At 35.9% G+C, this 72,089-nt stretch overlaps 4 protein-coding genes and 2 long non-coding RNA genes across 16 annotated transcripts; 4 read left to right on the plus strand and 2 right to left on the minus strand.

The window, feature by feature from the left end:
* The first annotated feature begins 1,641 nt into the window (after positions 1 to 1,641).
* On the plus strand, positions 1,642 to 17,642 carry LOC108829469 (uncharacterized). 10 transcript variants are annotated; one of them, XR_008944409.1, is made up of 8 exons: positions 1,642 to 1,751; positions 1,839 to 1,975; positions 2,056 to 2,308; positions 2,478 to 2,596; positions 3,063 to 3,182; positions 3,280 to 3,385; positions 13,267 to 13,325; positions 17,395 to 17,642. It is a non-coding gene; the product is annotated as an uncharacterized LOC108829469 (long non-coding RNA). The 10 variants fall into 10 exon arrangements; XR_008944408.1 differs by lacking the exon at positions 17,395 to 17,642 and adding an exon at positions 13,435 to 13,674; XR_008944404.1 differs by lacking the exons at positions 13,267 to 13,325; positions 17,395 to 17,642 and adding exons at positions 9,025 to 9,309; positions 9,413 to 10,483.
* A 5,219-nt stretch (positions 17,643 to 22,861) lies between these two features.
* On the minus strand, positions 22,862 to 23,311 carry LOC108829471 (uncharacterized). Its single transcript, XM_018603124.1, has one exon. It carries the CDS (start codon positions 23,309 to 23,311, stop codon positions 22,862 to 22,864), a length of 450 nt encoding a protein of 149 aa, XP_018458626.1.
* Positions 23,312 to 28,560: 5,249 nt separating this feature from the next.
* Positions 28,561 to 29,737, plus strand: LOC130511230 (uncharacterized). Its single transcript, XM_057008128.1, has 5 exons — positions 28,561 to 28,725; positions 28,817 to 29,084; positions 29,217 to 29,301; positions 29,380 to 29,504; positions 29,583 to 29,737. Exons 1-5 carry the CDS (start codon positions 28,561 to 28,563, stop codon positions 29,735 to 29,737), a joined length of 798 nt encoding a protein of 265 aa, XP_056864108.1.
* Positions 29,738 to 30,055: 318 nt separating this feature from the next.
* LOC130511231 (uncharacterized protein At4g04775-like) lies at positions 30,056 to 30,529 on the minus strand. Its single transcript, XM_057008129.1, has 2 exons — positions 30,365 to 30,529; positions 30,056 to 30,292 (listed from the first exon to the last, which is right to left on the minus strand). The coding sequence occupies exons 1-2, from the start codon at positions 30,527 to 30,529 to the stop codon at positions 30,056 to 30,058; spliced, it is 402 nt and encodes a 133-aa protein (XP_056864109.1).
* A 12,194-nt stretch (positions 30,530 to 42,723) lies between these two features.
* On the plus strand, positions 42,724 to 43,900 carry LOC130511232 (uncharacterized). Its single transcript, XM_057008130.1, has 5 exons — positions 42,724 to 42,888; positions 42,980 to 43,247; positions 43,392 to 43,464; positions 43,543 to 43,667; positions 43,746 to 43,900. The coding sequence occupies exons 1-5, from the start codon at positions 42,724 to 42,726 to the stop codon at positions 43,898 to 43,900; spliced, it is 786 nt and encodes a 261-aa protein (XP_056864110.1).
* A 7,056-nt stretch (positions 43,901 to 50,956) lies between these two features.
* On the plus strand, positions 50,957 to 52,750 carry LOC130511518 (uncharacterized). Of its 2 annotated transcripts, XR_008944997.1 has the most exons (3): positions 50,957 to 51,478; positions 51,556 to 51,695; positions 51,833 to 52,750. It is a non-coding gene; the product is annotated as an uncharacterized LOC130511518 (long non-coding RNA). The 2 variants fall into 2 exon arrangements; XR_008944996.1 differs by having other exon boundaries at positions 50,957 to 51,695.
* The last annotated feature ends 19,339 nt before the right edge of the window (positions 52,751 to 72,089 follow it).

Here is a 72,089-nt window from a genome sequence, read left to right on the forward strand (position 1 = left end):
TTCTTGTATTGATGGTGTGTTGCTCGATATTTTTGACCAGCTGCATTCATTTGAACATTGTCAATGACTCCCCAATTTTCTACAGGTATACCACGTTAAACACGGTACATGTGTGTCCTTTTGCAACAGGCATGGATTTTGTTTCCCTACCAAAAAAGAACGGAGGTAAAATCAGTTTAGTAACATCTTAAAACAAAACAAACATTTAGAAAAATTGATTTACCCATTAGTCTGCTAAAATCATCTCAAAGGTATCTCCAAAAGGGATATTCTATCTCCAGGAATGTAAGCACTTAACTTGAACTCGCCATTTATTTTTGTTGTAAGGCCTCAGTTTTGTGAGAGGTTGAAAAATAGTAATTGTTGAAGAATGATATGTGTTAAAGCTATTGGGGAAGATATATATATATATACTTTGTTAGAAAAAGGTTGAAACAATCGCCGTAGTAATAGTAATTGTCGACACTTATTTTTATAAGGCCTCAGTTTTGTGAGAGGTTGAAAATAGTAATTGTCGACACTTTTGGTGAATTTTCATAGAATGATATGTGTTAAAGCTATTGGGGAAAAGGTATATATACCTTGTTAGAAAAAAGGTTGAAACAATCGCCGTAGTAATAGCTAATATTTGGGTAGTTGTGAATTTTTAGTATTAAATAGCGAATATACTATCTGATTTTATTCCAAAAATGATCCGTTTGTTAGTTGCTTATCTAATACATCATTTTAAAATATTACATTGTTTACGTGATCTGCAAGAACATGAACAAATAAGGATATTGTGGTTGTTGATTGATATCAAATTTTTAGAGGATTGTTAAAATCTAGGAATATATTATGAAAGGTAATTATTTTAAAGTTAATAATAAATGTTTTACGTGATTTGCAAGATTCAAATTAAAAAAAGATTATTTGGTAGTTTATTGATATGTATTTGCTTAAATATATGAATATATACGTACGGTATTTTTTGGAAAATAATAAATGAGTAGTTTTGATTTTGAATTATTTGAAGAAAAAAATGGTAAACCATTCTTCAGAGAGAGAATGTGAAAGCCCTGGTGGCCACACATTGTGGAAATCTAGTGTGGTGCGGATTCGAATTCGGGTCCTTTGGAGATCCACAGAACGCCTTGACCACCCGACCACAGACGCGTGGTTATTTTTTTTTAATTATTTGATTTAATTTAAATAAATTGTATTGTGTAAGTTAGTATCCAATTTGAATCACATGATTTATAGTAATATTGATATAAACTATGATATTATTATATGACATATTTGTATCAATCTAATGTACTGGTTTTGATTTTACAGACCAAAACCACTAATACCATGCGATGAACTAAGATAACATCACAATTTAATTAGATGGTTTGTCAATAATATACAACGCTATGTAGGTAACATATTGTAACGTAAATGTTTGTAATGGTTTGTAATCGATGGTTAAGTAATAAGACAAAAACGTAGTGTTTAGCAAATCTAACAATATACTAAAAGGAGGATATCCTCAATAGTTAGGCTATCCACATAGACAAATTAAATCAGCCAATAAGACATTTTTTTTTTGCCACGTCATGGGGAGATAAGTTGGGCTGTTTTTAAACACTCAATGATCCATAAGCCCACTCAGACGCTCGCCCTAATACGCTGTCGTTACAGAAATCAATCCCTTCGATGAAACTCCATCTTCGTCGTTTTTCCAATTCCTGAAAGGATCGTCGATGAACCCACTACTCCATCTCTTTGTAATGAATCTTCCAAATATCGCTTTTATGGCTTCGTTTCCACTTCCTCCCTCTAACTTTTTTTTATAATCCTCTTCCTTTTTCCAGATTTGTTACAGAAAAAAAATCTCAAACAATGAATCTGCGATGTTAAGGGATTGAAAAATATGCGATTCATGTCTCAGACTTTTATTGGCGTTCGCAGCCGTCGTGGTCCCTCGATGGTGAGGCTTCAGATTTTTGAGGTATGTGTCTGAAACTATCAAGATGTTTCTGCAATTTGAGTTCCGGTCAGCTATTCAAGATGTTTTTGCGATATCTTTAGCAAAGCAGACAAAGAAAATTCTGGGACGCTGACTCCGAAAGAGTATCAAGAAGCAATGGATGACATATGTGTTAGAAACCCTCAATTGGAGCTCTACTTGAAGAGTAAACGTATGCGTGGCATTGTGGATCTTCTAAAAGAAGCTGAAGCTGGTGATGGATCCAAGAAGAACATCAAGCTGAAGATAGAAGAGTTCAAATCGGCTCTATCTCAGGTTGACTCACAAGTGAAGTTTCTTCCAGCAACAGCACAGGTGAATTTTAGATATTTAAGTCTCTTCGTTCATCTTTGATGAATTACACGAACACACAAACACTTACTGGATTTCAATGAAAGATCAATTATCAGATTTTTCGGTGAAACACACACACATAGACAGTGTTTATTGGTTGAGTTATAAATTTGTTGTTGGCTGTTTTTAGGTTGCTGCGCAGCAGGGCACATACCTTGCTTAATGCTTTGATCGAATGGAAGAGTGTGAGAAGAATCCAGAAGGCCCCATTAGGATGAGAGGAGAAGGTCACCATCTCCGCCCCTTCAGGTTATCCCTCCCCAAACAAATCTGAATCACTAACTTTTGATTTTTGTTGACGAAGCCAAACCAAACCTATGAGATAGATGATATAATATGAAAGTGTTTCTCCTTAATACTCTACATAGTAAACGACAGTATGCAAATTGATGGGACTTTCATTAACACGGCACTGCACCTTCGTAGTGTATTTTGGGGGTTAGGTAGTGAGGTGAGGTTTAATATAGTGTTTGTTCTGTGGAAGATGTGAGTAAGCATATGTAGTTAGTTTATGTAAGTATAAATGTTTATTAGCTAGCTAGGATGTTTCAACCTGAACTTGTGTACACTGTATTGTAGTAACCAAATTGAAACAGTCTTGATCCGTATGGTTCATGTTTTCAGCACTTTTGATATCTATGCTAAAGTAAAATAAAGTCCAGTTTGGTGTTGGGATGAAGCTTTCGGTTTGGTTTAATCTGGGAGGGTGGTACAGGTATAGGCATTTGGGATCATTTTCACCACTGGGAGGGGAACAAACGGCCGCAGAACTTCCAGGAGATTGGGTTTCTATTGGACATAGCAGCCAGTGGCTGTGGTATTCCGTCTACGCCAGGTAAATTAACAAACAAACAAACATTTACTTGCTTCTTTTTTTTAAAGAAAAAACAACTTGAGTGTTTAATTTCATTTATCATTTTTAACTTGAACAGTAAGCAAGTGAGCTGGTGCACGAGAGTCATTGTGGTTTCTGATTGGATGAGGTGTTTCATCTTTGGTAGAGACTCAAGTAGCATCTGAGTATAACATCACCAAAAGGTCCAAACTTTTTTTGATCAAACCTTCCATTTAGACTTTTAAAAAGTTCTTACATCTCTGAAACAGAGTTTTGATGAGAAAACAGAGCCTCCTTGGCTAACTGATCAGCAGCCATATTACATGATTGATTGACAAACTTAAAAGAGATAGAGTTCAAGGACAGACTCAACACGCATATGTCATGGAGAATGCCTCGGAGAGCTACCACAGACTTGTTTCCTGTGATAAGAGTAATGAGACTTTTTGAATCAGAGATACAAACTAAGTCTTTGACTTCGTGGGCAATAGTCGCTTCCATTGCTGCCTTAAGGGCCAGTGCTTCCGCCATCAACACCGATGCTACCACTTCAGATGAAGTTGAGCCTTGAAGAAGTGTTGATCCATCTGGTTTTAAACAAATCCATCCCAGACCTGCTGCACATGTGGAGCTATTCCAAGCGGCATCAGAGTAACAAGAGAAGATATTGTTGTTTAACTGTGGAGTGGCGGATAGTTGATCGCGAGCTTCGATTCTTTGACAGTCTTTAGGCGAATCAGAAGGGGTAGAGCTGCTTATGTTGGCGTTTTGCCATTCACGAGCGGTCTTGATGGCTTTTGCCAGTACCTCTGATTCCGAAGAAGACTTATCCTCGAAGCATAGCTGATTTCTACTAGTCCAAAGAACCCAGCAGATCCAAGGGTAAAGCGGGACTGCCAATCCCACAGGTGGGAGGTTCACAATTCTTGTTGCATCCTTCAACAGACCCTCAACCGACGAGACTGAGCTCTCAGTTGGTAAAAACATAGCGGGACAGGAATCCCATACCTTTTTAGCAAACGGACAGTGGAACATTACATGGAGGACAGATTCACTTTCTCCACATCTTTTGCACCTGCCATCAACAAGCATCCCACGTTTGAGTAGAGACTCACCTACAGCCAGAGCGTTATGAGTCATCTTCCAGAGGAATTGACGAATCTTAGGGGAGCATTTCACATTCCAAATGTTCTTTCGCCAGTTAAACTCTTTCTGCTTCCCTTCAGTGTTGAGTTTTGCAGAAGCATAACCCGTCTTCGTCGTATACTGTCCCGTTTTTCCCAGCAGCCATACTTGTTCATCTTTCATTCTCTGAGTGCTCGGAACAATTTTCCTGACGAGAGACTCATACTGGGGTAGTAGGTTTCTCAGTTTACCTACATCCCAGGAAGTTGAATTCGGATAAAACGGGTCACAGACCATCAGATGTTGAGCTTCAATCGGTGGAGGCCCAATGGGACCAAGTTGTTGGCTTGAAGACAGCCAACTGTCTCCCCGCACTTTCACCGACAAGCCATCACCGATAACCCAGCCTAAACTATTTTTGGGGAGATCACGTCCAGCAAGTATTCCCCTCCAACTATGAGATGCCGAGTTAGGAGCAGAGCAGTCTAAAATTTCTTCATAGCGACATTATTTATTTAGCAAGGTCTGACCAAGTAGAGAGTGTGGGTGCTTAAGCAAGCGCCATGCGTGTTTCGCAAGGAGAGCGTCATTGAAAATCTCTATTTCCTTGAACCCAAGTCCTCTGCTCCTTTGAGAAAGGTTAGAGTATCCCATGCAACCCAACACATTTTCGGATCTCCGGTTTTGCATCCCACCAGAACCGGTAAGCACACTTTGAATCTGCTTGCAAAGAGATTTCAGTAATTTGAAACACGACATAGCATAAGTAGGCATAGCTGCCAGCACTGTTTTGAGTAGAATCATCTTCCCAGCACCCGAAAGAAATCTCGTCGTCCAGCTGTGCGCCCGTTGCTTGATCTTGTGTACAATACTTGCGAAAATGTCTCTTTTTCGTCTCCCGAAGTGTTCCGGTAGGCCCAATTATTTTCCAATTCCTCCTTCATTGCTGATGTTTAGTTCTTGCTTTGCTCTCTCCTTCGTCAGTTGGACAGTTTTTGAAGAGAAAGTGATGGCAGATTTTGCACGGTTGATACTCTGTCCCGAGGCTGCTTTACACCTCTCAAGTATAGATGTTAGAGCCGCACAACTAGAGGAGCTGGACTTGCTAAAAAACATCGTATCATCAGCAAACAACAGGTGGTTTATTGGCGGACAGTTCCGCGCAACTTTGACCCCCGGTAGCGTCCCATCCCGTAGGGCTTTCTGGCAAAATCCGGACAGTACTTCCGTACATAAGATGAACAAGTAAGGAGACAGCGGGTCTCCTTGTCTAAGTCCTCTCGACGGGAGAACGTTGCCTTGCGGACCTCAATTTATGAGAAAAGAGTAGGAGACGGATGAGACACATTCCATCAACCAAGAGATCAAGGTTTTGTGGAACCCATATCGAGTCAAGACAGCCCGTAAGAAGTATCATTCAATCCTGTCATATGCCTTGCTCATGTCTGTCTTCACAGCCATTGAAACATGTTTCCGAGCACCGGAGACTCTCAGATAATGTAGTATTTCATGAGTGATCAGTACGTTATCCGAGATGGCTCGCCCCGGGATGAAAGCTGATTGCGACGGTGAGATGATAGAGTGGAGCAGAGACTGTAGACGCTTAGATAAAATTTTGGCGATGATCTTGTACTGAGTATTGCAAAGAGCTATTGGGATATAGTCAGATACTCGCATTGCACTCAGCGTCTTTGGGATGAGCCGGAGATGAGTCTCGTTCTGTCTCGGGTGAAGCAGGATCGTTTCGAAAAAACTCCGGATATCCCGGTAAATATCTGCTCCTATCAAATCCCAGAAGGACTGGTAGAACCCGGCTGAGAAGCCATCAGGCCCCGGGGCCTTATCGGAATGGATGGAGAAGACAGCTCCTTTCAATTCGTCAATCTCCGGCATAGCGATCAGGGCCTGATTCGTTTCCTCAGAGATCATAGGGGAAATAGCCTCCCTAACTATCGCATCAGGGTCAGTGCCTCCTGAGGTAAACATCTTTTGATAGAAGAGGCGAAAGACATTTACAGTCTGTTCTTCCTCGTAGAAAGCTTGACCATCTTCGTTTTCAATGACCGAAACTTTATTTCGGGCTCTTCTTCCTCTAGTAACCGCGTGAAAGAAACTGGAGTTTTATCGCCCTCATGAAGCCACTGGATTCGACTTCTCTGTCTCCAGTAGGCCTCTTCCTCTGCATAAGCAATCGTGAGAGCCTCCTGGATTTCCTTGATTCTTCCTTGATCAGGTACAGGGTCCGACAAAGCTTGTTCCAGTAAAGATTGTGTGACAACCCGTCCCGTGGAACACCTGCCCATGGACCCCAGGTTCACAGCGCTGCAGCGCACCGACCCCAACCCCTCCATTATGAGTTCTCACTAACTCCATAATTAGGTTGTTGGTGAGGTTCGAACCCCCGACCTCACCCTTTAACAACTCTCCCACAGGACAAGCTGTCACCAATTGATCTGCAGTTCAATTGGTGACAGCTTGTCCAGTGGGAGAGTTGTTAAAGGGTGAGGTCGGGGGTTCGAACCTCACCAACAACCTAATTATGGAGTTAGTGAGAACTCATAATGGAGGGGTTGGGGTCGGTGCGCTGCAGCACTGTGAACTTGGGGTCCATGGGCAGGTGTTCCACGGGACGGGTTGTCACAGATTGGTTCAGAGTGAGCGCTGCTTTGCTATTAGCCGCCTGAGCTTTAACCCATTCGATTAAGTTTCTCCGGATAGAACATATTTTTGATAGGACTGAATCAGAGGTTTGCTGCCAGGTATCCTCTACCAGTTTCCTAATTTCTGGTTTGTCACTCAATCTTCTGTCGTATCTGAAGATTCCTTTCTTCTTCTTCTTCAAGTGTAGATCGAAGTGTGTGAGGATAGGTCTGTGATCAGAACCTTCAAAGTTTAAGTACTCACTTCTTGCTGCTGGGAACATCTCCATCCACTCAACATTAGCCATAGCACGATCTAAACGAGACTGGATGAAATGGGTGTACCGGGTACCTCTCCAAGAGAGGGAGTTACCCGAGAATTGAAGATCCCATAATCCATTTTGTGATACAAAGTTCTGGAACGAGAGAAACGACCCTTCCAATCTCAGAGGGGCACCCACTTTTTCTGAGTTGTCGAGAAGGTTGTTGAAGTCTCTGGACAGAAGCCAAGCTTCATCACGCTGTGCGCCTATGGTGGATAGCTCCTCCCAAAACTTGGGTCTATTTTCTCTTTGAGGGGCTCTGTAAATGTAAGATACAAAGAAGGATTTGTCATTATAAAGGATTTTTGTATCTATTACATTTGCGGTTGCTACCAGAATCTCTACTTGTACACTGTCTTTCCAGGATAAAGCGAGACCACCACTGAGACCAACTGGTGGTACTGTAAAATGGTTAGTAAACTCAGTGCCTCTATACATCCGGAAGACTTCTTCATCTTGACATTTGGTCTCCATTAGGAACATAATATCTGGGGAATATTTTGTCCGAAATTTCCGCAGACGACGAACTGTCATGTCGCTCCCAATGCCCTGACAGTTCCAGCACATATTCACTAAGGAAGAGGATTTGGATCGGACCGAAAATCCGTTCCCTTCCTTCTTGCCGATGGATAGACAGTAGTGCTCGGTTGTGCTCCGGTTGATGTTCCCTGATTTCTTCCAGCTTGCCCAGTTGCAGGTGTAGCAGGGGGAGTTCTTCTTTTAGGAGAGTTGTGTACTTTCGTTACTCTCCTCTTCTTCACCGCAACACTTTTTTGGGATGAACTCCTAGTCACCCGCTTTCTTGATTCTGGAGGGAGACTAGCTTTGCCTTTGGCTTTCTCCGTTGCTCTAGCGAGTTGAGGCAGATCATCAGCTAGTAAAGCGTAGTTTCCAGCCTCTCTCGGAGCAGAGTTGGGAGTGTAGACTGGTCCCAGTCTCGAAGAGTCGTGAACTCTGTCTTTGCTTAGCGTTCTAATAGGAGATCTATCAGTGATTCCTCCTTGGCCAGTCAGAGTTCCAGCTCGTGGGGTTTTAGAACTCGAAGGAATGTTACTTCCTCTAGAAGCATGAAGATTGGGATTCTCCTCAATGTACTGGATTTGTACTTCTTGCAGTCTTCCACTAGCTGAATTTGCAATTCCATCTTGGAGTAGAGGAACTCTCTCAATAAGCTGAGAAATTCTCTCCAGAGCTGATCTTCTTTCGCTGGATCGGTTGACACCCTCTCCAGATTTCTGTCTGCCTTCTGGAGTAACAATCTGAGAAGAGATGTTTTCTCGCTGAGGCCGGGGAGAAGGAGTGTGGGAGTCTTGCGAGTGCAAGGAGCGTCCTGAGATAGCGCTTTTTGAACCTTCCAGTACAGGTCTCCAAGTAGTCTGAGTTAGAGGAGGATTCCGCACTGGTTGGCTACGCTGAGAAGCAGAGTCGCTCTCTCTAGTGAAGGAGAGTCTCTCTCTAGCAGAAGGGAGACCACTACGCTCGAGGTTTTTTACCCATTGGAGGAATCTGATCTGCGGTACGGTTCCCTCCGATCACCATAATCATACCGCTTAGAGTTTTCATATCTCTGATAAGGTTCACGGTGTTCATTGATTCTCCCATGATGAGGGTAAGAGCTGCTATTCTCCTTTGCTAGCAGAGAATTTTGTTCTCCTTTCTTTGCCTCCTTTCTTCTCCTGTCTGCTTCTAGTCTTTCTAGAGTACGGTTATGCGATATCCCTAATCGGGGTTCCCTTCCCTCTCTGTTTTTATCAGGGCAGTCATCCCCTTCATGAGACAGAGAGAGACAATGGAAACAATGTTTTTGAAGATTTTCATACTCCAGTTCAACTTGTTTACGTTCTCCAGCCAAGTTAATTTCCAGTGGCTTTAGTCCGTTGATAGCGACACGGACTCTAGCTTGATCAACATCAAAATCTTCCACAGGTCCCAATTCTTTCCCAATAGCTCTCAGAGTATCTTCCGTCCAGTAATGAAGCGGGATACCATGAACTGTGATCCAGAATGGGATTGATGCCAGGAAGTTATCAGAGATTACAGGTTCCCACTTCTGTAGTATCATCATCCATCTCTTGAAGTGGTAGGGACCTTCCTTAAGAATGCGCTTCATATCTCTCTCATTGTCAAACCGGAATTGAAACAGGTTAGGACCCAATGCTTTCCCGGTAAACTGGCCTTAGACATGCCAGTGTTGGAGGAAGAAGTCCACAAGCGCCTTTGTTTTCTGTATCGCAGGGTTCGTGACTCTGCCAATGAGAGTTAGCCGATTTTCTTCGATGAGTTTTTTGTTGTCTGACACCGGGATGTTGATTGGTGGTCGTCTGATAGGTTTTGAAGTTTCTGGTATCCATTTACCTTTATCTCCTCTACTCAGTCTGTGAGCCATTTAAACCGAAGAGAGAGAGAGACAAGCAAGTAATAAATGGTCGTAGTAAATGTAAAACGGTAAGATCCAAATCTTATGGTAAATCCTCAGTGACGAGGTAAGGAACTGCACAAGACAGTAAAGGGTTCACTAGGGACAAAAGACTTGAAACTTTCCCTCCATTGCAGTAGAAAGTTGATTCTTTTTCCCGTCCTTACCCTTCTTCATTTTGTAGATCTACGTCAGATACACCTTCTGATTACTCATCTTGGACCGAACAAGTGTTTTACTTGGAGAGGGGGAGCTGGGGGCTGAAGATGCTGGAGATTGGAGGAAATTTCCGGTAAAGTTGGTCGCTTTATCACGGTTGTTTCCGACAAGGGAGCGGTAGATTTGCACAAAGTCAACTTTAGAACAGTAATCCTCGATATTAGTGTTTGGGAGCTTTTTAGCGATGATTCTATTTTATTCTGTCATACCAAAAGGTCCAAACTATCCACACATCTCTCTCTCTCTCTCTCTCTCTCTCTCTCTCTCTCTCTCTCTCTCTCTCTCTCTCTCTCTCTCTCTCTCTCTCTCTCTCCCCCTTTACGCCCCGAACCAGCTTACACTTTTAACTTTTCTTTCTCATGTGAAAAGAACGAATTGATTTTTGTTGTTTTTCATTTCGGCTTTATATTCGTAATAAAATCACTACAAGGATGCGAGGAGATTGCTTCGTTTATTGGTCGTATGTCTTTTTAAAAATGCATTTTCCATGCGGTTTTGTTTTTCGTTTATGATTACAAATGTTATTTTCTGATCACTGAAGTTTGTATCGTTATTTCAAGTAACGCATATACAAACGAAGCTATGGAGTTTTATAAAGAATATAGAAAGCACAGGAAATAATTGACACCTATTTCTCTGTGCATTTAAATTGTTTTTGCTAAACTGTAAATATCATAAATGAATAGAAAGAAAGTTGTTACAAACGCACAAACTTAAATCCGACTCATCTTGGCAAAAAAGAAATAAAAAACAAGATGAATCACAAACTAGCCATAAGAACACTTTTACATTAATTTTATCTTAACCATAGGACCATGAGAGAATCATAGAGCTTCCTGTGACGCCTTGCAGAGATAATGTTGCGGACTTCCTTATCAATGCCGTTGAACACAGTGCTCGCCGGAATGGATGACTGATTGTGCACCAAGTTATTCCTCTGCTTCCATATGTGGTAAACCACAGCGTGAGTCACGATTTTCCTGAGCAGAGAGAACTTCTTCGTTGGAGTGGCTCTGATCCAAGAGAGGAGTTCCGACCAGTCGGTAAATGCTCTTCTCGGTGTGTTGCATCGGACGAAGACTTCCTTCCAAATGGATTGGCTGTAAGCGCAGGAGAGTAGAAGATGATCTCTGGTTTCATCGTAATTGGAGCAGAGCGGGCATGAAGGTGAGATTGCGACGCCCCAAGCAGCCAATCTTGATCGAGTGGGCATCCGGTCGTAGTTAGCAATCCACATGTTGAAGCTGAGTTTCGGGATAGCGCCTTTGAACCAAACAACATCCACCCAGTTTTGAATCTCCTGCCTTGGTCTTAGCACCTCCCACGTTGTGGAAGACCTGAAATCAACAAAAGAGGAATCACCAGCAACCCATATATATTCATCATTAACATCAGAGGGGAGTGGTAGATTAATAGTAGTGAGGTGAGTGTGCAGGTCTACTTCCATTTGCGAGCGAGGATGAGGCAGAGTCCACGATGATCCAGAGATAGCATCCGCCACCACCGCGCTGTCTCTAAGTCGGAGCCTTCTGGGTCCTGTCGGGCCTATATGATCAATCAACTGTCCCAGCGGACTCCAGTTATCGAACCAGAAACTTGCGCTCTGTCCATTTCCCAGGATGGTTTTGCAAAAACGAAGCGCCAGAGGTCTTAAGTCCAGTAGTTTCCGCCATGCCCAAGAGTCATTGTCGTTTGCTGTGATAGTCCAGAAAGATTGACCATGGAGGTGCGTGCTTCGGTGCCAGTCAACCCACAAGGAGGGCGCATTTGACAGGAGAAGCCATATAAATTTGAGACACATCATCTGATTCCAAATTAAGAAGCTTCTTAGGTCGTTCACATGGATGCGGATCCTCCAGTTTGGTTCACAGAGTCAATATGAGTCTGTAATGTTGCTGACAAAAAAAAAAGGTTAACCAAAAAAATTCATCCTTAAATTTCTTCAGTCATCATATTATCTTATTAAATTGATTCCTTTAACCAAGAATTCCATTAAAAATAATTATAATTTAGATATTTTAACAGTATAATTTTCATTTAAAAAATTACTTTAGTACATCCTATCCTTCTATATATTAATTGATAACTCAATTTATTGGGTTTTGCTTATGTGTCATTTATATGTGAAATTTAGAATTAATTCTCTTAGTTTGATTAGTTGTTGGGTATTTGATATTTCATTTATTTAATTATTTTTAAAAGGAAACTAATTTTAAGATTACATAATCTAATATATTATCAAACAAACAACTAAACATCTTAATTATAGATGGATCAACATAATTGGTTTAACAATAAATATCATAAATTACATTACATATATATATGATATACATATAAATACATATGATACTTTAGTAATAGTTATATAAACAATTTTGAACATATTTTTGTTAATAGTTTTATTAATAGTGAATTCAATAAATCATATGTTGCAGAAAACTAAACAATTTAACCCTAATAATATTTCTTATACCAACTCACTATATATATATATATATATATATATTTTAAGTTTAATGAAGTGTTTGTTTATGTTTAGTTAGTTATTTGATTTTTGGATTTAGCTAACTTAACTCTTCTAACAAATAATGTACTAGAATACTTTTGTGAAGTTTTATAGGTGAATAGTAAATTTAGGGTTTAAAAGTCTTCTACTGGAAGATTTTTTTGATAATCTTATGAATCAAAAATATTTAATCTAACTGGAAACTTTTGTCTTCGTATACCTATATACATAAAATTTGCACATTCTCTCTTCCTCTCAAATGGCTGCATCAAAAATATAATGTTTGTCACTCTAAAACTCTTCAACCTCTCTCTAATCTCTTTTAACTTGAAAACACGAAACTTTATATTTTCATTTTTTGTCTCATGTCTTTCCCACTAATTTATCTTGTTCTTGTAGGTTTTTTATTACATAGTTCTCATCTTCCACTCTTTTAAAGATATATCTATAAATTTTAGATATATATTTTTGTGTGTTCTATAAAGTTAGATATATCTCATCTTCCACTCATTTTCTCTGTTTTGAAACCATTGGATATTTTTGGATATGCTGTTTCTTTCAGATATAAGTCAGACTTTGGAAGTTTTCTAAGATATAATGCATTAGAAGACTTCCCGAAAATCTTCTCTCATGTCTCATTTTTCATAACAGATCTCAGCTTTTTGATAAATCTCCATGTCTAATTTTTTCTTCATTTGGTAACCTCTTATTACTTAAAGCTCTTACCTTTTATTTCAAACTAAAACTCTCCAAACTCTCTCTAATTTATTTAATCTTGAAAACACCAGATTTTATTTCAATTCCTTGTTTATTTGTCTAATGTCTTTCTCACTAATTTATCTTGTTTTTGCAGGATTTTTATTACATGGTTTTCATCTTCCACTATTTTAAAAATAGATCTATAAACATTGGGTATGTATTTTTATGATTTTTATAAAGGTAGATGTAGCTCCTCTTCAATTCATTTTCTTTGTTTTGAAACCATTTGAAAGTTTTTGGTCAAACTTTGCCAAACTTCTAGGAAGTCTTCTTGGAAGTCTTCTAACATATAATGCGCTAGAAGAATTCTCGGAAGTCTTCTGGTAGAGTCTTCTCCCATGTCTGGTGAAGTCAAAACTTATCTTTGTGGAGGAATAATCTCTAACTCCATGTGTAATAATTTTAGTTATGGTCTGTTTTGTGATTTGTATGTATTTTTTTTGTTTGTTGTAGATTCTTTTGTAAATTTGAAGAGATGTTAATGAAAAGAGATCGATAAATATGTTCACGTCTACAATACTATCTTGTCAAAAATACTTGACATCAATGAAGTTATTTATACAACTTCAATTGCAAAACACAATAACACAAAAATTTAGTCAAATTTACTAAACTAAAGAAAAGACTTTACAAGAAAACTAAGTCAAATTCTCAGAAGAACGAACATTACATAAGTTCAAACATATAACGCTTTCTCAGGAAGTCTTCTCAACTATTGATGGAAGACTTCTCACTGTTGATAAAAGTCGTCTTATGACTTTTTCAATGGACAACTAAAACTTAAATATTTAATTTTAATTAGACGACTTCCAAAGTTTGTCCAGAATCTTAGAATAAGAATCTGGACGACTTCCATAGAAAACTTCTTTCATAACCAAAGGTTGACCATAATCTTAGAATAAAAAGTTGGACGACTACCATAGAAATCTTCCAATTAAAATTAAATAATTAAGTTTTAATTGCCAACTAGATTCTGACCCGCCCTTCAGAGGACGGGTATATTTTTTGTTGAAAAAAATAATTTTATGTCATGAATATTTTATCCTTGATAAATTATATTTTGTTAAGAATTTTATGAAATTTATCTAAAATTATTGTATGAATTATTTTTGTTATTTTAAATATGACCATAATTTTGAAGACTCCAAATAATTCTGACCCGTATTATGATTTTTGTTTATTAACCTGCTGTTAAACTTGTGAATTATTTCACAGTGATTTTATTTTTAGTAGTTTAATTTAAATAAAAAGTTTAATATCTTTAAACTATTGTTTTTGTCCTAGACCCGTTATGTATTGATAAAATCTGTTTTTGTGTATTTTAAAAAGTTTATATGATTTTTTATTTTAACTGAAACTATTTTTTTAAATATTTGAGAACATTCGGGTCTTCAGAATCTAGATTCTGACCCGCCCTTTCAAAAGGACATGTATATTTTTTTGTTTAACTTTTTTCTAGATATTTAATTGTAATACTTGTGTTTTTTCTTAATCATATTTTTTTGTAGTCATATATGTGTATGGGTCCGCATCCTTCGGTTCCTGAAAATTTAGATCCATATAGATATCTATAGTTTTTCAGGTCTACTCGGCCCGGATCTTGTCGAACTCTTGTCGGTTCAGGTATATAATTCTAATATCCGTAAAACACTTGTAATTTTAGTTTTTTGGATTCGGGTTGATTTGGGTATATAAGACCCGAAAAAGACCTGACATATCCAAACTGAATTTGAAAACTCGAAAAGTACCTGCAAATCCTAAAAATACCTGGAGAAAATATATCTGAAACTTACCTAAAATCAGATCCGAAAACCCGAAAGGTATCTCAAATTTTACCCGAACACCCAAATTATATTTTTTGGAGATCTAAAATTTACCCAAAACCTGAAATTATACCTAAAAACCTGAACCCGAAACTTAAAAAAATATCTGAAATATCCAAAATACACACAATCATCCAAATTTACCTAATATATAATAATTTTTGAGTATTTCGTATACCCGATTGGGTCTCTTGTAGGAAGTAGATCCAAACCGAGACTCGTGGGTCCCCATAAAAAAGATCCAATAAATATTTTAGCATAGACTCGGATCTGAACCTGTATTTTCGGATCCGTTCTAGTTTGGTTTTTCGGGTCCAGTAATCTGTTAGACCTATATTAGATCTTGATCTGTGCTTGAAGCGCATATATAGTGTTGTTTTGTATTTTTTTCTGTAAATATGTATGAAATTAATTATTACTATTTTATTATTAAATTTCTAATCATAAATTTATGAATACAAATTGAAGATTTATTTTAAAATTTAAATATACTAATTTTTAGTTTATTAAAAATATTGCAATACAAACTATAAATAATATACATATATATATATATCCTAACAACCGTTAGTTACTTTATAAAGTTAAAGTTACATATGTATGCAGTTAGTTACATACGTATGCAGTTATCAGCAGGGTTGGTTCCCGATTAATGTGGGGAAAAAGAGGTGGTTACGTTGATATATAAAATGTAAAAATAGTGAAATGATTAAAGGTAAGTATAATGGATTTAGATAGATGGACATAACTTCATATCAATTCGTCATGCTGAAGAATTAATAGAATAGATTGTAAAAGCAACCTAAGACGAATTTCACTAACAGTTAGAAGTCTTCTATAGAAAGACAATTTTCTGACACAATGTAGTCAATTGCAAAACTAACATTTTTGTCGAGAGAAGACTTCCAGTGAAGTCTTCTAGCATTTTTGTTAACAAAGAAAGTTTGAAAAACTTCGAGAGAATCGGTCTCTAAAAAATGCACATAAAGTCAATTGCAACAGTAACCTATGTATTGACCAAAAGAATTTTGTAGAAATCTTCTCCAACGAGAAGATTTTTACGATGAGAAGACTTCTACAGAAGTCTTCTTGGCGAACAGATCTAAAAAATTCAAGATCATTTTTAGATCAAATGATGTTCACATTTACCTTCTCCAAGCATAGATAACTTCTCAATGAAAGTTATCCACTCCTTCTTGACCAAAATTCATGAACTTGAGTAATTTTGATAAGCTTATAAATTTTGAAAAAAAAAGTTGGGATTTTGGGATGAAGTAAGAGATGAAATGAAAGGAAAATAATTTGTGTGTGTGTAAAAGATAAGAATATGAAAATGTAGATGTTGGCTTTAGGTGTATTTAAAACTTGAAATTGGTTCTTCGTGGTGGTTGATGTATTGATGATAATGGCAATGTTGTAGGTAAAAGAGGAAAATGGGGATGATTAAGTAAAACAAGCAATTTTGGAAGAAAAAAAAAGAAAAAAAAGATAATGACATTTTTTGTGAATAATCTTAATTTTTTTAGAGTTGATACAGCTAACGAAAGTTCCAAAAAATCATGTGTTAGTTTTTTTTGTTTTTATTTTTGTTTTCACTTGAGTCATTTTTGCAAAAACCCAAAAAGTTTATCATTGGCGTAATAGCTCTTGTTTTGTATTTTAAATTGTTTACAATGTATGTGTAACACACACACACACACACACACACACACACACATATATATATATATATATATATATATATATATATATATATATATATATATATATATATATATATATATCTGTGACCTAATGGAATTTGGTTGTTTTTATGTAATTCGATAAATATTTTATAAATTTAAAATAAGCAAGTAAAAAAATATATCTATCAAACAAATAAAAACTAGAAATGTTGAAAAAAAATTTTGGTCAACTTAGATCCTTTTATATAGGAATTTTAGAAAATACATAACTTAAATTAGATATGTTTCAGTTTTTGTTCATCTATAAATATACGTATATGTCTTTGTAACTTTAAAACACCTTTGGTCATTATCTACGATGAAAAATGCTTTACGACCTCCGCTTATTGTTCTTGTTATGCTCGCAATTCTTCTGTTTGGTTTGTATTTACATTTACAATCTTATGAATATATTCTATAATTATTTAAAACTAAAGTTATTCTGATAATCATATTATTTTATTTACTTATATAATTTGTATATCGAACTCTATAATCTTAAGTTGATCAATTTTCCCAGAATAATCAATGACTAAAATAGAGATGTTTATAGTTTAAGTTTTTTCTTTTCTTATAAATATGTAAAAAACTCTCTAAGCATATGTTTAACCAAAAATATTAATTTTCTATTTTGATATAAAAACTGAAGTTAGATTTTAACTATTATAATAACAGGAGTAATGACGACTGCTCAGAAAGGAACACCACCATCAAAACCAAGAATTTGTTATGAGGTAAACGTAATCAAAACTGGAAAATGTGTTATTACTCAATGTAGAGACGAATGTACCAAAAAAAAGAAAGGGGAAGGTAAATGCGCTAATCCAAGCAACCAAAAGAGTAGCTGCAGATGCTTTTATAATTGTCAACCCTGATTTTTTATCTACATTGAAACTCTAATAAAATTTATAATAATATGAGCCTTTATCAAATAAAAATAGCAATATTTTTAATTGTTGTTAGTGTTTGTGGCATAATAAAGTGTATTAAGTTGCCTGATATAAATAAAAATAACAAATATTGATATGTCAGACATCTTTTTCCTTTTTATTCACTAAAGTGAATTGATAAAATATTATATTAGAGTTAGTACCGAATTTCATGTAAAATTTGAAAATAAAAATAATAAAAACTTAATTTTTAATGGGTAGCAATATTGCAGATAAAAATATTTTTTATTTTTAAATATTTAATATTTTAGTTATTAGTGAAATTTAAAATTAAAAGTACCGGTGAATATCCAACACGAAACTAGTGAAATATCGATGGAAGTACCCAATATATTTCATGGGAAGATGAGTACAATTTTGAGAAATGCTTTACATTATTAAATTGGATACAACTTTCGTAAATACACTCAATCAAAAGTATTATAATATTTAGGTTTTAAAGTTCAATGATTATTGTTTAGAATTTAGTAATGAGTGGTGAGATTGAGTTTATAAATTTTTATAAATAATTCTTAAACATTTATAAATGATTTATGAGAGTTGATTTTGTTTTTGTTTTTCAAATATACTTAAGGTATTTATTTAAATAAAAAAAGTTGTCAATAACTACACGAAGTTTACGTTAATACATGCCACATGTACGAAATAAACGAAGTAAATGATAATATGATGGCAACATCACAATCGGGTTAGTGGGGTCAATCTGTAATTTATGAAATTTAATAAACTTAATTGATTTTATTAAATAAACCTAATTATTATTAAACTTAATAAAATTAATAATTTATTAGACTTAATAAACATAAGGATTCCTAAACAAAATAAACTTTAAAAGTAATTAATTATTAAACTCAATATATTTAATTGATTTTATTAATAAAATTTATAGTTATTTATAAAATTAATATTTTTAAAAATTAATAAACTTAAGAAAAAATTTTCATAAATTTATTATATTTATTAATTTTATTAAAATATTAAATTATTATGTTTATCAAGTTTATTAAGTTTAGGATTAAGTTTATGAAGTTTAATAAATTATTCATTTTATTAAGTTTAATAATTTTTAAGTGTATTAATAAAATCAATTAATTTTAATAATTTTATTAAGTTTAAAAATATATTTTGTTTATTAATTTAATTAAATTATTAATTTTATTAAGTTTAATAATTATTAAATTTATTAATAAAATCAATTGAGTTTATTAAGTTTCATAAATTACGGATTGATCCCATTAACTTAAATTAAGACAAATTAAACCCGATTGTAATATTACCACCATATTATCATTTACTTCGTACATGTAGCATGCATTAACATAAACTCCATGTAGTTATTGACACATTTTCATGCATTAGATGCTTTCCACCATATTAGCGTAAACTTCATATAGTTAGGAAACTTTTTCCTTACTAAAATTAGGTCTGTGTCCGCACTACGCGCGAATTATCATATTACAACATTTTACTAAATGTGTAAGAATCTATGGTATTGTTTTTTCTTTAATTCTGGTTAAATAACTTCTATATTCATAAACAGCTGAAAGAGAAGGCGGATGATAGGATGTGTGTTTAGATATCTGTTGTGGTAGTACAAACACTGCGGCCATAATACATTCCCTTAATTTAGATTACTTATTTCACAACATACAAAATTACTAGGTGATGACTACGTATTGCGCGGAGTGAATAGACTAAAATATATTTATCATTTTTAATTTATTGATATTGAAAAGGTAAAAATAAAAGTAACATATTATACATGGTATAAACTAGCAAAAGTAACGTTTGATATACTATTTAATGAAAAAAAAACAATTTGGAATTGGAAGTTTACAAGAGTTTTCAATAAAAAAAAGTTTACTGAAGTATCCGGGTAACAATAATCTTATTAGGGTCGACAGACAGTAATTATCTTATTATTGAAGTTGTATCGTTATATTTTATTGAAATTATAGTTGTTCTGGAATACATAAAATCATAAAAGAATAAAAATAAATTGAAGTAAATAATATTAGATCGGAAAAAAGAAAAAAAGTAAATAATATGAAATTTCAAATTTAGTGGGCTGATTAGGACTCATAATAATATGAAATTTCAAATTTAGTGGCCTTATATCGAATGTTCAAGTCAGAAATAAATTTCATGCTACTCATTTTCTTTGCTAGTTTTAAAGGGTGTAGGTTGTGATACCGTAGATATATGGATAATATGATATACATAGTCACAACTGATAAGGTTTTGACCCCGTGAGATTTGAAAAAAAAACAAATATCATGTCGCCAAAAAACAATGTTGCAATTTATTAATTGTTCGTAATTTTCCAAACAATTATAGAAGTATTATATGCAAGGTGAGAAAATAAATAAAGTCCATTTTAAAAATGATATTTGACTTTAAACTTAATAGGAAAGAATTATATAAATTTTAAGTTTAATGGTTGTCACCATTTATGATAATTTCGTAATCAAAAAGTCTTGTTGCAAAAATTAAGAGATTGCAAGAAATTTAATATGGAATTTCTTTTTGAATGCATTTTACAATCACTCAAGATTTCTCATAAATTTTTTATATACGACATTTTAATTTACAATATAAAATAGTTTATATTGTCTAGTCTCAAAATAAATTTCACATATCTCATAAAATACAAAAATATTAATCAAAATAAATTTCATGTACCAAAGTTTTAATATCATTTATAATTATGAATACATTTATAATTTCCATTTAATAAAAATGTCATGTATCATTTATGAATCGTAAAGAAATTGAATATTATAAAAATATGAATCATATATATAGTCAAAACTCTATCAATTGTGACTATATATCTGACTATCCTATTAATTTCGTATAACATTATAATCGTTGATTTTCAGTCATTTATAGAAAATATTATATGCAAAGAGCGAAAATAAAAGAAGTCCATATTAGAAATGATATTTGACTTTAAAACTTAATAAGAAATAATTATATAAATTTTCAAATTTAATGTATGTCACCATTTATGATAATTTCGTAATCAAAAAGTCTTGTTGCAAAATTTAAGGGATTTCAAGAAATTTAATATTGAATACCTTGTTGAATGTATTTTTCAATTACTCAAGATTGCTCATAATTTTTATATATATGACATTATGATTTTACAATATAAAATGGTTTATATTGTCTAGTTCCAAGATAAATTTTACGTATCCAATAAAATACAAAAATATTAATCACAATAAATGTCATGTACCAAAGTTTTATTGAAGAACATAATTATGGATTGTTTATACTTTACAGTCCCTAAGAAATTTCATATATCATTTTTAAATAGTAAAGAACATGAATCGTATAAAAACGTAAATAGTATATATATATAGTCAAAACCCTATAAACTGTGACTATATATCATACTATCCTATTAATTTCGTAAACCATTATAAAAATATGAATTTTTATTAAAAATACTTAATGTATGCTAAATTATATGAAACTAGATTTTGACCCGCACGCCTGTGCGGGTGTATTCTTTTATAAAATATATTGTTTTCATGTCAATATTAGAGTTGAAAAAAAAATCGAATCTGAAAAATCGAACCAATTCCGATCGAAAAAGAAATACCAAATCTGAACCGAAATTGATTAAATATCAAAATTTTGGTATTTGAAGAACTAAAACCGAATCCGATCAGAATCAAAATATTTCAGATACCCAAATATATTTGAAATGGATTTATATACTTATATATATTATTTTTAGATTTAATTTATATTAAAACATCTAGAATATATATGGTACTTTTAATTTGGTTTATAGTTAGTCAAATGTAAATATCTAAAATAGAAGTATACTCAAAATACCAAAAATATTTAATAATTATTGTTTCTCTATCTGAATATTTAAATCAAACTAATTTATATGTTATGTTTAGGTATTCTGATATATGTTATTCAAATTTATATGTTAGATATTATTTTGTTTATATATTTTAAGAAATTTAAAGTATATATCAAATTTTAAAAATAATTTAAATAGGATATGCGAACCCGAACAAACCTGCAAAAATCTGAATCGAATCCGAACCAAAATTTAGAAATATCCGAATGAGACTGAAATATTTGACTCTGGAAATCCAAAACCCCAAAAGACTCAAACCAAACCCGAATGATTACCCGAACACCTACCCCTAATTTACAATCTATTTTTTTTCCTTTCAAAACAGAACAAATATATAATTAATAGTAATTTATACGCACTATCATATAAACAATCACATATATTATATTTTAAAAATAATGTGAAATAAATAAATCATAATTTAAGTTGGTATATGAAATTTGATTTTGTATTGTATTTTTCTTTTATACATTGAAACTTTTTTAATAATGGTTATTGAAAAATATTTTAGTAAAAATAAAATTTTGAATATATTGTATATTTTGAATCAATTTGTTATATAAATCAACTTTAAATTATTATTTTGATTTGAAATATATATATAAAGTTTAAATTTTTTTTTATGATTATTTTAGAGAAATGATATTTTTAGATTATTGGATTAGCTATCTTAAAATTGACCCAAATAGATAATTTCTCGTAATATAATAGATTTTTAATTTTTTAATAACATAAATTCATTATTTTCTTTAATATACTGTTAGTTATGTTTTCAAACAACATTATATCATTTTATACTGCTATTTATATTTCCAAACAAACCTCATCTTTTTAAATTGCTATCTAAGTTTCCAAACAAACATCTCTTAAAAATTATTATCCATGTTTCCAAACAAATCTAATTTGTACTTTAGTTTTAATAATATAGATAATACAACATGCACATCGAAGAATCCATTAATATTATGCTAAAATTTTGTAAAATAATATAGCATACACATCGAAAAATACACTAAGTTATATGCAATAACGCTCATATAGTATAATAATATAAGACAGATTTACCTCCAAGGTCACTTTTCATCTTTAGTATTACATGTTAGATCAGTTTCAACTTCTTCTTTTTTAACACTGAGTTTCAAGAAAAGGGGGGACCCTCTGGGTCAAGTACAAGAGAAAATAAAGCAGAGAAGATAAAAGGAAGCAACATAAAAAACCGATACCAGTAGGTACCGTGCCTGAGACGGCAAATGAAAAAGAAAAAAGCTAGGTCTTGGAGCTTGAGATCAACCTAAAAACCAATAGGTTAGGCAGAGTTTCTCCGTTCCTGATCAAGAGAATGACGAAGCCAAGCAGGTCCGCCAACAGAGATGTAAGACTGAGAGCGGGAGCCTAGGATAACACTGTCTGCAATCAATTGAGCAACAAGGTTCCGAGGCGCAGAAACATGTTCCAGAGACCAAGAACCAATGAGATTAAGAAGGCAGAAAATGTTTTGCCGTTGGAGCTCGAGTTCAGGGAAGAGGTCCGGCCTGAGAATAGCTTCTCGAACCTCAAGAGAGGAGGTTTCGAAGATGACATTTCTTTGTCGCATATTCCACATAGACTCAACAGCCCAGAAGAGTGACTGAAGATCAGCTTCTCTTTTCGACGAGGTAGAGGGGTAAGCGCGACGACTGTGATGTAGTGCCAGTCCTTGAGCGTCTCTAGTGATCCAACTAGCTCCACTATGACCACTTGTATTGCTCCAAGCCATTCCAACATTACATTTGATGAGTGATGGTTGATGCCTTGTCCAAGCTGCAGAGGAAGTATTAATTTCAGACCTTAACAAGGAGTTATCAGAGTCAGTAACGTTCACTGAGAGTCAGATCATTGCATCGTCAACGGATTTAGTGGCAACGTCAGAGAGAGAAGATCTAGAGTTCTCAAAGACCAACTCATTTCTTGCTTTCCAGATATTCCATAAGAGCCAGGGGAAGGCAACGCTTCTCTTCAGAATACCACTTTGTCTTTTCGTACTTGCAATAAGGAAGTGGATATTGAGAAAGACGAAGTTAGTAGAGAAACCAGAAGGAGGAAGTTGTAGGCCAGAAGAACGCCAAGCTTCAGCTGCACTAGGACAGTGAAACAGAACATGACATATGTCTTCACTCTGGTGTCCACAGGATTTGCAAGATGGATCAACGTTGATGCCTCTTGATCGAAGCCGGTCACCAACCGCTAAAGCTCCTGATAGTGCTCTCCACAGAAAGTGGCATACTTTGGGAGGAGTTTTGAGCTTCCATAGATGCTTCCACAGCTGTTTTTCAAACGGAGGCAAGACACGAGCAGAGGAGCTTGAAGCTTTGATGGAGTTGAGCAGCTTGTAGGCACTTTGGGTAGTATAACTCCCATGACGCGTGAAACCCCATATGTCTGAGTCCTGTGTACTGAGTCTAGGCTTTATCTGAATGATACGGTCCACATCCTCTGCAGTAAAACAATCTCTGAGCTTAGCGATGTCCCATTGACTCGTTTGTGGGATAAAGAGATCAGAGACCGTTAAAGTGAGATCCACAATACTGTCTTCTCTGTACATTGGAGGCCTTGCAACTGTATCCATGATCCAGTTTGACATCCACACATTAGACCTGGTACCATCACCAATCTTCCTCAACATACCTTGTTTCAAAACCTCGCGACCATGAAGAATAGATCTCCATGCGTAGGAAGGACGTGTGCCAATGTTAGCCTCTAGGAAAGAAGAATGATTGAAGTACCGACTCTTTAGGATTCTTGCAACAAGAGAATCAGGTTGAGAAAAAATCCTCCATGCTTGCTTCCCAAGTATTGCTTGATTGAATAGAGCAAGATCATGAAAGCCTAAGCCTCCTTGTTCTTTACTTTTACAGAGTTTGTCCCAAGCTACCCACGGGAGTTTACGTCGGTTACCACCACTGCTCCACCAAAACTCTCTCATGGCAGAGGTAAGCTTACTACACAAATCTTTGGGAAGCTTAAAGACAGACATTGCGTAAACAGGGAGGGCAAGGCCAATGGACTTCAAGAGAATTTCTTTACCGCCTTGTGATAGGGATTTTGCAAACCAGCCATGAAGTCTATGCTGAAGCTTTTCTCGTATAAAGTTGAGAATATTAACCTTAGAACCTTTGAAGACTTCTGGAAGACCGAGGTAAGTCCCTTCTCCACCTTCCTTATCAATTTCTAGGATTCGCTTAACGTCAATCTTCACATTTGCATCGACTCTGTCACCGAAGATGATTGAGGATTTGAGCTTGTTTATTCGTTGACCAGAAGCTTCACCGTAGAGAGCAAGGCAGCGAGTGATTTCAGCACTTTCCAGTACATCAGCCTTACACATAGGTAGGCTATCATCTGCAAATAATAGGTGATGTACACTTGGACCCTGAGCATCTAGTTGAATGCCATGAATCCGACCCGAAAGCTCAGATTGGTTGAGCACGTTGACTAAGGCTTCAGCACAGAGGATAAATAAGAATGGAGAGATAGGATCTCCTTGTCTGATGCCACGTTCAGGGCGAATGTAACCATGCGCATGACCATTCAGGAGAACAGTGTATGAGAGAGAGCTAACACAAGACATCACCCATCTCACCCAGATTCTGTCAAAGCCAAACTTCTCCATCAAGGTTTTCCAAAAAATTCCATTCTACTCGATCAAAGGCTTTAGACATATCAGTCTTGATAGCCATGAATTGAGAGCTGAGAGATGGGTTGGTGCGCAGACCATGCACTAGTTCATAAGCAACTATGATATTGTCTGTTATTAGCTTGCCTGAGACGAAAGCACCTTGAGTATCAGATATAAGAGACGGGAGAAACGGCTTCAGACGATCCGATAAAAGCTTTGAAATTATCTTATATTTAACTGAGCAGAGGGCAATAGGTCTCATGTCTTTCACCGAGTCTGGATTTGGAATCTTTGGTATCAAGCACAACTGAGTGTGATTCCATCCCGGAGGCATAGAGGATGTCCTAAAGAAGTTACGAACATCTTCAATTACTTTATCACCGACAATGTGCCAGAAGCTTTGATAGAAAATCCCAGACATACCATCCTCTCCTGGTGTGCTCCCACCTTTGACAGAAAAGGCAGCCTTTTTAATTTCCTCTGCAGAGAAATCTTTCGTCAGGCTTGCATTCATCTCAGGTGTGACACGAGCAGCGAAGCCTGCAAATAGCGTCTCTAGATCAAAGGGATTTGAGCTCATAAACAGCTCTCTGAAAAAGGCAACAGCAACCTGGCCTTTGGCACCTTCAGAGAAGTGCTCAACATCAAGGTTGTCTTTTAACATAAGGACTCTGTTCCGAATTTTCTTGCCTTTCACAACGTTATGAAAGTAAGAAGTGTTCATATCTCCTTCTTTAAGCCATTGCTCACGACTTCTTTGACGCCAGAACCTTTCTTCCTCCTTGTGTGCTTGAGCCAACTCAGAGCGAAGCCTACTCATAGAGCGAGCACTCGGGTGGAGTCTGGTAATTTCCTTCTCTAGAGCCTCCTGCAGTTTCTGAAGAATCAAACGCTCAGGTACTCCTGCCCGAAAAAAAAAGAGCTGAGATACTCCTGCCCGAAACTGCCCAGATTTAGAATTAAATAATTCTTTATTTAAATACGAAAATTTATTAAAAGACCACATGGCCAACAGAAACTTGCATAATTACAACCCAACCAGGACCATTTCGCGGACCATCCAGACCCGATCTATGAAATTCAGATATCTTTCTCTATAACTTTCGAAATCTTTGTAAGAATTGGTGTGATTGTAAATATTGGTGAAACTGTACATCGTAATAAATCGTCAACAATATTCTGTATATAATACTAAGTTGAACTAAATTTAACTAAATCGCACTTTTAGATTTCAAATGTTTTATTATGTTATTTTTTGGACAAAGTTGTTGTTATTGATATATTTATTGAATTTTGAATTTAAAAAATAGTTTATATGATATAAATAGATTTTGGCCAAACTTAGAAATGTTGTACATATTTAATAAAAGTAGAAATGTTGTAAAAAGTAGAAATGTTGTAAAAGTTGATAAAACTAATCTCCAAATGGCTAGTGAAGTTTATTTGTTAAAATAAAAGTAGAAATGTAGTTAATTTGTTAATGATATATTGAAGTTAAAATATACAAAGATTAGTTTATAGAGAGAAACTAGAGGATTGAAACTAGAGACATTACATTAAGTCAAACATAGTGAAAGTAGATAAAACTACATGCCATAAACTCGAGAAATAAACACCACAACTAATCTTCAATTGGCCAGTTGGCAGCTGTCAAGTGAATTTCATTGCAGAAGTCCCAAACTTCACATTGCCAGAAACAACGATCGCACTTCCACTGTGTTCTTGATCCATTATAGGAGACTACAAACACCGGTTCTTCTATTGCGGAGCACCAGCAATAATTTGAGAAGATGGGATTCTTTATTCTTTCAAGTAGTGACATAAACTCTTGAGGTTTGTCGTAACCCCAATGGCCTGAGGGTAGCTCAGTCTGGATCATGCAATTCATCCGATGAACAAACTCACGACTAAAGTTAGGAAATTTGTGAAACAACCCTCCATCATCTACACTAAACGCTAAGTTCAGCATTCCATCTACAAACTTGGCCAACTCCAATCCTCTCTCAGCAGCAAGATGGATTTTCTCTCTTCCTTCATCAAGTAAATGAAGTTGAAAGAACTCATGCATACCTCGTAGGTAGATGGCCTCTGGATTACCGGCTTGGTAGCACCTAAGTCGGAATGTTCTTACAGCATTAACCTCATTAATCCAATCATTAAAGCCAATGAGATTAGCAGATTGGTAGAAGTAGTCGTCTCTGCCTATTTGATTGAACCCGGAGAAAGCAATTCTAGCACTACCGAAGTCTCGGATGTGGTTTGTTGCTACCTTTGAGAGAATCTTATGGAGGATGGAAGGAGGGACATATTCCAAGTTGAAGTTCGACATAGAGTACAAGGATGATGAAAAACTTGAGAGATATTCGTTTAATCGAGTAAATGGAAAGATTTACGTGTTATTTATAATAGAGATAAGATTGCATTTACTATCCCACTTAAGGGTGTGATTTGATAGACGGCTTAAGACACGACTTCTCACTGCAAGTACAAGGAATAAGAACAGTCGTATGTCAAGGAAAAATTTAGTGAAACTAAGTGATTTATGATTGTCTAAATTTATGAAACTAAGAAAAATTTAGTGTAGTTATATAGAACTATGTAAGAATTAACAAATTTAGATATTCTAAATAGAAGCAAAATCGAAAAATTAATTATACGGAGTGGATTATTTAATGATAACAAACAGTATAAGAAATAATAATTGAAATATTTAGTTTGAGAAAAATCTGTCATTTCATGATTTATGACCTGATTTATGACCATAGCGTCGTGACCCTTGATATTTGCAACGCTACACGACTTTTCACGGACGCTTCTGACAGTTTAAGTGAAACTAACTGATATTAATTGTCTAAATTTATGAAACTAAGTAAAATTACATTGAATTTATAGTGTAAATATATGGAACTATGTAAAAATTAAAAAAATTAGGTATTATATTGTTTTATATTTTGAAAATAAATATAATATTATGGATTATTTACTTTTTTTTGTAGGGTTATGAATTATTTACTGAGCAAGCAATAAAAGAGATCATAAAAATGGTTGAGAAAAATCCAGTAATTAATGGTATTGATGGACAGAGGAGAGGGTAATCAATGAAGTAATTAATCGATTGAAAAAGTCTCTAATAATAATCATTACACTCGCGACTCTACACTACACTTGCATTGAAACCAAACGTGAAACGTCACAACACTACACCGAGTTAGTTAAACTACACATCTTCATCATCACCATTGCATTTAGTTAAACTCCAACTCTGCAAAATCTCTCATTTCATCTCATATCCGAGTTCTATCTTCTCTTCTTTCATCTCTGAGTGAAATTCTCTCATCTCTACAAACAAGATGACAGACTACTACAATAAGCTTTCCCAGATTTCTGAGACTTCTTATAACCCCGACGTCAAGGCTTGGCGTTTCAGAGTCAAAGTACACAGGGTCTACCCTCTCTATTCCTCGGTTACCAACAGGGTCATGCCTTTCTATTCCTATGTCCTAGCTGATGAAGATGTAAGTGTTTTTTCATCATCTCTCAAGTTTTTCATTATCTCTCAAGTTTTTCATCATCATTTAACTTGATCCTTGTACTTTATTTATGTAGGGGTGCAAGATGGAGATGACCGTTTATGGGGATTATGAAAGTTTTAGAGGCCTCGAAAACAAGGAGGGAGAATGGGTGGAAATCTTTCGGGTAGGAGTTGAACGTTCCTGTGTAGGTTTCAATGCAACTAACTCTCGGTTCAGACTAACTGCTTCGCGACTCACACAAGTCCGCATGATCGATCCTCTGAACAATCGGCTTTTCATGGACTTCAAGAACATCCATGCAATCCCTCACATGTCCCAAAGGGAACGAAACTATCCCATAGGTATGAATGCTGCTAAAATAAATATATTCACATATAGTCACATATTTAGTTTCAGAACTTTGTATGACTCTGTAGATGTAAGTGAAACTAAGTGAAACGAACTGATTTAGTTGAGTTACACTTATATGGTAGATACAATTGGAGTGGTCTTCAATACCGAAGCCCGTTTCGATGACCCTGCAAGACCAACGATGATTTTTTACATAAGAGACAACATGTAAGTAGAAAGTAACATATGATCCAAGCAAAATTTATTTATATTGTAATTGACACACGTTTTCTTTATTCTGAATAGTGACAGCCAGATTAAATGTGTGGCAACTGGCAAGCAGGCCTATGCCTTCCGGGATGGTCTTGAAAATGTGGAAGGTGGACAGGTGATTTTGGCCCTTAAGATGTGGAAGGTCTGCAAGTGTTGGAGTAAGTGTAGTTTCTGTGGCTAGTTTTGAATATGATAGTGGACTAAAACGTTTACTAAAATCATTTACATTAATACAGATTTATTTGATCCTCCTGATCTATGGCTTGAGACCGAAGGTGGACTTTCAGACTTCAGGTTCAATCCGCGTTTGACCGAGGTTGAGGACTTCAGGCAGTCTCTACTAAACAGCGACCCTTATGTTCAAAAATATGGGATTGAAGGTCTTGTGTAAATCGTGTTGTTCTCACTGTTATGGTCTTGTGAAAATCTCGTTGTTTCAACTTGTTTCACTTAATCGTTTGAACTTTTGGTTTCACTCAATCTCACTTGTTTCAACTTTTGGTTTCACTTAATCCCTTGTTCCAACTTTTTCGATAGATCAAACCCCATGGTTGTTCAACTTCGCATAACTTAGAAAAACATAGCTTAGCAATAACAGTTACTTTTTCGATAGATCAAACAACGATTGTTCAACTTCGCATAACTTAAAAAAACATAGCTTAGCAATAACAGTTAGTTCTAGGAATTGGAATTCTCTTAGGAATTTCAATTACTTTTTGTACATCATAATTCCTAGAACTAAAACGATGGTAAGAAGAACACAACCTCCTGATATCTTTATCATGGGCATCTTTTTGGGACCTTCGCGGATATCTCCTTTGTTCCTTATTGTTGCTTTGAGACTCTGAACTTCTTCTTCGAGTATTCGAACTTGGTAGTCCAGCTGCTGTATCTCATCGGTGAAGGCTTCGTCAACCCATTTGAAGACATGATTGTCGTTCTCGAGCTACATGATTTTTTTTTAAACGAGTAAGCGTGATTCATAAGCGTTCCATATGTAAACAACAAACGGATGTACCCTCTGTGAAGCCGCAGAGAGACACCGATAATACCGGCGATATGGGTTTGCCGAGCTTCTGGAGATGAGCTCGGTGACGCCAACCCCGCACCAACACCTACTAGGTATCCCCGGAGTTCGTACCCGTCTCCGACCACCGGTCGTGGATGATGAAGCGGCGGACATCTAGGTTTTGGGAGGGGAGGGAGTGAGGTCGAGGAGAGAGAGGAGAGAGATTTAGGGAAGAGAGAGAAAATGAAGATAGCAAATGGGGAAAACCTAAAAAAAAGTGTTTAATACTTCGATTGAACGATTCTGGGGTTTTAGTAAATTGGGAAGAAGAAAATTAGAAATTCGAAAAGCTGAGCGGGAAAATTAATCCCAGGGTTTTTTCTGTTGTAAGTTTCACCAAGTACTCAGTTTTACAGAAAGCGTCAAAGTTGCACTTTTTAATTATTTATATTTATCTTAGTTATACTCTACTTAAATTAATGATTTTGTGGTTATACCAATGCAATTATGTTTCCTAAGTTCATTTCCCATACGATCACGTACATATAAACTTGATTTCGTGCCATAGAGTTATCAAATCTAACTCAGTCAGTTTCAGCGATAAAGCTATGACAACACATTGTATTTCCTATACGATTGCTACGAGCAATGAGATGGAATTTTAATAATTTTAATAATTCTTATTAAATCATAATTAACATAACACTACTAATAAACTAAAAGCGTACTACTTCCATGACTTATAAAATTAAATTAAAAACTTTAGAATTTACAATCATGTTATTCAGTTTACATAACGTAGTTATACCAGTTTCACTTAGTTATACAACACACTGTTGGGGTCAAAATCGGTCAAGACGAAATCGATGTCCGAAAGTCTCGGAAAAACATGAAAAATGTTAAAAGCCACCTCGAGAGACTAATTGTTAATCGAGAAACCTTAAGAAAAATTAAGTTCGAGATTCACCATCTCGAAATCAACTGCTAGAAACATTTTCTACACAAGGAAAAACCTACGGAAAACTAAAAACGCGAGAAACACGAACACGCCAAAGGAACCGAGCAGCCAACACCGAGCGTGGCCGTGGCCGCCGGGCGGCTAGCCCCGTGCTGGCCGTGGCCGCCGGCGGCTAGCGCCCGTGCTGGCCGTGGCCGCCGGGCGGCTAGCCCCGTGCTGGCCGTGGCCGCCGGCGGCTAGCGCCCGTGCTGGCCGTGGCCGCCGGGCGGCTAAGCCCCGTGCTGGCCGTGGCCGCCGGCGGCTAGCGCCCGTGCTGGCCGTGGCCGCCGGGCGGCTAGCCCCGTGCTGGCCGTGGCCGCCGGCGGTTAGCGCCCGTGCTGGCCGTGGCCGCCGGGCGGCTAGCCCCGTGCTGGCCGTGGCCGCCGGCGGCTAGCGCCCGTGCTGGCCGTGGCCGCCGGGCGGCTAGCCCCGTGCTGGCCGTAGCCGCCGGCGGCTAGCGCCCGTGCCGGCCGTGGTCGCCGGGCGGCTAGCCCCGTGCTGGCTCGGGTCGTCGGACGGCTAGTCCTCGTGCGTAAATTCCAAACCTCCGGGTCGCCAGAAATCCGTGTTTCGCGACTTTCCGAGTCCTTGCAAGTAAAACTCCTTTTTCTGTTCCGGGATTTCTGAAAACTCCTAAGACATCAACGGATAGGAAGACTTCGTATAAAACGGTGATGGTTATCGTACAACACCATTCACCTCAGCAATGGATCGAAGATCTTCCAAAAGACTCGACATCCAAGTAGGAGCATCCTTTCAGAGAAATCGTAGAAAAACAGCGGAAGCCCGGAATGCGGCCCGAAAGGGACCAACTCCGATCGGACGACCAGTTTACGATTTTCTAAAAGGATAGATGCGACGGTTTACAATTATCTTCGCATGACAAATGATAAACTTCCGAAAAGATAAATGTCAACTTTCCGAAAGGATAAATGTCAACTTTATCCTCTGTCTTCCATGATGATGAAAATCCTAGCGCAAAAGCATGGACCGCCAAAAGCATGGACCGCCAAAAGAAATCTTCCATGACCTGTTGCCAGATGACCTGTTGCCAGAAATCTTGAAAGGCCCGGTCCATGCAAGATGAAAATCCTAGCGCAAAAGCATGGACCGCCAAAAGCGTCCGGCAAGAAGAAAACCTCTCGTAACGACAAGTACGTCCATCACGAGGGGGAAGACGTCCAAGGCGAACATAATTACGCCGTTAATTCCGAGCAAGGAAGGACCTCCGGAAACACCTGGACGCGGAACTCGTACAAGGACAACTCCAGCTGCGAGTTCCATCAGACGAGAGGTCACTCCACCGCCAACTGCAAAGTCCTCGGCGCTAGACTCATTATGAAGCTGCTCGACGGCAAACTAGCAACGGTCAAGAGCATGAAAGACCTGATCCTGGATTCTGACCGTCCGCCGAGGACCGACGGAGCCAATCCCGATAACGCTCCTGGAACTCAATCGGGCGAAAAACGCGAACGGAGACAAGACGGCGAAGGAAACAACAACAACCGCCAAAGGATCAACATGGTCATCGGAGGATCACATTTTTACCAGGACTCTGTGTCGTCAATCAAAGCCTACGGACGGAAGGCTGAGACAAGCCCCGGATGGTGCCCGGAGGACGACGTTCCCAGTCACGCAATCACATTCGAGGAACAGGATACGACCGGACTCGATAAACCCCACTACGATCCTCTGGTCATCGACTTGGTGATTCAAGATCTCGAAGTCGGCCGCATCCTAATCGACACAGGAAGCACGGTCAATATCATGTTCCGCGACACTCTGCAAAGGATGAACATACCCCTCGGAGAAGTCATCCCAGAGCCAAGACCACTGACTGGATTCTCGGGCGTCACATCCATGACCCTCGGAAAAATCAGACTCCCGGTCATGGCTAAAGAAGTCACGAAGATCGTCGAATTCGCGGTAGTGGATAACCCGGCTATCTATAACGCCATAATGGGAACTCCTTGGATAAATGCCATGAAGGCAGTCCCGTCCACTTACCATCTCGGCGTCAAATTTCCAACACCAACTGGAACAGCGGTAATCTGGGGAAGCCAAAAACAGTCGCGACTCTGCTTCCTAGCCGAACATAAACTTCGCAGCAATCGGAACGCCCCAGTAGCTAACCCGAAGCGAACCAAGAAGAACCTGAGTACCTCCGAGAACTCAGCAAAAAGCAACTCGGATTTGTCCGAACAGGCCACAACTCAGGAAATTGGAAAAATCCTCGAGTCCGTCGCCGAAAAAACGGATGATCCAACTCCCGACGCGACCGCCGACTTAGCTGAAACAGTCAAGGCGCCAGAAATCGTGGAGTAATAACAACCGTGATAGAAGCAGAACTACGAGATGGCTTGATCCTCGCAAGAGGTACGTAGGCAGCTCGTCGCAACCCGACGGGTTCAGCTATCCCCCTCGCCAAAAAGGGGGGGGGGAGATGGGAACGGATGTCCTTGTACTCCCGCAAAAAAACACTTTTCGCGTATAGTCTACATTATAAATGATAAATCCTTTTGATTCAAATGCTTACTCAACGCATAAACATTAAGGAAAACGAAAATCATATCTTTAAGGAACGCGAGACGTCGTTAGTTCCCAAAAGGTCTCGATTCTCCATTTTCCTCCAAACAGTCCATCCGCGACTCTAAAAACTCCACTAAACAGTCCATCCGCGACTCTAAAAACCATTTCCGTCGATTGGCCCCGACAGAAAAATACAGAAACGTTTCACTCAATCAAATTCGTAGTCCGGCTTCTAACGAAGTCCTTTTGCATCCGACAAGGATATCATAGCGCGCTATACAAAAAATCCAAATTTTGGTTAGCTCTTCGTAAAGGAAGTAGCTCGACTCGTACCCAAACGAATCATATAAGCCGATAAGCACTTCGCAGATTCTAGAACGGCACGAGTCAGGTCAAAATCGCAAACAAGCAAAACGAAAGCCGATTTGTCATCGCACAGCTTCAGTCCGAAAGTAGACCTAGGTCTTGCCCTAAACCCGGCCTTGCTGGTATCTAAGACATCTCATAGGCATAAGTATCCAGAATACGAGATCCCAAAACTTGCCTCTTATCGCTTACAAACCTAACGTTCACTACGAAGTGACCTACGGACCTAGCGACAAAAAAAAAGAGATTGAATGCGAAGTGACTACGCGTATTCAAACCCTCAACACTTGACGAAAGTATAAATCAAAACGCATAGTTCATGAAAGGCATTTATAACAGGGATCCGAAAGCCACCAACGGCTGATCCCGAAAAACATAAAGTCACGCGACCTCCTAAGGGTCGCAACACATACATACAAACGGCCACACTTGGCCAATCATAAGTTATAATCAAATTCATAGCAGTCGGTTAGAGATATTCCGAACGAAGAGTCGGGCTGATCAACCTCCTCATCCCCGTCGCCCACGTTTGGGTCCTCGCCTACATCCGCCGTATCCTCCGAGACCTGGATAGGATTCCACAGTTCTCGAATTCTTCCTTCAATCGGAGGAACAAAGGATTCGGCGTTGGCACATATCCTCATCGAGCCATCCATCGTGGCAAGTTCGCCGGAAAGAGAGAAGTTCCCACGTTGCATCTTGCCGAGAGTACCGACCGAACCACGGCACTCGCGAAAATCACCTACAAAGTCCTGAGCATCTTTGTATGCTTCGAACTCAGTAGAAAAAATTTCGGCCCTTCGGTTCATCTCGGCGGCGGCTCTTCTCCGTCCGCTCCTCTCCGCGCGAACAAGGGCCCGAGCCTGGATTTTGGCTTGCTGGCGATTTTGCTCCTCCATCTCCAATCGATACTTAGCAAACTCCCTTGCCGTTTCCTCCGCTTTAAAACGGGCCAACCGGGCGGTGCGGAAACTCCCATCAATCGATGCATTCCAAACTCTTACGGCCTGCAAAGAAGCCTAGGTCAAAATAAAAAGAAAAGAGAAGTTACTCGAGTTTCAAGAACAAACCTCGTTGACCAAGCGAGCACCCTCCGCAGTCACTTTATCCCTTTCCTCGTTGTCCAAAGACTCGTCACGGGAAAACGCCGGAGGAAGTTCGTCAAAGAAGTCACCCGGGGGAGGAACATCCCGACTCTCTGAGGTAAAGCCAGGGTCGTATCTCGGCGTCGCGCCATCTCCCGACGAGGCCTCAATAGCGATCCCTTTATCTTTACGAGGTCTCCGCCTCTGTCTTAAAGGGGCAAAACGTAGGACCTATCGTTGATGCAGGACGTGTACCACCTCGCGATCGGAGAAGCGCGACAGCCCCTCGAATCCGGTCGAGAGTGAAGGAGTTCCAGGAACAAGGCCTCGACCTAAAAAGATCCCTCCTGACCGCGAGATCGGAAGGAACATGCGCGAGACACCTGTTCTCTAAAAAAAAAAAAAAACAAACACGTTCGATATTCGCCTTTCGAATGTTAAAAGAGGTAATGCAATAATTTTTACCTCGCTGGTACGACCAGTCCGTTGGGAATAGGTGGAGAAAGCCTTCCTCAACAGACTCTCCGTCTATCCTCACAAAAAAGAAACGATCGACATAATCCTTGGCATGCGAAGTGACTCCATTGATCACCGAAAAATTGGTCCTCGCCTTCATGGAGTAAACTCCATTGATACTCGTCGCCTTGGAGTTCCATAACCCCTCGAAATCGGCGGGGCTAAGATCTATCCCTAACTCGTAACTCAGGATCACAACGCCGAGCCAGCTCTCCAAAGCTGACACGTTCAGCTGGCTGATTGAGATTCCGAAACGATCAAGGGCCTGAACGATGACCCCAGGGATTGGGAACCACAATCTACATTGCGTCAAGAACGCCTCGTAACAAGTAAAATAACCTTCCGGAGGGTGCTCCGAACTCTCATTCCCCTGGGGAATGCGGAACACGACTCCCTCCGGAACTCCATAGTACTCTCGCAGAGTTTCAAGATACTCGGGGGATACTTCGCTCGGTGAGTCGATTTCTCCACGCGCCTTCAGAGGTCGCCTGGGAATCGGGATCACGGGAAGGGGAGCATCAGTGCCAAAGACAGCATCGCAGTACGCGTTCCTGTTGATCTCCGAAACCTCAGGCTTCGGATTTTCTTCCTCAGCGTGAAAACTATCCGAGGACGAGCGAGACTGCCTCCTCGAGATTTTCGATCTTGAAGTCATTCTTTTCTTAAAAGCAGAGAGAGAATTTGCAAGAGAGAGATTAACTTGAGAATCTTGGGTGAAGTAAGAATGGTAAAGAATTCACAAGTCTTTATAGGCAAAATTTTTACTATTCACCCCGACCTTCGGCACGATTTCGTCTCCATACTTTCCTCATGAACCATACCGCAAGCTAGGACCAACGAACCCTACGGCTCCTAGCTAGCTGGGGGGCTAACTGTTGGGGTCAAAATCGGTCAAGACGAAATCGATGTCCGAAAGTCTCGGAAAAACATGAAAAATGTTAAAAGCCACCTCGAGAGACTAATTGTTAATCGAGAAACCTTAAGAAAAATTAAGTTCGAGATTCACCATCTCGAAATCAACTGCTAGAAACATTTTCTACACAAGGAAAAACCTACGGAAAACTAAAACGCGAGAAACACGAACACGCCAAAGGAACCGAGCAGCCAACACCGAGCGTGGCCGTGGCCGCCGGGCGGCTAGCCCCGTGCTGGCCGTGGCCGCCGGCGGCTAGCGCCCGTGCTGGCCGTGGCCGCCGGGCGGCTAGCCCCGTGCTGGCCGTGGCCGCCGGCGGCTAGCGCCCGTGCTGGCCGTGGCCGCCGGGCGGCTAAGCCCCGTGCTGGCCGTGGCCGCCGGCGGCTAGCGCCCGTGCTGGCCGTGGCCGCCGGGCGGCTAGCCCCGTGCTGGCCGTGGCCGCCGGCGGTTAGCGCCCGTGCTGGCCGTGGCCGCCGGGCGGCTAGCCCCGTGCTGGCCGTGGCCGCCGGGCGGCTAGCCCCGTGCTGGCCGTGGCCGCCGGCGGCTAGCGCCCGTGCTGGCCGTGGCCGCCGGGCGGCTAGCCCCGTGCTGGCCGTAGCCGCCGGCGGCTAGCGCCCGTGCCGGCCGTGGTCGCCGGGCGGCTAGCCCCGTGCTGGCTCGGGTCGTCGGACGGCTAGTCCTCGTGCGTAAATTCCAAACCTCCGGGTCGCCAGAAATCCGTGTTTCGCGACTTTCCGAGTCCTTGCAAGTAAAACTCCTTTTTCTGTTCCGGGATTTCTGAAAACTCCTAAGACATCAACGGATAGGAAGACTTCGTATAAAACGGTGATGGTTATCGTACAACACCATTCACCTCAGCAATGGATCGAAGATCTTCCAAAAGACTCGACATCCAAGTAGGAGCATCCTTTCAGAGAAATCGTAGAAAAACAGCGGAAGCCCGGAATGCGGCCCGAAAGGGACCAACTCCGATCGGACGACCAGTTTACGATTTTCTAAAAGGATAGATGCGACGGTTTACAATTATCTTCGCATGACAAATGGTAAACTTCCGAAAAGATAAATGTCAACTTTCCGAAAGGATAAATGTCAACTTTCCGAAAAGATAAATGTCAACTTTCCCGATAAACGCGAAAGCCGACGAAAATGGAAAAAGTCCAGCCCACGGTAGACTCAGCCCACCAAGGATAGACCGTCATATGGGAGTATATAAGCAATGCTAGGAGCAGAGGAAGGGGGATCCGAAATCAGAAGAAAGAAACCACCCCAGAGCAATTTAGAACTTAGGCGCTTATTTCCTTTTTAGCGAGCTGCGACTCAACTAGGTTAGATCTAGGATTCGAGACTAGCGACGATCGACAGCTCTTGCGGCCGAGATCTCGACCTGTTGTCCAAACGCTCTCCGCAGATTCGGAAATAAGATTCTTTCTTTTTGCTCTACTTATTTTGCGTATTTATTCTCAAATTAGACTTGTCTTAACTCTGTCGTGCGTGGCCCAGCAGATAGCCGGGATCCTCGGGGAAACTAGGTCAACTTAGTTTTCCTACGTTTTAACTTTACTAAAATCGACAGTGCGAATTTCGGTTCCCACACACACAAATAAAATTTATTTCACCTCACAACGTTTCCATATGATAAAAACACCAAAACCGAAAGTGAAAGGCAAACATCAAAACAGAAAGTGAAAGGCTTAGAACTTAATTTAGAACCTAATTTACATCAAAACTGAAACCGAAAGGTTTACAACATACTCTTCTTCTGTTTCTTGTGGGGATGTTCATCGTCCTCCAAACCTGTTCCCACATTTTATTCTTCTCCATATCCACTCTCACGCTCACAATAGTTCCTACTACAAGAGCTCTCTCCAACTCTCGACAGTTGCTCGGTTATTTGAACTATTTGTAATTCTTCGATGTCCTCCACATGCAAAATACTTCTCCTTTCCTCTCTATCCACTGATGTTAGATAAACAAACACATCTTCATCATCCAAAATATACGATCGCCTCTTAGGTTCCACTACCAATGGAATGTAACCCAAATTGAGCCTCTTCGTAAACGAATCTATTCCGATCTTCCTGCATATCCTCTCTTTCAACAACGAATAAATGATCTCCTCCAACGATGATGTATTAAAGGATATAGCATACAAACGAGCATCGGTTGGAATGCATTCATAATCATCTCCATCCTTAGAATAATGTCAATCATAATCAAAGTGTATGTTCGTCGAAAATGGACACATTGTCTGCAATAAAAACATTTAACCACTTAAAGTTATACTTGTTTTTTCAGTTATACCATTCACGTTATACTTGGTTACACAGTTACACCATCAAAGTTATACTTCGTTATACTTGGTTATACCATGTCACAGAGTTGTGTCAGTAACCAATTACTGATAAGCAAGAAAGAACGTCTAATCTTCGATTGAATCATCATAATACCCGACATTCAATCATTCATTTCCGATCCTCGATTAGTTCATGAAACCCAAATGAATAAGAATTTTTCAATTAAAACTATAAATTTGGAGTCGAGTCTTCAATTCAAAACCAAATTGTTATCAGCTTTGATTCCCGACATTCATTCAATTATGAGTTCGTCTATGGTGAGATACATACCCTGTATAACGGAATTAATAGCTCGATGATCCAGGATCCAAGCGACGAGATCGAGTTCGATTGCGAGGAAGAACAAAGAGGGAGGGAATGACGAAGTAAAGGAAGTATCGAGTATTCTATTTCATTCTATCGAGTCGATTCCGAGTCGACTCGGGAGGGGCGAGTGGAGGAGAGGAGAGAGAGATGAGAGTGGATCGATTTCGATTAATTTATGAGATTCTTAATTTATTCATTAAATTGGTCGGAGGTATTTTAGATATTAACCACATTCTTCAAGAGTATGAAAACATATAAGAGTATAGCAGATCACATGAGAGTATGGTAGATCACTTTTTGCCTCATTAAGAGTACCTGAGCACTTCACTCGTTTCTGAATGCGGTTCCTAGAGTTGAAATTATTAGCTCTTTTCCATTGAGACAGTTCTCGACGACAGACTGCTAATCGATCAACAAGTGAGGTAGCATCACTAGAACCAGACCAAGCATTGCGAACTGCTTCTTCAATACCCTCTTTACCAATCATTCTTTTGTCAAAATAGAATCTGCCTCTTCTTTTAACAGCTTCTTCTAAGACAAAAGATAACAAAATCGGCCTATGGTCAGAGGGCCACATCTCCAAATATTCCAAGCTTGATCGAGGGAAGAGTTGGAACTATTCATCGTTACCAAAGCTCCTGTCAAGACGGCACTGAACCATTCAACTACATAGACATTTATTTCGTTTTTTAAGATGCTTTTTTGTCTTCTAGCATGTGGAAAAACCAACAATACCCTTCTGCAATTACTTTCTTTCATCGATTATTTTTCTAATATAAAATCTTATCTCTTCTCTCTCTCTCTCTCTCTCTCTCTCTCTCTATTTTCCGTCAAAGTTGAATCAAACGCTCAGGTACTCCTGCCCGAAAAAAAGAGCTGAGATACTCCTGCCCGAAACTGCCCAGATTTAGAATTAAATAGGTCTTTATTTAAATACGAAAATTTATTAAAAGACCACATGGCCAACAGAAACTTGCATAATTACAACCCAACCAGGACCATTTCGCGGACCATCCAGACCCGATCTATGAAATTCAGATATCTTTCTCTATAACTTTCGAAATCTTTGTAAGAATTGTTGTGATTGTAAATATTGGTGAAACTGTACATCGTAATAAATCGTCAACAATATTCTGTATATAATACTAAGTTGAACTAAATTTAACTAAATCGCACTTTTAGATTTCAAATGTTTTATTATGTTATTTTTTGGACAGAGTTGTTGTTATTGATATATTTATTGAATTTTGAATTTAAAAAATAGTTTATATGATATAAATAGATTTTGGCCAAACTTAGAAATGTTGTACATATTTAATAAAAGTAGAAATGTTGTAAAAAGTAGAAATGTTGTAAAAGTTGATAAAACTAATCTCCAAATGGCTAGTGAAGTTTATTTGTTAAAATAAAAGTAGAAATGTAGTTAATTTGTTAATGATATATTGAAGTTAAAATATACAAAGATTAGTTTATAGAGAGAAACTAGAGGATTGAGACTAGAGACATTACATTAAGTCAAACATAGTGAAAGTAGATAAAACTACATGCCATAAACTCGAGAAATAAACACCACAACTAATCTTCAATTGGCCAGTTGGCAGCTGTCAAGTGAATTTCATTGCAGAAGTCCCAAACTTCACATTGCCAGAAACAACGATCGCACTTCCACTGTGTTCTTGATCCATTATAGGAGACTACAAACACCGGTTCTTCTATTGCGGAGCACCAGCAATCATTTGAGAAGATGGGATTCTTTATTCTTTCAATAACCACAACTAATCTTCAACCTCATAAACTCTTGAGGTTTGTCGTAACCCCAATGGCCTGAGGGTAGCTCAGTCTGGATCATGCAATTCATCCGATGAACAAACTCACGACTAAAGTTAGGATATTTGTGAAACAACCCTCCATCATCTACACTAAACGCTAAGTTCACCATTCCATCTACAAACTTGGCCAACACCAATCCTCTCTCAGCAGCAAGATGGATTTTCTCTCTTCCTTCATCAAGTAAATGAAGTTGAAAGAACTCATGCATACCTCGTAGGTAGATGGCCTCTGGATTACCGGCTTGGTATTCTTACAGCATTAACCTCATCAATCCAATCATTAAAGCCAATGAGATTAGCAGATTGGTAGAAGTAGTCGTCTCTGCCTATTTGATTGAACCCGGAGAAAGCAATTCTAGCACTACCGAAGTCTCGGATGTGGTTTGTTGCTACCTTTGAGAGAATCTTATGGAGGATGGAAGGAGGGACATATTCCAAGTTGAAGTTCGACATAGAGTACAAGGATGATGAAAAACTTGAGAGATATTCGTTTAATCGAGTAAATGGAAAGATTTACGTGTTATTTATAATAGAGATAAGATTGCATTTACTATCCCACTTAAGGGTGTGATTTGATAGACGGCTTAAGACACGACTTCTCACTGCAAGTACAGGGAATAAGAACAGTCGTATGTCAAGGAAAAATTTAGTGAAACTAAGTGATTTATGATTGTCTAAATTTATGAAACTAAGAAAAATTTAGTGTAGTTATATAGAACTATGTAAGAATTAACAAATTTAGATATTCTAAATAGAAGCAGAATCGAAAAATTAATTATACGGAGTGGATTATTTAATGATAACAAACAGTATAAGAAATAATAATTGAAATATTTAGTTTGAGAAAAATCTGTCATTTCATGATTTATGACCTGATTTATGACCATAGCGTCGTGACCCTTGATATTTGCAACGCTACACGACTTCTCACGGACGCTTCTGACAGTTTAAGTGAAACTAACTGATATTAATTGTCTAAATTTATGAAACTAAGTAAAATTATATTGAATTTATAGTGTAAATATATGGAACTATGTAAAAATTAAAAAAATTAGGTATTATATTGTTTTATATTTTGAAAATAAATATAATATTATGGATTATTTACTTTTTTGGTAGGATTATGAATTATTTACCGAGCAAGCAATAAAAGAGATCATAAAAATGGTTGAGAAAAATCCAGTAATTAATGGTATTGATGGACAGAGGAGAGAGTAATCAATGAAGTAATTAATCGATTGAAAAAGTCTCTAATAATAATCATTACACTCGCGACTCTACACTACACTTGCATTGAAACCAAACGTGAAACGTCACAACACTACACCGAGTTAGTTAAACTACACATCTTCATCATCACCATTGCATTTAATTAAACTCCAACTCTGCAAAATCTCTCATTTCATCTCATATCCGAGTTCTATCTTCTCTTCTTTCATCTCTGAGTGAAATTCTCTCATCTCTACAAACAAGATGACAGACTACTACAATAAGCTTTCCCAGATTTCCGAGGCTTCTTATAACCCCGACGTCAAGGCTTGGCGTTTCAGAGTCAAAGTACACAGGGTCTACCCTCTCTATTCATCGGTTACCAACAGGGTTATGCCTTTCTATTCCTATGTCCTAGCAGATGAAGATGTAAGTGTTTTTTCATTATCTCTCAAGTTTTTCATCATCTCTCAAGTTTTTCATCATCATTTAACTTGATCCTTGTACTTTATTTATGTAGGGGTGCAAGATGGAGATGACCGTTTATGGGGATTATGAAAGTTTTAGAGGCCTCGAAAACAAGGAGGGAGAATGGGTGGAAATCTTTCGGGTAGGAGTTGAACGTTCCTGTGTAGGTTTCAATGCAACTAACTCTCGGTTCAGACTAACTGCTTCGCGACTCACACAAGTCCGCATGATCGATCCTCTGAACAATCGGCTTTTCATGGACTTCAAGAACATCCATGCAATCCCTCACATGTCCCACAGGGAACGAAACTATCCCATAGGTATGAATGCTGCTAAAATAAATATATTCACATATAGTCACATATTTAGTTTCAGAACTTTGTATGACTCTGTAGATGTAAGTGAAACTAAGTGAAACGAACTGATTTAGTTGAGTTACACTTATATGGTATATACAATTGGAGTGGTCTTCAATACCGAAGCCCGTTTCGATGACCTTGCAAGACCAACGATGATTTTTTACATAAGGGACAACATGTAAGTAGAAAGTAACATATGATTCAAGCAAAATTTATTTATATTGTAATTGACACACGTTTTCTTTATTCTGAATAGTGACAGCCAGATTAAATGTGTGGCAACTGGCAAGCAGGCCTATGCCTTCCGGGATGGTCTTGAAAATGTGGAAGGTGGACAGGTGATTGTGGCCCTTAAGATGTGGAAGGTCTGCAAGTGTTGGAGTAAGTGTAGTTTCTGTGGCTAGTTTTGAATATGATAGTGGACTAAAACGTTTACTAAAATCATTTACATTAATACAGATTTATTTGATCCTCCTGATCTATGGCTTGAGACCGAAGGTGGACTTTCAGACTTCAGGTTCAATCCGCGTTTGACCGAGGTTGAGGACTTCAGCCAGTCTCTACTAAACAGCGACCCTTATGTTCAAAAATATGGGATTGAAGGTCTTGTGTAAATCGTGTTGTTCTCACTTTTATGGTCTTGTGAAAATCTCGTTGTTTCAACTTGTTTCACTTAATCGTTTGAACTTTTGGTTTCACTCAATCTCACTTGTTTCAACTTTTGGTTTCACTTAATCCCTTGTTCCAACTTTTTCGATAGATCAAACCCCATGGTTGTTCAACTTCGCATAACTTAGAAAAACATAGCTTAGCAATAACAGTTACTTTTTCGATAGATCAAACAACGATTGTTCAACTTCGCATAACTTAAAAAAAACATAGCTTAGCAATAACAGTTAGTTATAGGAATTGGAATTCTCTTAGGAATTTCAATTACTTTTTGTACATCATAATTCCTAGAACTAAAACGATGGTAAGAAGAACACAACCTCCTGATATCTTTATCATGGGCATCTTTTTGGGACCTTCGCGGATATCTCCTTCGTTCCTTATTGTTGCTTTGAGACTCTGAACTTCTTCTTCGAGTATTCGAACTTGGTAGTCCAGCTGCTGTATCTCATCGGTGAAGGCTTCGTCAACCCATTTGAAGACATGATTGTCGTTCTCGAGCCACATGATTTTTTTTTTAAACGAGTAAGCGTGATTCATAAGCGTTCCATATGTAAACAACAAACGGATGTACCCTCTGTGAAGCCGTAGAGCGACACCGATAATACCGGCGATATGGGTTTGCCGAGCTTCTGGAGATGAGCTCGGTGACGCCAACCCCGCACCAACACCTACTAGGTATCCCCGGAGTTCGTACCCGTCTCCGACCACCGGTCGTGGATGATGAAGCGGCGGACATCTAGGTTTTGGGAGGGGAGGGAGTGAGGTCGAGGAGAGAGAGGAGAGAGACTTAGGGAAGAGAGAGAAAACGAAGATATCAAATGGGGAAAACCTAAAAAAAGGGTGTTTAATACTTCGATTGAACGATTTTGGGGTTTTAGTAAATTGGGAAGAAGGAAATTAGAAATTCGAAAAGCTGAGCGGGAAAATTAATCCCAGGGTTTTTTCTGTTGTAAGTTTCACCAAGTACTCAGTTTTACAGAAAGCGTTAAAGTTGCACTTTTTAATTATTTCTATTTATCTTAGTTATACTCTACTTAAATTAATGATTTTGTGGTTATACCAATGCAATTATGTTTCCTAAGTTCATTTCCCATACGATCACGTACATATAAACTTGATTTCGTGCCATAGAGTTATCAAATCTAACTCAGTCAGTTTCAACGATAAAGCTATGACAACACATTGTATTTCCTATACGATTGCTACGAGCAATGAGATGGAATTTTAATAATTTTAATAATTCTTATTAAATCATAATTAACATAACACTACTAATAAACTAAAAGCGTACTACTTCCATGACTTATAAAATTAAATTAAAAACTTTAGAATTTACAATCATGTTATTTAGTTTACATAACATAGTTATACCAGTTTCACTTAGTTATACAACACACAAATAAAATTTATTTCACCTCACAACGTTCCCATATGATAAAAACACCAAAACCGAAAGTGAAAGGCAAACATCAAAACAGAAAGTGAAAGGCTTAGAACTTAATTTAGAACCTAATTTACATCAAAACTGAAACCGAAAGGTTTACAACATACTCTTCTTCTGTTTCTTGTGGGGATGTTCATCGTCCTCCAAACCTGTTCCCACATTTTCTTCTTCTCCATATCCACTCTCACGCTCACAATAGTTCCTACTACAAGAGCTCTCTCTAATTCTCGACAGTTGCTCGGTTATTTGAACTATTTGTAATTCTTCGATGTCCTCCACATGCAAAATACTTCTCCTTTCCTCTCTATCCACTGATGTTAGATAAACAAACACATCTTCATCATCCAAAATATACGATTGCCTCTTAGGTTCCACTACCAATGGAATGTAACCCAAATTGAGCCTCTTCGTAAACGGATCTATTCCGATCTTCCTGCATATCCTCTCTTTCAACAACGAATAAGTGATCTCCTCCAACGATGATGTATTAAAGGATATAGCATACAAACGAGCATCGGTTGGAATCCATTCATAATCATCTCCATCCTTAGAATAATGTCCATCATAATCAAAGTGTATGTTCGTCGAAAATGGACACATTGTCTGCAATAAAAACATTTAACCACTTAAAGTTATACTTGTTTTTTCAGTTATACCATTCACGTTATACTTGGTTACACAGTTACACCATCAAAGTTATACTTCGTTATACTTGGTTATACCATGTCACAGAGTTGTGTCAGTAACCAATTACTGATAAGCAAGCAAGAACGTCTAATCTTCGATTGAATCATCATAATACCCGACATTCAATCATTGCTTTCCGATCCTCGATTAGTTCATGAAACCCAAATGAATAAGAATTTTTCAATTAAAACTATAAATTTGGAGTCGAGTCTTCAATTCAAAACCAAATTGTTATCAGCTTTGATTCCCGACATTCATTCAATTATGAGTTCGTCTATGGTGAGATACATACCATGTATAACGGAATTAATAGCTCGATGATCCAGGATCCAAGCGACGAGATCGAGTTCGATTGCGAGGAAGAACAAAGAGGGAGGGAATGACGAAGTAAAGGAAGTATCGAGTATTCTATTTCATTCTATCGAGTCGATTCCGAGTCGACTCGGGAGGGGCGAGTGGAGGAGAGGAGAGAGAGATGAGAGTGGATCGATTTCGATTAATTTATGAGATTCTTAATTTATTCATTAAATTGGTCGGGGGTATTTTAGATATTAACCACATTTTTCAAGAGTATGAAAACAGATAAGAGTATAGCAGATCACATGAGAGTATGGTAGATCACTTTTTGCCTCATTAAGAGTACCTGAGCACTTCACTCGTCAAAGTTTCAGAATCTCTTCAAAGTTATGATTTCTATTCAAATTGTGGGATCCCTCAGATCTTAGTATTTTGTTGATGAGATTCAGCATCTGAGATTTCAATATCATCTTGTTTAGATTTTTTTTTCTCTGAGTTTTTTTATTGCTTACGATCAAACTCTCTTGTAGATGAAAACTTCGTTGGTCCTAGATTGAATCTAAAGTGGCTACAAAATATATGATTAGATGATTCAGTCAAATAGATTCATCATCATCCTCGTCACAAAAGTTCTTAACATATATTTTTGATCTACAAAATTTTTTTTTACCCTCTCTCTCTTGAATCAGAGCTTAGAGATGTTGTTGGGTTTTTGGAATCTCTGAGAAACAATGATAAATCTATCTTTTGATAATATCAAGATGCTGGTTTCATCTTTCTCCCCTGCCGCCGGCTACGTCGTGAGACACTTGGTGCTGTGTTGAATCGATAATGAAGTCATGACTACAAGAGATTCCCTTCCTGAGCTCTTCCTGATTTATTATGTTTCAAAAAATATCCAGTTTCAATGCGTTTAAGAATCATTTAGATGTTAGTGTTACTGGAATCGACAAAGTTCAGTCCTTTGCCCTTTGGAGACCTCTGCAAGTCCATGGCAGTGAAAGAGAAGATGATGAAGCGGAAGATGTTATAGTTACTGTTGAAAGCAGTGACCTTTTTATTCATGTGGTTCGTTGTACAAAAGAGATGATAAAAGCAGTGACCTTTTTATTCATGTGGTTCGTCCACCTTATATGTTATCCATGTGTACATCAAATATATTGTACATCAAGTTACATTGTACATCAAATATGTTGGTATAAGCTGTCTGCTTCAAGCTCTTACCATCTGTTGTCTCAAGCTAACATCCATCAAAGAAGAGTTCGTCCATGAAGTCCATATTTTGCTCAAGTAGATGATCTATTATCATCACCACTTCTTTCTGGACACAAGTAGGTGATGGAGGGTAATGCTACTCTATTTTAATCTCCACCATGTGGGCGTGCAGAATCTTTCCCCAAAAACAAAGTGGACCCGTTTTATACCAGCCAATAAGATTTATCCACTGTTCTTAGATTTACACACTTCAATTTGAAAAGAAAAAAAAACACCTGCAGTTGAAAAGAAGAAATAAAGATCCTTTGCTTCTCTGTTTTCTTCTGCAAAAAGAAACAAAGCTCGTAATAGAGATAGAGAAGAGAAAAGGAAGTTGAAGTTGTGGTTTTCAAAGAGCTGAGATGTTTGTTCTATCTCAATGATGTAGTTTCTCTTGGTTTAATATATAGTTACAGTTGAAAGCAGTGACCTTTTTATTCATGTGGTTCGCTGTACAGAGGAGATGATAAAAGCAGAGGACATTCACCTGAGCCCCTTTATTTTGTCATCTAGACTGTACCTTAATCACCTTATATGTTATCCATGTGTGCATCAAATATATTTGTACATCAAGTTACATTGTACATGTGTACACCAAATTTATTTGTTTACTTTTTCATTTTTCCCAATAATAATTAGGCTAAGCATATTGATGTACGTGTTGTAAACTTCTCTCGTTTGTTTCAAATTTGTTAGTTATTCACAAGTTATTGTAAATCTAAGAAAATGTATACGTGGGAAATTGTACACTTGAATATTGAATATTGTACATGTGGATAGCTAAAAGTATGTGTCCATGTCAAATGTTCTCTATATCGCTGGCTCTTCTGTTTTTTTTTTTCATGGCAGAGCCTCATCAGTGTGCCATGCTCGTTTCGGATGCGACTCTGTTGAGTTAAAACCGGGTTGTTTTTTTGTGAAGATTGGGCTTTAGTCTTACATGGGTTTTGGAGTTAAATAAAGAAGATTAGCTTAATCTTCTTAAAGCCCAAACAATAAAAGGAAATAACGTAAGGCAAAGGAAATTGTGGTTCCTTGTAGAGTCGGTTACGGATACGTTATATAAAGAAGGAGAAGTCACAGCTCAAGATCTAACACAAAAGAAAGAGACACGTGAGAACATAAGAGAGGAAGTAAGATCAAGAGAGAAGGATATAAAGCTTTAGAGAAGTTCGAGTCTTCGTCTACCAAGAAGTATTCCTTAGATCTTTGTTACTCTTGTTATCGTCTCTTGTATCTGTACACAAAGAAAACGCGAGTTAGCGTTTGTATAATCTTTGATTGATAGTAGAAGTTGTGGGAGACGGTTCCCACCCTAGAGGTACCGCAAGGGAACTGGGTTAAAAATCTTGTGTCATTAGTTTCTATATTATCTCAAATCTCATAAGTTCTAAAGCACTTAGGCGGAAGTAAAAACCCTAACATGTTTGATTCCTTGATGAAAAACGCACATTTAAGCCGCCGCGTTGATGGGATCTAAATTGGTCGATCTAAAATCAATGGTCTCAAAGGGTTCAAATTCACGGTGGTTATGGCTATGGAGATAACAAAATGTAAAAGAAGACGAAACTGAGACCTGGCTGTACTACAACCTCTCCGTGACCAGTAGTTTTTTTTCTGTAAGGGGATATTCCAGAAATTCAAAGGTCACCCATCAGAAGCCAGAGAGAGATTTAGGAAGAGAGAAAGAGAGAAAAGAGGAAAAAAAAAGAGAGAAAGAGAGAGGGAGGGAGAGAGAAAGGAGATCGGACACAAAAAAAGATTGGATTTAATTAGTTTTTTTTGGATTTAATTAGTTAAGACCCATCTAATTTAGAAATGAGGGATATCTTTGTACTAAACCATTCAAAAAGTGTCCTTGTAGCCCAATGTGACTTGTTGCCCAAACTCATAAACTGACCCAAACCGTAAATCTCTCATAATATAATCTCTTTATATTACTAAAATGATACTCGACCATGTCATTAACCGTCAGTGTCGTTACGTTTTTAATTACACAATCACGACTTATATAGTATAATAATAATAATATAATCTCTTTATATTATTAAATTTTAATGAGCAGTGATATTATATGTACTTAGTATAGGAAACAAATGACTATTTAATAAAAGTTGTGAGAATGATTCTCATAATGACACATAAGCAATGATATTCTTGTTAATCATACATGGAGATCAACAAGTAGTAAAAGGGGAATATCCTCCCCACTAAAGCTATACACGTCGATTGATATATTTAACCAACCAGAGAACATTATTTTTCCACGTCATTCCAGGTTTTAACCAATATAAAACCGGGCCGTGCGTATGGGCCATTACTAATATCCAGTGCCAATACGAAACCCATCTCAGCGATACCAAATCTCCCATGAAAATCATTATCTTTTTTTTGACAAAAAGAAAGTCATTATCTTGGCGACTCTTCTTCTTTTTCATCGTCGTTTCGAATCACAACAATTCGCTGTTATCACAACTCACTCTGCATCGTTCAATCATGTTCTTTAATACTTCATGTTTTCGTTTCAACTCCCTTTGTTTACCCTCCTATATAAATCATCCCATCAAATTTTTGATCCAAGCAAACTACTCTTGAAAGATCTCTCCAAACGTGTACTCTGTAAATATTGAAGGAATCTTTTTCTTTGATCACTGTTTTGGTCCAAGGTAGACATATTCAGTAACGGAGAAATAGTCAGTTTTAGTGAAACGAAACGATATCAACAGACAATGCGTTTGAGAAATGATAGACTTTTCGCAGACGATTATAAAATCATATTTATGGATCTTACCAGCAAGATTAGAGGCGAGATCCAGAACGGCAGTCTTGGACATGAAAATATGTACGGAGAGATTAATTGGTATTATTTCTCAGAAGATTAGGTCCCTCTCAGTTGCATTCACTACAAGAAAAATGTGTTTTAATAGCAGACCAGGATAGCGTTTTTTTACGATTGTGCTATGGTTGATATACCCGTGTTTTTAAGATAGCGTTTGCATATTTGGAAACGCTATGATAGAGTGATATATTTAGAAACGCTATGATAGCTTATGTTTTAATAGCAATAAAAAGCTGTCTTTAGCTTTTTAAATCTTTAAACCCTAAACTTTAAACACAAACTTAAAAATATAATATTCTCATACTATAATTTCAGATCTTAAACTAAACTCACAACTTAACGGTTCATCCACTAAAATATAAAATACAACCATAACACACAATTATATAAGCATCAATTTACATTTATAAATGTGAAACAATAACTTAAATATAATTTATATGTTTTAAAAATGATTTTTTCAAAAATACATGTATAGGTTTAAGCATGGTTTAAGTTATTGGTTTATTTGGTTTAGTCCTTTTTCATTTAATTAGATTTTTTTATATTTTTGTAAACTAATTTAATTATAAATTATTTTATATAATAAAAAATTAAATATATAAACGAGTTTAAATTTTAATTATGTTTTTAATTTTTTTTAATTTTTTTTATAATAGAAATAATAATGAAAATTATACGTTATTAAAAAATATTTAATTGAAGATAGAAAAGCGCTATCCTAGCAAGAGAAAAGATAGCAGTGCTAAAAACCGTTATCTAAAGTGCTTGACCTATTATCACGGGCAATGATACAGCGTTTCTTAAACCGATATCGTATCGATAGATAGCGTTTTTCGTCCGCTAGTAAAAGCTATTTTTCTTGTAGTGATTCAGATAAAAGTACTCATCACCAAGGTGAAAACTCATCAGAAGGCTGCATCTTATGTTGACAAAAACCTTTCTGAAGTGAGTGCTAGCCGCTAGGGTATTGCCACATCGTTCCAGCTCCACGGGGAGGTAATAATCGTTTAGCCATTATAGTTGTAAAAGTATAGTAATTTTACTTTTTGGTTTTGATGGCCAAATGGTCTTAGTTGTCAACTACCATTTAGAAGAGACACAAGAGAGAGAAGACTGTGAAGGTGGAGAGAGAAAATCTTCTTGAGTGAGAGTGAGGCAAGAAAAGGAACTTGCTGTTGGAAACGAACTTCGGAATGGACCGGCTCCTACACAAGTAAGTTATAATTTCTTTCCTACTCACTACTTATACTTCGCTCAATAAAGGTCACACTATTACTTAGTCTATGCAAAGAAAATCAATACTCTTTAGTTCACTGCAACAATCTTCATACTAAGACATAATATTTGCAGAAATTTCTGAATCAACTGACGTGAATTAACGTATTACATAGAAGTAACAATTTCAAGAGGCATGGCGGAAAACGTCTGCTTACTCTGGTTGAGATTAAGACAACATAGGGCGCAAAGCTTTCATGTAGAGAATCGAGACGAATGATGCTTATTCGTTCTTATTCTTGGATCTCTGAAGAAAGAAGAAACTTCCTTTTTATTTAACCACAACTACTTATCAAATCTGTGAAAGCGGTGGGAAATTGGGTTCGTTGGTTATGGAACAATGAGGGGTTACTCGAGCAGGGATCTCGGTCTTAAGGATTTTGAGTGGGTCATACCCATTCTTTCTGGTCGATAGAACGGATCAATATGACTCGACAAGTGATTGCTGAAGCCAAAGAGCCATTTTACCAATATGGTGCTTCAGCGATGCAAATGAAATTCCAGGGTCTAATGCTTACATTACTGGACTAATTATTATCAGTGGAATGACTCTGTTTCCTTCTACCCTCTAGGTCACAAAGATATATTGTATCTTCAAGAATTTTATGTTGGCTATGTTTGATGTCTTTTTGGTGTTTGGTTTGTTTGAAGTAGGGATAACAAGACCGTTGATAAGGACGGTGGTGATTCCATTGAAGGATCTGTATACAGAGGTTGTTTTGAATGATCCAAAGAAGATCACTCTAGCTGTTATTGGTTTCTTTAATAGGAGCTTTCAAGTGCTTGCGCCATGGCCTCTGCTTTGTATTGGGAGAAGAGTCATGTAGATTAGTTTTTTTTTTTGGAAGGTGATGCGTAGTGTGCAGAGAGAGATGTGTAGTATTAAATTTCAATGGTTGTCTATGTTGTATTGTATGGTTTAAAATTCTTTGAGGAAACCCTGTAAAAGTGTTTGGTTGTTAATTTTATCAAAGATGAAAAAATATTTTAAAATGTAGAAAGGTGTATCATGTTGCGAGTCTGAGCGTGTGGCTAGCTGATATTGGATTAGTGGTCTTCGAGGTAGCTTTCACGTTGCTATATCGGAGAAGTAACAACATAAGACAATGAGAAAAGAGACAGAAACATGAATGCATTCTATTGTTGTTCAAAAAAAAAATGCATTCTATTAAAGACGGTTTAAGTTCAATTAACCTACAGAATACAGATACATACTATTTTGTACCATCAAAACTCCATATTACTTTTTTGAATATTTATTGTCTTCCATCTATTTTTATTACTTTATATTATGTTATACCAAAAAAATCACAAACATTGTATCAATAATATTGTTCACTAAGTTATTTAAAAGTTTTAAAATTTAAATTATATTTAAAAATAAAGTTTTGTTAATTTTAAATTTTATTATATGCTTAAAGTATTTAATTTTTAATTTTAGTTTAATTTTATGTAAAATTAAGATAAAATAACAATTTTATTTATATTTAAATTTAATAATATATATGTATATATATTATAATCTTGAAATATTTTTATTATTATATGAAATTAAGAGAAAATTTTTAAGTATATAACTTTCAAAAGGTAATAAACAAATAATATTTTTAAAGTATATAGGTACTAAAAGGAAACTAATGGTATTGGGAATCGAAATTACAATTTTTAAAAACGGCATAAAATTTTGAAGAATTTTTTAGTAATAAACATTATATTAAAAAAGATAATTAAATAATATTTTCAGAAGTATAAATATTATTATTTTGTGTTTCTACTATAATACTATTTAATATTATATTAGTGATTATATATGAGTTATTACCATATTTAAAAACAAAAATACGAAAAATATATATCAACATTAAATGTAAATGTACATGTCATAATTAGTTTCAAAACATGTCATTATTGTTTGTGTATCATATCGTCATTTTTCTTTCAAAATCATTGTGGTGATAACATATATCAGATCACTTCGCAAATAATGTATGAGGGATAGACTCTAAATTTCAGAATACCATGAATATCAAAGAGCCTTATTTTCAGTACTACACATCAATTAAATATACTTTTTTGATAAAGGGCATACATCAATTAAATTTAATTTAAGAAATATTAGATGTATCAACTATTCTTTAGGAATAGAAAATTTTTCAGTTAATCCCCTATATATTAATCCTGGAACATTGCAACATTGTTTGGTAGCCACATGTCATCATGAGAATTATTCTGAGGATTGTTAGAGAAATAAGTTGTCCATCTACACATATATTATAGTTTTATTAAATAACTATTAAATCAATTATTAATATACAAAAGAATATTTTCTATTGTTTCCTTAAATAAAAGCTACAGAACTTCCTAATATGATTGACATATATATCACCATTAATGATTATGAATAATAAAGATTTGATAATAATTTTTTATCCTCTATAGTTTTCGTTTAATTTTATTTGTTAAAATAAATTAAACAATCACATTAAACATATAATAAAAAAATTATATTTTTTCTTATATGTTGTATTTTGAATTTTTTAAAACGATTATAAATTACTAAAAATGATACAAGCCTCACATTGAAAATTTTGTGATCAATGGTAACTTTTTTCAGTTCAGCCTATCGTTTTAATGGGTCTTGAACATTTTTAATGATTAACTAAATAAATCATGTACATAAAAGAAAGGGTTTTGGTTTAAAAATTGTTGCATACCCAAAATCAGTATGAACCATCGTCACTTTCATTTAAAATTTGGTTACAATAAAAAATATATGGTTGGGAAAAAAATCTGAATCCAAATAACCGAACCAAATCCAATCTACAAAATAGTATAGAACTTTAATCAATTTGGTTAGATATCTGAACATGTTTAAAATTTTGGTATCTAAAAACCAGAACCGAACCCGATTCGGACCAAAATATTTGGGTATCCGAGTATATTCGAATCAAATTTATATACTTAAATATATTATTTTAAAAAATTAATATCTCAAAGAAATATACAACATACTTAAGATGTTTTTAAATTGTCCAAAATATTTAGAAATATATAAAAATAGTAAAAATTATATATTTAAAATAACTAAACATTACTCAAAATACCAAAATACTGAAAATATCTATTCATTTTCTATCCAAATATTTAAGTTAAACCAATTTTTATGTTAAAGTTAAGTTTTTTGGTATACATTATTCAAATTTATATGTAACATATTATTTTTATTTTTATGTTTTGAGAAATTTAAAGTATATATGAACTTTAAGTTTTTAAAAAATTAAATGGGTTATCTGAATCTAAAACCAAACCGAACATATAAAGATTCGAACCAAATTTGCAAAGATCCAAACCGAACCTAACCAAACCAAATGATACCTACCCACATGTCATCCCTAATCAAATGTAAAAAAATTATTGATAACAAAAAAATGTATTATTTATTTAGATACAACATATTTAAAAAAAGTTCATCCCGCGCAAGGCGCGGGTTATCATCCAGTCTACTATATTAATTTAGAGTCCTAAAAAAATCTACCATAGAATGTTGTTTTTAAAATTTAGACTCTTTTATACCAGACGCATATTAAAACATTCACAAGTTTGTTAGAGCATCCACAACGGTAAACCGTGTGTGGAATCCTTCAAAAACATTTTTTTATTATTTTATTAATTTTTTTTTTCATCCCATTATTAAAAAAAAAAAGTAAAAGAGAGCTAATTGTGGGCCGCCACGTGCGGCGTGGCCCACGAAACAGTGACGGACCACAGGTGAGATGAATCCTTATTTACGTAGTTTTTGGATCAGTAACAGCACATAAACAAAAAAAAAACAATAATTTAATTTTTTTTTTTTAGAGATTTGATGTTACGGACCCCGCGTGTGGGTGGTCTTAGAATAATATTTTACTAGCTACCTACATAATATTTCCGGTATAGTTTAAATGAACCAAAATCTAATTTACTAAAACCATTGAAATTAAATATACTTAACCGGTACCTTATTAACTATTAGAATAATAATACAATGACTCTAATTTGACTTCATTTTACTTACTATGATCGTTTCTCCTTATATTCTGCAAATACAAGAATTATGCAATTACTCTAATTGGAAATCATGTTAGTAAAGAAGTCCAATAATACAATAACACTAATTGAAGATCATGTTTATAAACGTTATCATTTCTGTGTCACATAAAGAGATCAAATTGTTTTAAATTTTAATTCATCTTCAACTATACGAAACATTACAACAAATTAGTTTACAGAAAAAAAACATTACAACAAATTGCTTCAAACAAATATTTTTTATATCATGTTCATCATTGACATTACATAAAGCCAAAGATTACAAAGAGAAACTTCAGTTCATATTGATTATGTATTTCCAATTATTTATGTTTCTACTAATTATATACATATAATATAACAGAATAGAATATTCTAATCTCAATAAGAATAAATACATCTATTCTTAATTAATGTGGCCTCCAAACCATAAAATCTATTCAATACTATTAAAACATAAGAACTTTTTATCTACTTTTAAATAGTCTAGGTTGGACCATTACATTTATATAATTTCCTATTATTATTTTTATAACTTAATTATTATTAAATATATACTATATCTAACCGATTATTTTAATATTTTCAAAACAAGATCTTTAAAAATATATTCTCAAGTATCTTTTACTAAGATTACATCTTAATAATATATTTTAATATCTTTTATTTAAAAATGGAAATATACATTTCTTTTTAATATTTACTTTTAAATCATAAAAGTCATAATTAATAACTAATTGTAGTTAAAAACAATTTTAATTCATCTTTTATTTATATACTAAGAAATAAAATTCTATAGTATTTATATATACATAATTTATGTTCCCAATTAAATTGCTACATCAAGTAATAAATATAAAATAACTTAATCCATCTATTAACTATTTTCTAAATTATAAAATAACATAATAAAATAAATGCATGAATTTTACAACATAGTTCAACTTATTAAAACAAATATTAAAGTATGATATATAAACTAATAAATCATTTCATAAGTTTATATATATATATATATATATATATATATTAAATATTTTTAAAACTCTAATTTATTTGTCAAGTATAAGGCGGGTTGAATGACAATAGTTAATTTGTATAATAATGCTGACCAGAAAATATAATAACAAAATATATTTTACCAATAGATTACAAAATTACGGGTTTGATAGAACTTTTAAATAAAGTTTAACCAGATTACATATAGAGTCATCGATGTTATCGATTTAACTGCGGGTCCGGATCGGATTACATAACACTGAATATAACACTTCATGTGTAACATTTAAAATATATACGCAATCAAAAATAAAAATTTATATCATTCGAAAATAATCCCGCCCTTTAAGGGAGGGTCAAAATCTAGTTAATATTCTTAAAATAGGTCCCAAAAAGTTGTACATGGTGTAGTTTCCTGATTAAAATATCTAGAGTGTATTTTCCAAACAGGGAAAATAAATTATGAAATTATTAGTTTCAAGATTTTAATTTCTGTTGTGAATGAAAATATTTTCACTGATTTTTGGGAAAGAGTATCACAAAATTTGCAAGAGATTCACAAAAGAATTGATATAAATATTTACTATTATCAAAATGAAAAAGTATCTTATTTCCAATTTCTCCTGATGAGAACATAATCTTTCTTTAATTTTTTGAGGTTTTATAAAATTTATTAAGCAACAAATCGAATTAATTTCAATAAACAATGAAAAATGTTTAAGTTTTCAAGGTATTAAAATATTAATTTTTGGTCTAATATTAGAAAAGATGATAAAGAAAAATGTTTAAATACATTAAATTGGATATTATTTTTAAAATACACTCAATCAAAAACACTAACAGAATTTATGGTTTAATAATTATTGTTTAGATTTAATATTTAGGGAGCGAAATTAAGTTTATGTTGGATTATGTTGCTCGAGAAATAGTTTTTAAAATATACAACATTAAATATCACACTTAAAAGTAGAGTGTTAAAAATTAATTAAATATCATACTTAACAAGTCATACTTAAAATTTATTAGAAAAAATAAATAAAAATAATGAAAATTATGTAGAATAAAAAAGTTTAAATATAAGAATAAACAAAACAACATACATAATAATAAAAACAGATAAATTATTAAACTTAAAAGGATATACCGCACGTAGCGCGGTGGAAAGCTTTAGTGTAAAGAAAGAAATGTAGGAAAGTGGTTGGCTGTGGTTAAGTAATGGTGTAATAATTTATGGTATACAATAATATAGCTCAACGGAAGTCTCGGTTTTGTTATCAAAACGTTGAGTTTTAATGATAATAGCATATGTTGGTAAATATTTAGGAAAATTTAGGCCTAAATGCTATTTGTACTTCAATTTTAATAGTTTAGACGTGATAGCTGACTCATTAGCTAGGACTGCTCGTACTTTTCATAGATCGTTATGCTACTTTGATTGTTATATTCCGGTCTGGTTACCCAGACCACCTCAACCTTGAGTACCCAGACCATCTCAAGTTTGAGTAATAAAATAGCCTTTTGATGAAAAAAAAAAAACCAACTGAACATTGATTTATGTATGAACCAACTGAACATGTTAATTTATCATGTATGTATCATTTAAACATATGTCTTGATTTTAATTTAAAGTTCAAAATTTATTGGTTTGCTGGAATAATCTAGAGTAAAATCTAAACAAAAATCCATTAAATTAGATAGTAGGCTTGGTTTAATAACACCCAATGTATTCGGTCAATATGTATGCCATGGCAATAGAAATAGAAAATGATATATATTATTGTTCGTGAGATTAAATTCTTAACATTTTTATCTTTAATAAAAATTATAAACTTAGTTATGATCTATCTATACTATTAAAGCAGATGACTGCTTATGAATCTGCCTCTGAATTTTGAACGAAATTATAAAAATTTCTTGTATCTTTTTACCAGCATTATTTGCAACCAATCAAAAGTCATTATTTTGCAATTACATTAAAGAGTATTTAATATAATTCAGTTATTAGCCTTTTTGAAATTTTGTTTTCTAAATGTTTGCACCATATCTTTTCAAAAAATCTTTCACGTTATAATTATTTGAAAGTATTTATTAAATGAAACCTCAAAATAAAATCAAGTTGAAATAACAAATGAGTAAATCAACAAAATCATAATATGGGTCTGAATTATCTCATCTCCTTAAAAAATAGTTTCATTTAAAATAAAAACTAAATCACATAAACTAAATTTAATAAAATTATATAAAATGTTTTGAAACGCACAAATGAACTTTTCAATACAGAGAGTGTTGAATATATAAAATATGTTATTTAAATTAAAAAAAAATCAGTGCAAATTAAGTTTAGCTTCGGGTTAAATAAAAAAAATCATATTACAGGTTAGAATTATTTAGAGTCTTCAAAAATTTAATCATATTTAAAATAAAAAATAAGTCATATAAGTAAATTTAAGATAAAATTTTAAAATATATAATTTATCAAAAATCATAATTTTTATTACGTAAAATAAAATTTCCAACAAAAAATATTAAGGGCGGGTCAAAATCTAGTGTATAATTAAATGAAATATAAATGCTGACAAAAAATTGAAATATAAATGTATCAATTAAATTTGGAAGGTTGTTATATAATATCTTTTGTTTTGGAAAGATATTTATTGTTAGGATAATATTAGATTAATAATAAAATATATTTAATAAATTTTTTAATGGATGGTCCAACTTAAAAATCACACATAAAATAAGTTGTGACTTCTATTTTAATAGTATAGATTTTCTAAAAATTCTAAAAGAAATTGGATATTAAAAATTTGAGGGAAATAGCGATGATGATGAAGTGAGCAAAATAAAAGAAAAAGACAGTGCTCAACAATGTGTTTAAGTAGATCACAAAATATGATAAATTGTAGAACAAAACAGAAGTTCACCATTTAGGGTGAACATTTAAATTCATCAACCATCTAGTAACTAATCAAAATATCATGTAGGATAATGAATAAAAATATATTTTTTTTCATAGAAATTATCCAAAATAACTAAAAATTAAAATAACGACAATTTTAACGGCGATGACACCGCCAGTTCTACCCTAAACCAAAATTCTAAATCCCAAATCCGAACTGTATACCTTAAATTCAAATCATAAACCATAAACTATAAATTAAAACCCTAAACCAAGACCCTATACCATAATCTCAAACCCTATACTCTAAATTCAAACTCTAAACCCTAATCCCAAATCATATACCCTAAACTCAAACCCTAAATCCTAAACTTTAAATCACAACTTTAAACCCTAATTCAAACCCTAGATCCTAAACCCTAACCCTAACCCCTAAATCTTAAACTTAAACTCTAGACTCTAAACCCAAACTCTATACCCAAACCTTAGGTTTAGATCTAGATCATAGAATGTTTAGGTTTAGAGAAGGTTTGGATACAGAGTTTGGGTTTATGGTCTAGGGTTTGAATTTAGGATTTAGGTTTAGGGTATAGGGTTTGGGATTATGGTATAGAATTACGGTTTGGATTTAGGGTTTAGGGTTTATGATTTGAATTTAGCGCATACGGTTCGGGTTTTGGTTTTAGAGTCTAAGATTTGGATATAGAATTTGGGTTTAGGGTCTAGGGTTTGAGTTTAGGATTTAGGGTATAAGGTTTGGGATTATGGTATGGGGTTTAGGTTTAGGGTTTTGGTTAAAGATTTAGGGTTGATGATTTTAATTTAGGATATACGATTTGGAATTAGGGCTTAGGGTATAGCCGCGGCGTCAGTGTAGTTAAAATTGACGTTATTTTTTTAGTTATTTTGAATATTTTTATAAAAAATTAATATTTTTATTTATTAATCTACATAGAATTTTGATTAGATATTACAAGGGCTGAACTTAAATTTTGTTCTAAATTGTATGGGTAGGAAATGCAAATACCCAGTTCCAAAAAAAAAGAAGGAAATGCAAATACCCGTTTTAAAAAAGCTTTCAGCTTTTAAATAGAAGAGAAAACTGTTCAACTGTTATGAAAAAGTTAGTTTATTATTAGACTAATATTTTTTTTTTAAAGTACTAGAATGTTTTCATACCTGTAGAAAATTACAACTAAAGCTCTTGGTTAGTTTTTTAAAAAATTTAAATTATTTTAAACAATAAATCCACGTCATGTATTAAAAATCCACATCATACTCCAAATCAGACACTAACTCAACCTAACCGTCTCTCACAATCTGTTACGGTTAAAAAAACACAGGAACACAATTTTCTTTCTTGTTCTTTTGTCTCGAACAAAGTAACCCCTAAGTCGACATTTTGTACTGCCTCGAAGTAACTGAAGCATTTCTTAACTGCCTCGAAATCGTCGTCTCCAATCGTTTCGTTTCTACGAAATCGTCATCTTCAATCGTTTCGTTTCTATGAACTCGTCTTCGCCGCAATCGTATCTACGAAATCGTCATCTCTGGTATGTTCTGGCTGATTATATATTATTTTTTGGCTGCGTTTATTTTATGAGTTTGATTTACGCTGTGACTGAGTTATATATTAGGTTGCGGTTAAGTTATATATTATATTTGGACTGAGTTATATATTAGGTTGCGGCTGAGTTATATATTATATTTCGTCTGACGGCTGAATTATATTATGTTTCGATTGGGTTATATATTATTTTGAACCTGGGTTACATATTTTTTTACGGTTGAGTTATATATTATGTTTCGGTTGAGTTATATATTATGTTTTGTCTGAGTTATGTTTATGTTGCGACTGAGTTATATATTATGTTTTGACTGAGTTATGTTTATGTTGCGGCTGAGTTATTATATTATGTTTATGTTCGTTGATATGATCAGATGGATGTTTCTGAATCTCAATCACCGGATTACCCTCCAAGAATTTATCTTGAAGGGTCTTCTAATCTAGACCTAAAGACCACCATTTTCATTCAGGATAATTCCATCACGTTAGAGAAGCAATAGGACATGATGTGTGGGCAGATCTGGAGAATTCTCCTCTTGGTGTAATTTCTAAGCTAGCTGGACGCAAAAGCGTGTGGTCTGGTAGAACCATATACTATCTACTATGTAGACAGCTGCAAGTACATAAGAAGGAGATATGGAGTCTCATTGTTGATGAACCTATCAGGTTTGGCTTACACGTTTGGAGATATCAGTGGGTTAAACACATATCGAATGCCAACGGAAAATATTGAACCTGACCAATACAAAGCGTTATGGGAGGAGATGAATGTCCCGCTTGGGATGAGACCCAAGTTAGATGAACTGAAACCAGCATTAGAGGTCTGTCCATCTTGGGATTTTGAAAAGTGTAAATGGTTAGGGCTGTTATTTCTTCAAATCATGTGACTCTATGCTTTCTATCATAATTCTAGGATACCATTTGAAAGTGCAAAAAGAGTATTCGAGGATGAAGCCATGATGTCGTATCCATTGGATCGGACTGCATATGAAGTTCTTGTTGACTCTATTAAAATGTTGGATCCACAAAGAAGGACATAAACCATAAACGGCATGAATGACGTGTTATTGGTTTGGGCGTATGAATCTGTCACTTGCTTTGGAGAGCGGTTTGGGAGAGTGGTCAACAATGAAAACATTCTGCTTTTGCGATGGGGTGGAGTACACGTGCTAGTTTTACTACTTTGTTCTCTGGGAAGTTCAGAGAGCATGGCGAGGTAAGGTTTAACGCTGAGTTGAGTTTATTTTGTTGAAGGCTGAGTTATTCGTATTTGATGGCTGAGTTATTAAGTGATTGTTGCATGAGTTATGAGTTATTATAATTGATGGTTGAGTTATGAGTTATTTAGTGGCTGAGTTATGAGTAATTTGATGGCTGAGTTATGTGTTCCTGTTGCAGGTGCGTGTTAGGAATATGGTTATGAAGGAATCAGTTGAAGAGATGTTTCCTCAATGGTCGGGTGAAGCCGACGACCCACAACTTGTTAATTTGATAACAAACATACATGCTGGTAGATTTATTAGAGATTTTTGGAAAGTGAAGGGGCACGAGGAGAAGAAAAGAATGAAGGGTGGAGCTTCGTCAGAAGCTGAGCCACCCACTAAGAAGCAGAAGAAAATTAAGAAATAGAAGGAAGTGAACACCAGTGAAGGTAAAGCTGCTGCAACGAGAAATGATTCTAGCGAGAAGGAAGCTAGGGAAGATATTTCGAACAATGCGGCTATGAGGAGTATAATGAATACTCTGGATAATATTTCCAGAAAATTTGATCAATATGAAGGTCGATTTACTGCAGTTGACTCGTGGTTAAACGCCTTCGATTCTAACTTTGGTGAGTTAGCCCAAAAGACCGTTGATGATATAGTGAATGAGCGTCTGAAAGTTCTGTGGGTATGTGAGTTTCATTGGTAACTACCCTCACCAGAAATCTTTACCCTCGCCACAGACTGTACCACAAACTGTACCGCATAAATCCGTTAATAGTCCATTAGCAACGGTAGATAAGACCCCTACTGGTAAAGATTTGAGGGCGTAAAATTCTTTGGCGGAAGAGGTTGCTAAGACCAATGCCAAATGTTTGAGGGTTAAACTGAATCTGAAAGATGAAGTTACTAAGGCTTCCAAGGTGAAAAAGAATCTGGTTGAAGATTTTTGTAATACCGAGGCAGATACGAAAGATGCTGATGCGAAGAAGGATGATGCTGCTGCAAAAGAGGTTGCTGCAAAAAAGGAGTCGGCTGAGTTAAAGAAGTTCACTGCAACTCCAGCTAAACCTGATAATCTTGGTTTCCTTACTATTTCTCATGCTAAGGATGTTAAGGTACTTAAGGTTCCAGCCTATGGACGCATCTGCAGGGTCAATCCAAAATAGAGGGATGAGGCTACGTTAACGAAGAAGGCATATGCTGCTTTAAAGAAGAAGGAAACGACTGTGTTAAAGAAGTAAGAAGCCGCTGCTAAGAAAAAACAGGTTGAGTTAAAGAAGCAAGAAGCCGCTGCTAAGAAGAAGGAGGCTGCGTTAAAGAAGAAAAAGGTGGGTGAGATAAAGAAGGAGGCCCTTATTCCACCGTGTGCCAATGTAATAAGAGTAAGGATTCTGACTCTAGAGGACAGTTCCATTGCGGATGTGACATACGACATTCTCGCGGCACAGAACGAATTGTTGCCGGATTCTGATGTTAAGCCAGAGGAAGTGATTAGATCTGCCATGATGAAATGTTCAATTATCTCCACAGGGTTGTTCATTGGTGGCAGTTTCTTCAGCACAAGTTTTTCCTTACATTGAAGACAATAGAACGACGTGCATGAGGAAAAATGTTGAGCCTTCAACAGCTATATATGATCCTCTAGCACCTGTTGATCCGTTTAAAACGGAATACCTTATCACTACAAGAAAATAGTCATATTGCAATAGTGATATATTATTGCAATATGGTAATATATTGTTGCAAATATATAACTGCAACAAAAATGTGACAAATTTTAACTTCTTGCTGTTTGTACGTTGCAAATTCATGTTTGTCGCATATAAGTTGCAAAATTAGCAACAAATTGAGTTGTTGCTAAATCTGTCATAATTTTGCAACAATTTTTTTATAGCAACTTTGTTGTATATTTACAACATACTTTTGCAACATAATTAGTGGCAAGCCATTGCTACGTAAAATAATAGCAAATAATATTGCAAAGTTGCAATTATTTTTCTTGCAATTTAATAGTTTTTAATGCAAGAAAATGTATATAATTTTTTGGTATAATTATAACGTATGGATGCAACTTAAAATTGTTATAAAATTTGCTCAATAAAGTCAACAACGAGTGTTGTGGCAAATTTTTCTATAATTATTTTTAAATAATATATCTGGGGCAAATATATTTTGTCGATAGTTTTTTTTTTGTGGTTAACAAATAATATTAGTATATTATCAACTGGGTTGCATAACTGATTATTGTAGTATTTTGTTACCATAATATTAGATGTATTATTATTTTTTACAGTGAATATAGTTTACAATAACAAAAAAAACAAATGACCAACTTTATTAAATAAACTAAAATATTAAAAATTTAAAACGATGCATTATTAGAAGTTAGCTCTTCTGTTAGGATATCATCTTCAAGCATATCATCAGCTACAATTTTTCCAAATCTTTCAGTAATTAGCATTGTCCTTTCATCTTCAAGCATATGATCAGCTACACGCTTAAACCTATAAACAAAAATAAAAGTATAACATGCCGTTCATATTTATAATATATATTCTTCTTTTTACCACAATGATCCATTCATTTCTGAAGGATTGAAAACATCTAAGACAATCATTGCTTGGGCTGCTACTTGCTGATGGTCCTCATTTGTCATGTGATTCATCTGGAAAAACTACAAGATCAAAATAACACTTAAAAGAAAATTAACAAAGAATAAATAAAGGACATAAAAAAAAATTACTGAAGATGAGTTGTTTTTAAAGTTCCCGTCAAAGAACTACGTGCAGAAGTCAATAAATTGTTGAAGCACCATATAAGCTGTATATATATAATGAAAACAATAAAATCTTAACTATCTCGATTCTCGATATATACTTATCTTTTTAGTTTAATATTTTCTCAACAAACTAAACTCAAACTGTAAATAAAATATAAGACAGAAACAAAATTTGACTAAAAAAATATATTCTAGTAGTTCTTTTTTGGTTAAAAAATATATTTTAGTAGTTGCAAGCTCCTCGTGCAATTCCTAGATCCATAAAAAATCTGATTCATTTGATTCAGTTAGTATACACAAAATAAGACCTTACTACAAAATTTATTTGAACCATTTCTAGTTTTAGGCTTATCATACTTTCCCATGAGCCATTTAATAAATTTTCAAATGAAAAACCAAAAATTTAGATATTATAGGCGTGGGGTTAAGTTGTTGTGTTATTGAAATCAAAGGTGAACTATGAAGGTTGTGTACGGAGAGTAGGCGTGGGCATCCGGGTCTCTGGATCGGGTTCGGGTCGGATCTTATAGAGTTCGGATCTTTCGGATCCTGAAAATTTAGATCCATCTAGGTACCTGTAATTTTTTTGGTCGGTTTCGGATCGGGTCTTCTCGGGTCCGGATCAGTTCGGGTCCATAATTCCGATACCTGTAAAATACCCGTAATTTTTTGGAAGTAGATCGGGTTCGGATATTTAGAATCTGAAAAATACATGACATACTCAAACTCACTCAAATTTAATTTATATTTGTCATTTATATCTAAATATTCACAAAATAACTTAAATTAAAATATTAATAATTAACATAAAATATTTTTAAACTCTAAAATTTATTTTTAAAGCTTCATATTATTTAAAAATGTTACAAAATAATAATAAATATTGTTAATAAAAGATATTTCAACTAAATAAAAAATAATTATATAAAACATAACACGAAAAATCATAGTTTACTTTTGAATATACATGTTTTTAAGTCAGGTATAAATCGATTTTTTCCGGGCCCGGATCTATTCGGATCGGTTCTTTTCGGGTCTGGATCTATTCGGATAAAAGAAATTTAGACCCAAAAGGTACTTGTAAACTTTCGGTACGGGTTTGGGTCGGGTATTTTCGGACCGGTTCCGGATCGGGTCTTCGGATCTAAGTTAAAATGCCTATGCAAGAGGATGCTTTGGGTTTCAAAAGAGAATGAATCCTTATGAAACAAGTGGCACTTCATGTATTGAAGCGAGTATCTATTAATCACATGTTTTCCCACATATTTTTTATATTTTTCTTTTTTGCAAATTAGCAATGATTAAAAAGTGTTGAAAGTTTTTTGCGAAACTTGCAAGATATTTGTTTATGTTGCAAGAGGTTGCAATTTACTAACGAAAACATGCAACATTAGTTTTAGTTGTTATTTTGCAATAAATTTGTAAGAAAATTGCAACAAATATTCATTATGCAAAAACATTGTAAGAATCATAGCAAATTAATAACGAAAACGGATGTTGCAATTTTTCTGTTGCAATAGAGCTATTTTCTTGTAGTGTATGGATCACATAAGCAAAATTCCACCCAAACCAGCACCACTACGAAAACAAATTAAAAACCGTTGAGAACAGCTGATTATGAGGGTGACTTCTACATCATACTCAATACTGAAAGACTGTGGTCAGACCCGCAATACGGATGGCTGTTTGATAATGTAAGTCTCTATTATGGCTGAGTTATTAAATATATTACCGATGTGTTATATATCTAACAGTTGATTTATATATTCTATGATGGCTGAGTTATGTATTATTTGATGACTTAGTTAATCTCATTTGTGTAGCATGTTGCTGCATATATGAAAGTCCTCATTGGAAGGTCCATGCGAGATTCCACCCCATTCTGGTCGAAGAGCATTGTCTTTATTGACTCTTGGTTCCTCACTATGTGGATTCACGATTACACCCAATTCAAGATAAAACCTGATCGGATGAAGTTCAAAGACAGTGGTTATGAAGAGTTAGTCCACAGTAAGCTTCCCGCTGAACCTCCAACAAAATTGAAGTGGGTTGAAGATGTGGATCACTTGTACGGAGTGCTTCAAGTTAAAGGCAATCACTGGGTGGCATTTCACGTGGATCTGAAAAAGGAGAAGGTTGATTGCTACGATCCAATCGTTGGACAAGTGACGCCCGAAAGTGAGTATAAAATGGTAGTTGCATTATAGCTGATAACAAAAATTCTCCCTGCGATGTTGAATGATATTATTCCTGCCAGTATCCGAAAACAAAGTAAAAATCAGTTCGCGCTCAGAAGGAGGAGAGGAAAAAACATTCCACAAAACACCCAAATTGGCGATCGTGGGGTGTATTCGTTGAAGTTTGTCGAGTGTTTAGCGCTTGGTGTAACTTTTGATGGGATAAATGATAAAAATATTCAATTTTTACGGGTGAAGATGGCAGCAGAGATCCTCGAGGAAGGATGAAATGCAACCATTAACGAAATGTTGGTCAGTTGAACCTTTAGTTTCCCTTGTTGTGATTTCTCGACTTAAGTTGTGATTTTAGTTTGTATTTGACTTTCACTGTGAAATTTTATTTAGTATTTGAATTTTACTTTTATATCTCAGCCTTATCGTTTATATATTTCAGCCGTATCGGTTAATATAACTCAGCCATATCTCAAATATACCCTAAAATCGAAAAATCTTTATATAACTCAGCCATATCGGTTTCTATAACTCAGCTATATCATTTTATGTAACTCAGCCATATCTCAAACATACCCTAAAATAGAAAAAATGTTTACATAACTCAGCCGTATGAGTTACTATAACTCAGCAGTATCGGTTAATATAACTCAGCCATAACTCAATCATACCCTAAAATAAAAAAATTTAATAGATATACATTAATCAACTGAATGTGTCCACTTTATTGATTTTCAAGTGTATATACAATCAAATTAATGTGTCTATTTTATTGAATTTATAGTTTAGATTCGATTAAAACTATTGAGGTATATGTTCTCTTACAATTAGTTAAAGGGTTCCTTGATTAAAACATTACATTTAAATATAGAGAAGGTGTGAGCCTAATTCAATCAAGGTAAACCATATACAATGTACTTCCAACTGAATTTATGTTATTTATTATATTTTACTAGTGGTACCTACACCCTAATTCCTAATCATAAATTCTAAACCATAAACCCTAAACCTTAGATAATTTACCCTAAACACTAAACCATATACAATGTACTTTCAACTGAATTTATGTTACTGAATTTAATAACGACATTTCGTATTATGGGCGGGAAAAAGATCTTGCTTTTCAACTTTATTAATTTTAGAGAAATTTTATCTCACGACTTTTAACGTTTTATATATAAACACTTTTTCTTACGCTTTCTCTCTAAAGACATTTAAAACAATATCACCTACAAATACGTCGATTGTCCCTGGTTGGTCATTGAAGTTTGCCAGCAGTGTGAATGTCATTCTAAGTTCTGCAGATCGGGAGAACCTCACTGTTCTAAACCCTGGCCAGGGTGTCTATGTTGAAAACACATCTGTTACGTGGTTTAGATTTTTACATGACCTTTCGCAGGAAATTTCAGATATTCTTTGAGAAGGATGGCTTCATGAGTGACCGAGATACCAGTTCATTCCCGCTCATTTTAAGGAACAGTGGTACTTATACTCGCTGTAAGCATCGATTATATATCCATATTTCATTAAACAACCGCACTGAAATATGTTTGGCATCTTCTTTTAGCGGAGAAACACATGGGCACCGAGGCATATATTTCTAGTCTGGACACATTTTAATCTGGTGGCCAGAATGCTATTTCGATCTCAAATGCGGTGGTTGAAAAAGTGTTGGACGCATGGTGGCGAGAAGTCTGAGTGCATAGTAACAAACATTTGGCTTTCTCTTGTCGACATGTTTGAAGAGTTTGGGCCTGCTAATTTTGGTTTCTGAATGTAAAATATGCCATTATGTTTTATGTAACCCAGCCATTATGTTTATTTTAATTAAAACTCAGCCGTAAATGTTAATATAACTCATCTCTATCACTTTATATAACTCAGCTGTATCGGTTGTTTTAGTTATAACGCTGCCGTAAATGTTAATATAACACTCAGCCGTAAATGTTAGACTGAGTTGTCTATTAATTATGGCGCATCAAGCTTGTGGAAAATAATTCTCAAACCGCATATCGAGGCTTTTACAATATCGAGACAATACTACTTTATAAATTATTATTTTTAACTATAACTCAACCACAATGTTTATTCTAACTCAGTCATTAAATATAATAATAATGGAACGTTTCGTCTTTCTTAATTAGACTGAGGTGTCTATTAATTTTGGCGCATCAAGCTTGTGGAAAATAAGTTTTTTTTTGTCACTGAATAATGCATTAAGGATAAAACAAGAGAGGGCCAAAAAACGATGGACCAAACTTGGAGTCTAGTACAAAGATAATAATGAGGCTTGTAAGGCCCATTTAGCTAAAAAGTTTGCGGTGGTGTTTCCGTTCTAAGGAAATGAGAGATAGAGAAAGATGCGAGGTCAGAGGAGATCAATCGAATATCAGAGATGATTCAGATGACTTCTTTGTACTGTCCATCGCCGTTGATTGCTCTAACGAGTGTTGAGTTGTCGGAGAAAGCCCTGAGTGTTTGGAACCCGAGAGAGGTCACCTGGTTGAGAGCTTCACGCATAGCGAGCGCTTCTGCAATAAGAGGGGATCCAACGGATCTCTGTCCCATCGATCCGTGGATTGGTGTTACTATCGGTCCTCCTGAGAAAACCCATCCAAATCCTGCTGTCTTCTGTAGGTCTGATCCCCATGGGTCTTGGTCGTGTCTGAAATTGAGACGGTACTAGTTTCTTTTCTTTTGCTAGCCCTTGTGATTTCTGTAGGTCTGATCTCCATGTAACAGTGTACTTTTCAGTGCAGTTTCTTCCGGCAAGATTGCTCTGTTATCAAAGATTAGTGTGTTCCGTGAGATCCAAATCGCCCACAGTATCCACGGCAGAACGTTGAAAACGATCCCTGATGGAGGGAGGCAGACCACTGTTCGGAACTTCCTGAAAATGCACTGGAGCGAGTCTTCATCCGTTATTTCCACTTGTCTTTGCAGAGGTATCAACTTCCAAACTTTTTTAGCAAAAGGGCATGTAAAGAAACAATGCGTCGCTGTTTCAATCGATAGGCATCATACGCAGTTTTCCCTGACACAACCCCTCTTGTCTGTAGATTAGCGCCTAAAGGAAGTGAGTTCTGTAGCATAGCCCACAGGAATGTCCTCATTTTTGGTGAGAAGTTTCCTGCCCATACGTCTTTTATCCAATCAAAACTAATCAAGGATTCTGTTTGGCTTGCGACAGGTTCCTGACATGATGCCACGAAGTACCCTGATCTTGTTGAGTATATTCCTGATTTGGTTTTGTGCCAAATAACGGTGTCTTCATTGCCCATTTAGCTCGGTTGGATGCACTGGATTTGAGCCCCATAAATAGGTAACAGTTCCTCAACACTCGCTTTCTTCCATTTCAAATCCGTTGTGAGGAGGTCTGCCACTGTTAGGTTCAGAGATGCTTCAGTTACAGGTCCCATAGGTTTTTTAACTTCGTCTAGAGAGATCCAAGAGTCTTTCCATAGTTTGGTTGTTTGGCCGTTTCCGATAGCTTTCCCCAGGTTAGATTTTAGCAAATCTCTTCTTTGTAGTATGCCTCGCCATCCATGAGAGCAAACTCTGTGGGGTTTCAACGTCTAGGAAACTTTTGTAAGACCCAAACCTGGATCCCATGATCCAACCAGTCTGTGGTCTTACTTAATGTCTAAGTGCAATTCAGCCGGTTTAAGTTCAATAGTTTCTAAGTCATTTTTCAATCATTGAGGTTCATGTAATCAAACAGTACAATGCGGAAGCTTAAGGCAAACATCATTTCATATATATATAAGTCAATGTGATCCATACAAATCATTCATAACATTCAGTTGCACAATAGGCTATAATAAGTCCAATGTATCAAACTATCACTACATCACACATCCCACACGGCCAAGGTCTTCATGACTCCTTAGCCTTACCACGATCCCTGTTAGGACCTGAAATCAAAACCCACAACACATATGCACAAGAATCACAGTCCGATACCCTAGCAAACATCATCCTAAGCATGGTTCGGATACTTAGCCTAATCTGGCCAAAAGTGACCCTTTCTGATACTTGTCCAAAAACTAAATAAAATTCATGATAATTCATGACTAAGAGAATGGTCAAGTCAGATTTCTCAGAACTGGCCTCGATCATACTGATCTCGCCCATGAACAGCTCATATGGTCATAACTGACCACCTCTAAATCAATGAGTTAAAACTAATCTTTCACCATGATAATTCATGATAAATACCCATTAAGATATATTTGAAGTCGGATCCTAACAATTCCCTCTGGAACCATAAGATCTGACCACACATGCCCAACCAAGGCCATGGGGAGATTACACTGATCTAACCAAGGCTTGGTGGCGTGTCCATGAGTCTGAACCCACAGAACACTTCAGAATATAGTAGGGAAGAGATATATTGACAGGAAAAGAGTAATAGATGCAACCAACAACACATGGATCAATCGGCCAGACTACCCGGATCAATGGTCTTGGGCGATACCACTTGGTTAGCATCCTGTACCTTAGGTGTGTGCTCAGAAGTCCCCAAACTCTTCTCCACAGCCTTATCCTTCTGCCTAGTATCCATTTCCGATCAAGTCTTCTTTGCCCACGGCTAGAACCCACCGGAATCACCAAGCCTTCACACGG

The sequence above is a fragment of the Raphanus sativus genome, chromosome 4 (genome assembly GCF_000801105.2).
Source record: "Raphanus sativus cultivar WK10039 chromosome 4, ASM80110v3, whole genome shotgun sequence".
NCBI lineage: Eukaryota > Viridiplantae > Streptophyta > Magnoliopsida > Brassicales > Brassicaceae > Raphanus > Raphanus sativus.

What these genes read in the sequence shown, in the direction of transcription:
- LOC108829471 (XM_018603124.1), bottom strand. Translation starts at nt 23,311, where the DNA reads ATGGCTTGGAGCAATACAAGTGGTCATAGTGGAGCTAGTTGGATCACT.
- LOC130511230 (XM_057008128.1), top strand. Translation starts at nt 28,561, where the DNA reads ATGACAGACTACTACAATAAGCTTTCCCAGATTTCTGAGACTTCTTAT. An exon ending in TTTTACATAAGAGACAACAT is followed by an intron (nt 29,302 to 29,379) that starts GTAAGTAGAAAG and finishes TATTCTGAATAG; the next exon opens with TGACAGCCAGATTAAATGTG. An exon ending in GAAGGTCTGCAAGTGTTGGA is followed by an intron (nt 29,505 to 29,582) that starts GTAAGTGTAGTT and finishes ACATTAATACAG; the next exon opens with ATTTATTTGATCCTCCTGAT.
- LOC130511231 (XM_057008129.1), bottom strand. Translation starts at nt 30,529, where the DNA reads ATGTCCGCCGCTTCATCATCCACGACCGGTGGTCGGAGACGGGTACGA. An exon ending in TCTCTGCGGCTTCACAGAGG is followed by an intron (nt 30,293 to 30,364) that starts GTACATCCGTTT and finishes AAAATCATGTAG; the next exon opens with CTCGAGAACGACAATCATGT.
- LOC130511232 (XM_057008130.1), top strand. Translation starts at nt 42,724, where the DNA reads ATGACAGACTACTACAATAAGCTTTCCCAGATTTCCGAGGCTTCTTAT. An exon ending in ATGTCCTAGCAGATGAAGAT is followed by an intron (nt 42,889 to 42,979) that starts GTAAGTGTTTTT and finishes TTATTTATGTAG; the next exon opens with GGGTGCAAGATGGAGATGAC. An exon ending in GAAGGTCTGCAAGTGTTGGA is followed by an intron (nt 43,668 to 43,745) that starts GTAAGTGTAGTT and finishes ACATTAATACAG; the next exon opens with ATTTATTTGATCCTCCTGAT.